This window comes from Bos grunniens, chromosome 15 (assembly GCF_055505025.1).
Source record: "Bos grunniens cultivar Pamir isolate PY7600 chromosome 15, Bosgru_T2T1.0, whole genome shotgun sequence".
In the NCBI taxonomy this organism is placed as follows: domain Eukaryota; kingdom Metazoa; phylum Chordata; class Mammalia; order Artiodactyla; family Bovidae; genus Bos; species Bos grunniens.
In genome coordinates this window covers 67,800,063-67,872,151 of record NC_141179.1, presented here as the reverse complement: position 1 = coordinate 67,872,151, position 72,089 = coordinate 67,800,063, and the positions used below count along the sequence as shown (strand labels likewise).

The following is a 72,089-nucleotide window of genomic DNA, read 5'->3' as shown; positions in this document are numbered from 1 at the left end:
AGAATGCTTTGTGGAAAACCTTCAGGGAATTCAGGGCTTTTTAGGGCAGAAGCCCCTTGTCTCCTTGAATTTTGATGTTCAGTCGCTCAGTCATGTCTGACTCTTTGCAACCCCAAGGGCTGCAGCACGCCGTGCTTCCTTGTCCTTCACTATCTCCTGGAGTTTGCTCAAACTCGTGTCCATTTAGTCAATGATATCATCCAGTCATCTCATCCTCTGTTGCCCCCTTCTCCTCCCGCCTTCAATCTTTCCCAGCATCAGGGTCTTTTCAGTGAGTCAGCTCTTCTCATCAGGTGGCCAAAGTATTGGAGCTTCAGATTCAGCATCATTTCTTCCAATGAATATTCAGGACTGATTTCCTTTAGGATGGACTGGTTTGATCTCCTTGCAGTCCAAGGGACTCTCAAGAGTCTTCTCCAGCACCACAGTTTGAAAGCACCAATTCTGCATCACTCAGCAGGGCCTGCAATAAACCTGTCTCTGCTCCAAACTCCGACCTTTCTCTTTGTTTGGACTCACCATGTGTTGGGCACAGGAACTTGCACCAACAATGTTTGTTGGCCCATGTTTGACATGCCCTTGATTCCTCTTCCAGAAGATGCCAAATATCCTTTCATTTGGTAGGAAATAGGAAAGATTGGGCTTCCTTGGTAGCTCAGCTGGTAAAGAATCCACCTGCAATGCAGAAGACACTGGTTCGATTCCTGGATCAAGAAGATCCCCTGGTGAAGGGATAGGCTACCCACTCCAGTATTCTTGGGCTTCCCTGGTGGCTCAGATGGTAAATAATCTGCCTGCAATGCACGAGACCTGGGTTTGATCCCTGGGTGGTGAAGATCTCCTGGAGGATGGCATGGCAACCTGCCGGGGTCCAGCCCCGGCTGATCCAGGGTATTCAAAGGAGAGACAGCATAGGCGACCTATTTATTTAAATATTTATCAAAGATATAAAGAGTAATAGAATAAGGATAGCTCAGTGAGGAAATTCAGTGGAGAAAAGAGGCTGAATAATTCAGCCAGAAGGTAAGAGAAAGAACGACATGGTGAGACCAAGTTTCGGTGAACAAGGCCCACACTTTATTTTCCAAAGTAGTTTTTATACCTTAGATTGTGCATAGAGGATAATGGGGGAAGGGGTGGAGTCATGCAAGGACAGCAGCTCCTGGTCCTAATCGAAGCCAGGCTTTCAAACTTATATGCAAAAGTTCAGGTGAATTACATCATCTTCTGGCCAGGAGGCCTGTTAACATTTTAAGAAACTTATCTTTCTCTAAAGGTTATTATTCCAAAGTCAGGCACCAGCCTCCAAAAAAGCATTGGACAAAGCTGCATTCCTATAAGGCAAAGGTGAGGTGGGCTCAATCAAGAAAAGAATTAACTCAAGGGTCCAAGGTTACAAACATTGAGGCCACTACTTACATTTCTATACACCCATTGTATCAGTCAATACACTGCCAAGGACACAGTAGGTAAGGGATATGGAGACTTAGCAGCAAACATTGGCCCAATAAGTGAAAAAACCTTTCACCAATACAATTTCTAATCAATCTTTTAACTACTCAAAGGAATCTGTGTTTAGACAGTTTAGAACATCTCCTGCCTCTCACACTTGGGAGGCTCTGGACAATCACATATGGCCAGAAAAACCTATTCAGGCAGGCTAGAGGATTTCCAAAGGAGTTTGCAGGTTAAACACTGTCACACCCAGAAATTATTAACTGGAGCTGTAAGCTAACTCTTTTTTCAGAGAGAGGTAGTGGGGGACAGCCCCCCCGTAAAGTCAGAGGTGTAGGTGAAAGCACAAAGCAGAAAGTAGGCAGACTCTGGTTTTGGGGGTAGATGGGGGACTCCTGAGGCTCGATCCCGCCTTTGTGTATGCCGAGCCTCCTTCCTCATGACCTTTGTCATGGGCGGAGTTCCTCATGCTGGCTCCCGGAAGTGATAGAATTCCAGTTGAGCTATTCCAGATCCTGAAAGATGATGCTGTGGAAAGTGCTGCACTCAATATGCAGTATGCACTCAATATGCAATATGCCGGCTCCCGGCAGCAACCCACTCCAGTATTCTTGCCTGGAGAACCCCCATGGACAGAGGAGTCTGACAGGGTACAGTCCATGGGGTCACAAAGAGTCAGACATGACTGAGCGACTAAGCACAGCACAGCACAGAACCAGGACTTAAGAAATTCCCTTGTATCCTGTGACCCATCTTACTTTGGCCAGTCTCAGTTGAATGAGTGAGTACACGATGTGTCTACTTTCTGTTTATGATGCTCTTGCTTCTTCTCAGAGTGCATTGATAATTAACAGAAATGCAAAATTCTCCTTCTTCCTCCCCTTTCCAAACCATCAAAGTAACTGGTGAGTTTCTTTGGAGAATTGAACTCTTTTGGGACTAGGGGACCCCTGATCTCCTGGGATTATTATAGCAATTCATGCTGGATAGTTCAATTCAGAGCAGCAATTTTGTGGAAGCTTGCATGAAATGCAGACTATGTAACTGCTCTGCTCAGCAAGTTTATCTGCTGACCACCTCTCCAAGACTGCAGGGAAAGGAGCTGGGATTCCAAACACATTGCTGCATTGTTGTTAGCTTAGATTCAAGTGAAGCAATCAGATTGCATAAAGGAAAAAGGATGAGAAATCTAGTATTTTCTCATTGTTTTGAAGGTATTAGACTTTAGTTTTACTTCAGACTTTAATTTGAGCAATGAATAAAGAAATGATAAGGCTTCTATAGAGGTAAAAATCAAGAAATTAGGATCCTTTGTTCTACAAAAGATGAATGCTAAAGGGAAAGATCACTGGAATATTATAAAAAAAAAAAAAATCTTGGGCATCTCAGAGAGAATGAGGGTGACCAAAACCAAAAAAAAAGGAAAAAGAAAACGAAAAAAAAAAAAAAAAAAAATATATATATATATATATAGGGATATGGGATTTTTCCATTGGGTTTTATTTTTGTTAACATGGGAAAATTTATCTCATCTAAAAATAGCAGTAATGCTCTGTAGAACCAAAAGGGGCATTTATTTATAAAGATTAATATTTTCTCCCTTCCTGATGAAAACCAGTGTTTCATTTTATATTGAAATTATGCTTCACTGAACATTTTATTAGTAATATTCTCTATTTAAAATGTATATTTCAGTAATGAAAAACAATTCACTAGGCTTGAAAGAAATCCAAATTATTTAAAATGAAAGAACTGTCCCTTTTAATTATGGTTGAGGTTTCTCTATCCAGACATGCAAAACACTTTCCAAAGAGTCCTTGAATTTTTTTCTTTAGAACTGTTTCAGATTTACGAATTATGCTGAAATTAGTAAGAGAGTTCTCATATATCCCAAACCCAGTTTTCCATATTATTAACATCTTAAATTGGTATGGCAGATTTGCTATAATGAATGAACAAATATTCATCACCTCATCTAAAATAAAGTGTTTATTTCATTCAAATTTCTTCAGTTTTTTTTCCTAATCCTCTTTTTCTGTTCTAGGACCCTCTTTAGGAAATCACTTTTTACTTAGTCGTCATGTCCTTGGGCTTCTCTTTGCTGTGATAATTTCTCGCTTTCCTTATTTTTGAAGATCTTGACAGTTTTGAGGAGTACAAGTCTCAGGCTTGTACAGACTTTTTCAGACTGTCCCTCAGTTGGGCTTTTTCTGATGTTTTCTCGTGGTCAGAGCAGTTGAGAACGTTCTGAGAGGAAGACTAGAGGCACAGTGCCATTCTCGCCTGCGTCTGCTCAGTCGTGTCTGGCTCTTTGAGACCCTTTGGACTAGCCCCTAGACTCCTGTCCAGGATTTTCCAGGCAAGAATACTGGAGTGGGTTGTTATTTCCTCCTCCAGGGGATCTCTCTGACCCAGGGATCAACTTCCTTTAGCATAGCAGTAAATATTGGGCTGTCTGAAACCCGGGCTTGATTTGTTGTGTCATTGCAATGAATAGTGTCAGCAGAAGACATCACTTTTAATAAAGCAATGAAACCTTTTTGTACCATAGTTTGAACTAAACATCCTAATCTTTCACCATCCAATAACTGAAGAAAAGCAGAATCTATGTCAAGACTTAATTATTAGTTTTCAGCCTTGACTGCTTTTATCAATGCTAAAAGCATCCACCTGAAAAAAGTTGGGAGAATTAATGTGAAAATGAATTTGAAATTTTGAATACACTGTGCTATTAGCCAAATTAAAATGTATAAAATCGATTGCCCCAAATCCTAAAAATGAAATAGATTGTTTCTATCCAATGTCAGAGAGCTTATGGAGGAGAAACATCAAAAATGCAATCTCTTCCATGTCTGAGTTCTATGAAGTGAACAAAAGTACTGCCAGAAGAAAAATGTAAAAATCCCAAATAAGCCATGGAGTCTCAAAGTGCTTCATATTGATTAAATTTCACCTTTGATTTAACAACTTATTGACCAGAGACATATTAATGTGTCTTTTGTTACCCAAATGTTATTGGTCAAAGACTTTTCAGTGTTCAGTTACAAAACAAATCATTGGCCACGGGCATTAGTTTCTGCAAAAATCCCCCAGTCAATAATGTAAGACGTCTATCAAATCACATAGTCACTCTCTCCTTGATGCCCTCATTTATGTATCATTTCCTAATTGCAGACTTCAATTTCTTAGAAAAGTGTCATGGTGGGCATTCCCCAAACATTTATACAATAAATGAAACCTCATCTCCACTCCATAGCAATATCAAAGATTTTCCTAATTAGTTGATCCCATATTAGTGATCTCTCTTCAACAACTGTGGTAGTTATGTTGAAAGTATTCACTTGATATTTCTCACATAAGGCTTTATATTGTCATTTTATCATGTTTATTTGCCTTGTTCCTCCATTGGACTGTAAGTTCCTTGAGGGTTAAAATTAGAATCTACATCCTCCTTACCTCTAAGATAAGGATGATCATATCTCTCCTGCAAGGTTTTCATGAAATAATGCCTGTGAAACACATAGAGTAATTAAAGATAAATTGGCTAGTGACTTTCAGTTCCTCTCCATTTTTACTATTTTGCATTCCTCACTGTTCCTATTATAGTGTCTTGCACATGGTAGGGGATGAATAAAGGTATGCTGATGCACTATGAGTTTCAAGTTCAAGGAAAAGTCAGTGTTGAGCAAAGATTAAAGGGCAAAGCCTAGGTATCAGTGGCTAACTTGTGGACACAGGAGTTCTATTCTTGACACTGACTTCAGCAAATGTGTTGAATTTTTTGCTGCTGTAATTGCTCAAAACATTTTAAAACAAATTGTAAATGCATAATATTAATATGGTACCTTTAAAGGTCACCAGAAAGATAGACAGCATTTTCAATAATAGATGTTAAGAGGGAGAAGCTGGAATTCTGTCCAAATAGAAATGGAAATGCTGCTCCTACTCAAGGTTAGAAAGGTTGGGGTCAATAAGAAGAGCTTGTGTTTTATTTAGCAAGCAAGGAGGGTAAGAGATATTTTCAGCACCATGCAATGACCTATAAGCTCCAAAGTGCTGCCATGATATAGAAAACTGTAGCATACCACACAGTTAACTATCTTCATGTCCTCTCCACACTGTCTACCTCACAGGGTAAAATCTTCTTGTTCAATGCTATTTTTTTTATAATTTATTTATTTTTAATTGAAGGATAATTGCTTTACAATATTGGTTTGATTTCTGCTCTACATCAACATGAATTAGCCATAGGTGTACATATGTCTATTTAATTCCTGGAAGATGATGCTGTGAAAGTGCTGCACTCAATATGCCAGCAAATTTGGAAAACTCAGCAGTGGCCACAGGACTGGAAAAGGTCAGTTTTCATTTCAATCCCAAAGAAAGGCAATGCCAAAGAATGCTCAAACTACTGCACAATTGCACTCATCTCACATGCTAGTAAAGTAATGCTCAAAATTCTCTAAGCCAGGCTTCAGCAATACAGGAACCATGAATTTCCAGATGTTCAAGCCGGTTTTAGAAAAGGCAGAGGAACCAGAGATCAAATTGCCAACATCCACTGGATAATGGAAAAAGCAAGAGAGTTCCAGAAAAACATCTATTTCTGCTCTATTGACTATGTCAAAGCCTTTGACTGTGTGGATCACAATAAAATGTGGAAAATTCTGAAAGAGATGGGAATACCAGACCACCTGACCTGCATCTTGAGAAACCTATATGCAGGTCAGTAAGCAACAGTTAGAACTGGACATGGAACAACAGACTGGTTCCAAATAGGAAAAGGAGTACATCAAGGCTGTATATTGTCACCCTGCTTATTTAACTTCTATGCAGAGTACATCATGAGAAACGCTGGGCTGGAGGAAGCACAAGCTGGAACCAAAATTGCTGAGAGAAATATCAATAACCTCAGATATGCAGATGATACCACCCTTATGGCAGAAAGTGAAGAGGAACTCAAAAGCCAATAAAAGTGAAAAAAAAAAAAGCCAATGAAAGTGAAAGAGGAGAGTGAAAAAGTTGGCTTAAAGCTCAACATTTAGAAAATGAAGATCATGGCATCTGGTCCCATCACTTCATGGGAAATAGATGGGGAAACAGTGTCAGACTTTACTTTTTTGGACAACAAAATCAATGCAGATGGTGACTGCAGCCATGAAATTAAAAGACGCTTACTCCTTGGAAGGAAAGTTATGACCAACCTAGATAGCATATTCAAAAGCAGAGACATCACTTTGCCAACAAAGGTGCATCTAGTCAAGTTTTTCCAGTGGTCATGTATGGATGTGAGAGTTGGACTGTGAAGAAAGCTGAGCACTGAAGAATTGATGCTTTTGAACTGTGGTGTTGGAGAAGACTCTTAAGAGTCCCTTGGACTGCAAGGAGATCCAACCAGTCCATTCTGAAGGAGATCAGTCCTGTGTGTTCATTGGAAGGACTGATGCTAAAGCTGAAACTCCAGTACTTTGGCCTCCTCAGGCAAAGAGTTGACTCATTGGAAAAGACTCTGATGCTGGGAGGGATTGGGGGCAGGAGGAGAAGGGGATGACAGAGGATGAGATGGCTGGATAGCATCACTGACTCGATGGATGTGAGTCTGGGTGAACTCTGGGAGTTGGTGATGGACAGGGAGGCCTGGCATGCTGCGATTCATGGGGTCGCAAAGAGTGGGACACGACTGAGTGACAACTGAACTGTACATATGTCCCCTCCCTCTTGAACTTCCCTCGCCTCTCTCACTCTTTCCCACCTCTCTAGGCTGTTACACTTTGAGCTCCCTGAGTCATACAGTGCTCAATGGGTTTTGATGAATTATTCCACCATTGGAGAAAATAGTGGGCCTGGATAGATAATTAGAATTTCATAACAAGAACTGCTGCTGCTGCTAAGCCGCTTCAGTCGTGTCCGACTCTGTGCGACCCCAGAGACGGCAGCCCACCAGGCTCTGCCGTCCCTGGGATTCTCCAAGCAAGAACACTGGAGTGGGTTGCCATTTCCTTCTCCAAACAAGAACTAAAGAATCATAATCAAATTTATACCATCCATAAAGTGCCACTTTTGTATTGCCCAAAACCTACTATAAATGAATATGATAAAGGAACTCTCATAAACATAAAAATGCCAGTCTCAGGAAAATCACGTGACATTCTAAAAGAATTCGACTTTGGCAAAGTTATTGCTTAGGCTTAAGATCAAAAGGCTGAGGGCCACTGTTCTAGAAGACACCAAGAGAGGAGACATAATGAAGGAGAAAGGTGGTATCTGGGAGAAAAGTTGAAATGAAAGCAGGCACACAGAATCTGTGAGATGTATTTAAATCTCAGCACCAAACTAGCTCTCCAGGGGGAGCCGCTTTTCATCTTCTGAGTTGACACAGCCTTTTGAAACCTCTGTGGCTTTGACCTTCCGTTATTGGCGAACACGGCCACCCGCCTTCACCCCTCACCTGGGCCTCTCGGATGCAATGCAGGGATGATGCCCTCGACCAGTCTGCAATCACGTGAGGCTTTTACTGCTCTCACTTCAAAACCAGCCAGATTGTGAGATGTGAGTCTTGCAAGAAAAGGTTTCTCTCTCAGCGCCAGCGCTTTTGGTGAGAGATGTAATACATCAAAGCAGAGAAGAGATGCAATCATGCAGGGAATGATTTCAAAAACTTTAATGAAGCATTTAAAATAAACTCATTTGAAGGTAATTTAACAACACCACTTTTACAATTAAAAATACTATTTTAGCATGCAAACGCAGAACATTAGTCCCATGTCAGGACGGAAAATGAAGTGAAACTGTGGGATTTTTGAAACATGAAAGCCATCTCAGTAATTTCTCATCACTCCATGGTGCTCTTAGGCAGCTTAATGAAAAAAAATGAATTGATTTAAACAACATTTTGTTAGAGCAATGGGGTTTGAGGAATTAAATTAACTTGATGGTTAGTTATAACAGCCAGGCTCGAAATTGGCATAGATTGTTACTAAAATTAATTTCTATCCTCTCCTAAGTTTTATTTGGGTACTTTTTTTCCCCTATTTTTTACCTAACGTATCAACCAAGTGTTTCAGCAATTGGCAGAATACCTCATCAGTCCTCTTTGATGGATTACCATTCGCTCAAAAATGTATATGTGAAGGCAGAATTATAATCTCTGGGGAAACAAACTGGACTCCAGCTGCTGCCCCTGGAATGGAAGGCCCCATTCCAGGGGCAGCAGCCGAGTGCTCCCTTGAAAAGCACCCTGGAATGACAAGGCGGCGTGTGGAATAAGCCAAGATAGCAATTCTCAGTCTTTTCCCTCACCATGAAACAGATGACAAATCACACTCACAGAACACATCCACGGCTGTACCTGGTTACAAATCTCAGCACCACTAAGACAGGCTGCAGATTCCAGGCAATTCTGAACGCACAGGCACCTGCATACGCCTTTCTCTCCCACTCAACCGAGTATCAGAATGTCACCAAGTGAAAGCGACATTATTATAGACATCACCTTATGAGCTCAAATTTTTTAAAAAGTAGGTCATAAAATTTGTACCTTAATGGTTACAAAAAGGAAAATAGATTAAAAATAATATCAATAGATATTAACATGTCAGATAGCATCTCCCTGACATGCACATTTTGTGCTGCAAAGTATTGCTCTTTTTATAAGTTTGACTCTAGTTTTTTTAATACTAGCCTCAGTAAAGAATGCTAAAATCAGATTCTCTTTTAATAAGAATGATTTTTTATTGGTGTCAATAAAGAGGAGTAATGAATAGCTTGCTCCAAACACAGAATTTGCATCCTACACAAACTCTCCAAGATAATAATCCCCATTTTAAGGAGGAACAAAATCGGGTTCAGACTTGTCCAAGATTCTGCAGCTGGAAAATGGTAACTAGAAACTGATCAAAAGTTACACCCACTGTGACTTAGTAGTCAAGTGTCACCAGCGTTCAAGGTCCCACGGAAGCAAAAAATGAAGACATGAATATGGTGTTTTCATTTTTTTTTTCTCTCATGCAAAACTTTATGTTCCAAAGCACCATTCTCTTTCAGAACTCTTTTGGAAGGCCACCCACACATTCCCACCAGAATGCATTTGCTCAAGGCTTGCCGCTATAAAGAAGGCCTTCCTGTTCAACTTATGAGTCACACGTGAAAATGTCTCATTTCCTCCAATCTTTCTATGATTATACAAACATAATTTTAAGATGGTATCTCCATCTTACTCACCCGCCTAATCTCTGTAGAAATGCTTCAATGAGGAGTCACAACAACACATTTCTAGCAAAGACAGTATTATTAAACATGCCTATCAACATCTGAGGAGACTATTTTGAAGGGCACAACAGATGTTCAAACTTTTAAATCTAATACATCTATTTTTTATATAGTCTTTGCTTCTAGAGCAGTTTTAGGCTTGCAGATATATTAAGCAGGTGGTACAGAAAATTCCCGTATACTACCTTACCCCAGCACATAGCTTTCCCATTCTCAGCAACAGCATTAGTGCTACACATTTGTTACAGCTGATGAACAAATATTGATACATTATTATTAAATAAAGTGCATAGTTTACATTAGGGTTCATTCTTTATATTATACACTTCTGTGAATTTTGACAAATGTGTAGTGTCATATATTTGTTAGAATGTGTATAGAAAAACTTCACTTCCCTAAAAATCCCCTGGTGCTCCAGTCATTCATCCTTCCCTCTCTACTCTCAAGCCCCTGGCAACTACTCATCATAGTACTGTCTCCACAGCTCTGCCTTGCCCACAATGTCATGGTTGATGCCATCGTTGAAATCATACAGAAGCCTTTTCAGACTGGTTTCTCTCACTTGTGCTCAGTCCCGGCCGACTCTTTGCAGCCCCATGGACTGTAGCACACCAGGCTCCTCTGTCCATGGAATTCTCCAAGCAAGAATGCTGGAGCGGGTTGCCACTTCCTACTCCAGGGGATTCTCCTGACCTAGGGATCGAACATGCATCTCCTGCATTGGCCGGCGAATTCTTTACCACTAGTGCCACCTGGGAAACCCTCCCACTTAACCACATTTGTTTAAGTTTATTCCATATCTTCTCATAGCTTTAGAATATCTATTTTTACTTCGGCAACATGTTAAAAAAAAAAAAGTACAAAGATGTCTATTCTCCATCTTACATTTCAAAAAAGGAAGACATAGGAAAAAGACCAGAAGGGGGTTGGCTAACATGCATTAGGATCATGAGATTATGGTATGTGGTTTCTTTTGCCTATTTCTAAATTTTAGTTTTTGAAATTTTATAAAGAAATATTTCTCAAAATACTGTTCAAAAAGGCAAAGAAGAACATCAATCATTTCTTTATTATTCTTTTCCACTTGTTTGGCATTCTGTAATTAGTTAAACACTTTTCTCTCTCATTCTTTTCCTTATGCCTTTTTTTTTTTCTTTTTTGAACTGAGAGTCAAAACTCTGTGCCTCCTTTGACTGAGATGGGAAAGCAAGAAGGAGATGAATACAAAAAAAGCAAGGAAAGAAAAACATTTTGGAAGAACTGACAGTATTTCAAGTATTCATAGTCCCCTTGTGGATTTGTAAATACTTATGGCCAAAGAACACACACTTCATGACAATGAATTAAATATAATTTAGACCTGCTTCCCTGGTGGCTCAGATGGTAAAGAATTTGCCTCCTATGCAGGAGCCTGAGTTCAATCCCTGGGTCAGGAAAGTTCCTTGGAGAAAAGAATGGCAACCCACTCCAGTATTCTTGCCTGGAGAATCTCATGGACAGAGGAGCCTGGTGGACTACAGTCCATGGGGTCGCAAAGAGTCGAACACGACTGAGGGAGTAACACTTTCACTTTCACTTTAGTCCTGCAGCAACTCCAGTTTTAGGAAAATCACACCTCTCAGCCCAAACCAAGTAAAGCCAGGTTCTCAACACAGTTGCTGTGCATGGAGCCCTTAGCACTCTTATGAGGCAGACATTTGACAGATGAGGTTGAACAAGAAAGTCAATTCACACCCAGATCTGACTCAAGAGCCTGCTTGCCTCTACTAAACACTTCAGTAGGTTACAGTATGTAAAGCCATACACATTCTTGTCCCCAGTTTTCCCTTCTCAGCCACAGCCAAGAGTTATCATGGAGGAATGCAGGGAGGGGTTCTGGGCTGAAGACCAGCATATAATTTAGTACCTGCCCAGAGGTTTCCCTTACTAAATGGGAGGATTAAATAATTAATGCATTTTAAGAGGCCATCGATGAATATTCTTCAAAATCAAGGTTTCCTGCCTGGTTCAGCATGAAGGGCTTTGAGAACAATTAAAATCTCAGCTCCAACTCTCCATTTCACATGTAACTGCTTTTATCTTCAACTGCTTTATCTATAAATTGAGAATCAAGTGAAAGCATTACTAAATAAGAAGCCACTCAATCCATCCTTTGGGCAGGGATAGAACTGTGAGGCTCAAAACATTTGGCAAGAGGCACTGCTGCCTTTGTTCCTGACTCCACCACGTGGTGGAGTGACCCTGGGCAAAATTCTTAACCTCTCTGCCTCTGTTGCCTCACACACATAATATGGATAACAGTACTGTCTGGCCCCAGACAGTATCTTATTCAGGTTGACTTTAATGAGGCTATTTCTTCAAGAATTTGAAGGAGGGAGATTTAATAATCAACACAAGACATAGTAACTCAGAGACTGTGCCTATGATTAGAGTGAAGGTCATTCTATCCAAATGCTGGCATAGCTGCAAGGACAGGAGACTTGCAGGTGATGATCATGTATTCAAGAGTGAGAAAGGTCAAAGTCATGGTGAGGAGGTGAGTACATTACCCAGGTGCCTTCAGAGTGTATATCCTAAGCTGCATAGTTTAGCAGTGGCTGGTTGCTAGAAAAGGACTCTGTCTTTGGCATAAGATAACCCCTCAATCAAATCCTGGTCTCACCACTTATCTGTGAATTCTTGAGAAATTTGCTGAAAGTTTCTAAACTTCTGATTTGGCATCTATAAGATAGTCACACCAACCCTCTCACCCTGGTAGAGTTGTTTTGAGTGTCAAACTGGAAGAACTAACACAGGTAAATTACCTAGAAAATGACTGGTTGGCCTAGCATAAACATTTATTAGTTCTTTGCCTCTTTGTGAGGGCTAATTCTGCCAAGAGGAAAAGATAAAAGACTCACAAAAATCTACCCCGACAGGAAAAATGATTTCACCACATTTCTATCTTCTCTGTTCACACTGGGAGTAACCCTGAGGCATGTATTTAATAAAGGTACAGGAAGGAACTGGCTAACCAATTTACTCTGACCCTGTGTGATCTCTCTTGCACCACCCTATCAATCAGTCTTCTCGGCCTTACTTTTCTAATTAGGATACACTCCTTCTCAACAGATTTCCATTCCCCCATTTTTCCTGCACCATCTGTAGGTCAGGAGACCCAGAGAACAGGGAACAGTCTGAATTTTGGTTTTCTTTTATGGAACCAACTCTCCAGTGACTCTTGCTTTCACACCAGGGGAAAATTCACCCTTGGCTCCAGAACTCTACTCAGTTCCCATCAAACTAACATGTTAATTGAACCCAGTTGAGAGGTGGACCATAAAAAAGGCTAAGCACAGAAGAATGATGCTTTCAAACTGTGGTGCTGGAGAAAACTCTTGAGAATTTCTTGGACTGCAAGAAGATGAAGCCAGTCAGTCCTAAAGGAAATCAACCCTGAATATTCATTGGAAGGACTTTTGCTGAAGCTGAAGCTCCAATACTTTGGCTACCTGATGAGAAGAGCTGAGTCACTGGAAAAGACCCTGATGCTGGGGAAGACTGAGGGCAGGAGGAGAAAGGGGTGACAGAGGATGAGATGTCTAGATGGCATTAGCAATTCAATGGGCATGAGTTTGAGCAAACTCCAGGAGATGATAAAGGACAGGGAAGCCTGGCATGGTGCAGTCCATGGAGTCCCAGAGAGTCAGACACGATTTAGTAACTAACAACAACAAATTTGAAACTCAACGTGTAAGCAAACTCATCTGTTAGCATTATCTGTTGGCAGCCTTCTTGCTGAAGCCCCAACCCATCTACATGGGTTTCTGCTCAGGTCACCTGCATCTGGACAACAATGCCTAGTGGTGAACTATAACCAGTGGTCAGAGGAGAACGACAATTTACAGGTCTTTCTCAGTCTCCTCTTTCAATATTGTATCCTGAATTCACTTCCTTCATATTGTGTCAGAACCTCTTTATCTAAGACCAGTTTTCCCACCTGTTGCCAAGAACTATTCTTAACAGACTAGACATGAGTTTCTCTTGAACATCTAAAGTTAAGCTATTCAACCTCACATTAGGATGGTTACTATAAAAAAAGAAAAGAAAAGACGGAACAATTGCTTGTGAGGATGTACAACCCCTATAAAAAAAATAGCATGGAGGTTTCTTAAAAATTAAAGATAGAATTACCACATGCTCCAACAATTCCATTTCTGGGTCTATACCTAAACGAATTGAAAGCAGGATCTTGAAGAGATGTTTGTACACCTATGTTCATACCAGCATTATCCACCATGGCCAAAACACAGAAGCAATTCAAGCGTCCATCATGGATTGAATGAATTTAAAAATGTGGTTTGCTGTTGTTGTTCAATCACTAAGTTGTATCTGACTCTTTGTGACCCCATAAACTACAGTTTATGGAGTATTGTTCAGTTTCACGGAGAAGGCAATGGCACCCCACTCCAGTACTCTTGCCTGGAAAATCCCATGGACGGAGGAGCCTGGTAGGCTGTAGTCCATGGGGTCGCTAAGAGTCGGACACGACTGAGTGACTTCCCTTTCACTTTTCACTTTCATGCATTGGAGAAGGAAATGGCAGCCCACTCCAGTGTTCTTGCCTGGAAAATCCCAGGGATGGCGGAGCCTGGTGGGCTGCTGTCTATGGGGTTGCACAGAGTCGGACACGACTGAAGCGACTTAGAGAGAGAGAGAGAGAGATTCAGTTTCAAAAGGAAAAACATTCCAACACATGCTACAACATGCAAGAAACTTAAGGACATTAAAGCTAAATAAGTGAAAGTGAAAGTCACTCAGTTAAGTCTGACTCTTTGCGACCCCATGGAATATACAGTCCTTGGAGTTCTCCAGGCCAGAATACTGGAGTGGATAGCCATTGCCTTCTCCAGGGGATCTTCCCAACCTAGGGATCAAACCCAGGTCTTCTGCAATTGCAGGTGGATTCTTTACCAGCTGAGCCACAAGAGAAGTCCAAGAATACTGGAGTGGGTAGACTTTGCCTTCTCCAAGGGATCTTCCCAACCCAGGAATCAAACGGGGGTCTCCTGAATCACAGGCAGATTCTTTACCAACTGAGCTATCAGGAAAGCCCTAAACATGCCAGTCACAAAAAGACAAAAGTTGTTTGATTCCACTTATGTGAGATACCTAGTCAAATTCACAGAGACAGAAAGTGGTTTCTGGGACTGGAAAGAGACGGGAAGGCAGGATTCTCACTTACTGGGTAATTTTAGTTTTGCATGATGAAAAGAGTTCTGGAAATCATACAACAATGTTAATGTACTTAATACTACTGAGTTGTATACTTAAAAATGGTAAATCTCATGTGTATTGTAGCACAATAAAATTTTTAAATTTTTTTTTAAGTAATCTATTTAATTTGCCAGCGGATCACTTTTCCCCTGTGCTAACCATAAGTAACGCTGCCTCAGTGGAGCATAATGTGGTCTACCACTCATCCTGAGGGCACTCCCACAGGCCAGGCAGCTGGAACCACTGTGAGTCTGACTCACAGGCTTCTGCAAGAGACATAAAGTGCCACTGAAGAGAGAATAAAAGTTACAGAAAGAATTCATGCCATTGGTGAAGTTAAAGAATGTTCAAGAATGAGACCAGAATCAGAAACCTACAAAAAAGGATAGTAAGGTGGTGCTCACAAAAGGTATTAAAGGAGAATGAAGAAGAACTTTGCAGACACACTGAGAAAGAGAGAGAGGCTCAAGCGAAAATGAGCTTCCTGATGAAGGAGGAGGCGTGCTCAATTAATTACACCTTTGAAATACTGAACTCGTTCCTTAATGCTATCGCAACCCTGAAGAAAAAGAAAAGACATTTGTGCAAGTCAGAAGTAATGGAGCCTGAGAGGAACTAGCTGTCCATCAAGACCAATAAAGGGGATGTTTAGAGAACTGGAAAAATGCACATCAACAGGTCCCAAGACCCTCACTTATGGGCAGTTTATTGAATTAGCACTGACAACTTCTCTTCTAAAAAGAAATATAAACACCTTCAGAAAGATCAGGGGAGTAGCAAAGCGAAGGGCACCACCTAAATTAGAAACACCTTGAAACTGCAGACTTCTAAGTATGAAGGCTCTGATAATAGAGACAATAGATACACATATCAAAGCCCCTATTAAAATAAGTACTGCCAGGAGCTGCAGAGATTTTTTTTTTAATCAAATTGATCAAATAAGAATGTTCATTGTTGAAACTCTTATAAATCTTCTCTTATATATTTTATATAGTAACTGAACAATGGGGGCAAGTCACTTTCGAGTTTAATTTTTGAGTTCAATTCACTTCTCTTCATGTTTTAAAGAGTTTTTGGAAGAATTGAACACACTTAAAATTAGAAAAGTACTGAGCAAAGTATCTGGTGTGCCAGAAACAGCAATCACTATTGATCATCATTATTATTATTCTGTTTAGAATTGATCAATTACTCCATCCCTTTCTTTTTTTTAATTAATTTATTTTTTATTGAAAGATAATTACAGAATTTTGCTGTTTTCTGTCAAACCTCAACATGACATTTCTCCAGAGAAGACCTACAGATGGCTAACAAACACATGAAAAGATGCTCAACATCACTCATTATTAGAGAAATGCAAATCAAACTACAAGGAGATATCACCTCACACAGGTCAGAATGGCCCCCATCTCTTTCTTAAGTCTTCATTTCCTGTTGACACTTTTGCTCTTTGAACCTCCTTCCCTAAAGTGTCATTGTGCTCATCTGGCAGAGTGGCTGAGTGGGCTTAGGTTTCATCAGGTTCCAATCCCACCTTATGCACTTACTAATTATATGGCCTGGGGTAAGTCATTTGACTTTTCTGCATCTCTGCTCCCTCAACTACAAAACGGGGAAAATGAGACCTAACTTTCAAGGTTAACTATGAGGACTAAGTGAGACTATATAAAGGACTTTGCATAGCAGAGTCATAAAAGCACTCATGAAAGGGTAGTTATTATTGCTGTTATAACAATATTATTTCTGATTTTATAAAAGTGAAGCTCTTCTTTTGTGAAAGGAGGTTGGTCTATGTGTCCTCAAGGTAAAGGTGTAAGTTGAAAGCTATATTCCCTGACCTAATACCGTTGTTGAAATAGTTGTAGCCACGCGTTCCGGGAAACAAACTCACTCAGAAGGACAATGCAGATAGTGGAGTGCAGTTTATTACACCGGTGGGTCCAAAGCAGAGTCTCCTCTTAGCCAAGGACCCTGACCAGTTTTTGTGAAAACCTTAAATACCCTAAGTGTACACGCCCAAACCCACCTCCCCAAATTCCCTGAAACTAGTCTGAACAAAGAAAAAGAAAGATACAAAGTTCACCCAGGATTCATATGTCTTAAACCTAGGTAGTTAACAGTGGACAATTATCAATAGGCCTGTGGTCAAACCCCAAGAAGCATAATAGAATTTATGATTCTATTCAGTTACACAGATAATTAGGGTATTCTTTTAGGCTGGAGAGTCTAGGTAGGAGCCCTGGGGCTCTTCCATCCGGAGGGGGTCTGGTTTTCCACTGGTATGTCGTTTCCATGGATACTGGGCATATAGCTCAAAGTCCACAGTCCAGCCAAAGATGGAGTCCTGCTTCCAAGATGGAGCCTGTTCTGTCTGTTTCCTCCTTCAAACTCTCACCTAAGAGTTTATGCCTTCTTTCTCAAACTAGAGGTAAAAATAAAAATTGCTTTTCAATAATATTAATAGAAGCTGTGGGGGTGGTAAGTCATTTGTAATTCAGAATAAAATTGAAACTCAAATGTTTTGCTCCAAACAGCTATTAAAATTAGTACAAAGAAAAGGTAGATTTTAATGAGGGAGGAAAAAGTCATCATGAAAGATGACGTGGCTGGCTCTAAATATGCAGAGGAGGATTCCTAAGAGCACAGAGCAGCATGGGGTCAGAACAGGAATGAAAGGAGATGCCAGAGGAAAACAACAGGGGTTCCCATTCATTTCTCCACCAACCCATCCAATTTTTCAACCCCATGTATTATTTAGCATCTACTACATGCAGTGTCTAAGGCCATAAATGTCTAAGGACATAGAGAGACTCCATCCCTGCGTGGAGGGCATCCACACTGTAGTGGGGTAAATAGGCCGGATAAGCACAGGGCCGTGCCTCAGTGGTCTCATCTCAGTGCATATCCAGTTTTGTCAAAACAGAGCAACAGGATGAAGATGAGGGTTAAAGGTGGAAGGCTAAGGATTAAGTCATTGAGTAGATCCTGGAACAAGTGTCACAGGGACAATCTCTCTCCAGTCTCAGTAGAGGAGAATCTGGGAGGGGCGTATCTCAGGCAGCAGGAATGGAGGCATGAAAAAGCAGGGCCTTTTGGAGACCCACAGGTAATTCTGTATGAGTCTAGAATCATCCAATTAAGAGAATGAGGAAAGGGAGAGGGAAACACGCCAAATAGATAGGAGCCAAAATGGACCCACTGACTGATTTTTAAGCAAAGAAGTGGCACCACTGTGTTGGTCTTTTAAAAGGAAGAGCCTAAATGTCTTCTAAATTACCAACTAGAGGGAGTCATGTGTATGCGCGTGTGTTAAGTCCCTTCAGTCGTGTCTGACTCTTTGCGACCCCATGGACTGTAGCCCGCCAGGCTCCTCTGTCCATGGGATTCTCCAAGCATGAATACTAGAATGGGTTGCCAGGCCCCCCTCCAGGGGATCTTCCCAATCCAGGGATCTAACCCATGTCTCTTATATCTCCTGCATTGTAGGTAGGTCCTTCCCAGCGCTACCTGGGAAGCCCAGAGGGCATCATCAAGATGTTAAACCAAGATGTTAAAGTGCTTCAGGAAATGCCAACAACGTGAACCAAGGCAGTGGTAATGATAATGGGAAATAGACACATTATAGGAACTAGAATTGTTTTAATTTTTTTAACTTTTTATTTTATACTGGGGTATAGCTGATTAACAATGTTGTGATAGTTTCGGGTGGACAGCAAAGGGACTCAGCTATACGTATACATGTAGCCATTCTCCCCCAGACTCTCCTCAATCCAGGCTACCACGTAATATTGAACAGAGTTCCCTGTGCTATGCAGTCAGTCCATGTTGGCTATCTGTTTTAAATACAGCAGTGTGTACATGTTGATCCCAAACTCCTTAACTATCCCTCCTATTGTTTCCTTCTGGCAACCATAAGTTCATTCTTAAATCTGAGAGTCTGTTTCTGTTTCATAAATAAGTTCATTTGTATCATTTCTTTTCAGATTCCACATATAAGGGATGTCCTACAATATTTCTCCCTCTCTGTCTGACTTACTTCACTTAGCATGACAATCTCTAGGTTCATGGGAGCCAGAACTCATAGAACTGCTGATGGCTTATTTGCAGAAGGATAGTAGAATGATGTTGACGGTTCTGCTTCGGGAAACTTCAGTGATGACACTGAAGTCAGAAAGGCTGAAGAAGGAAGGTAGTCAGAGGGCAAGCCCCACAGACAAGCAAAGAGCTAGCTTCCAGCTGAACTCAGCTCATCTGAAGGAACACTGGGGGAAAAAAGGCTGTAACAATTGCCCAAAAAAGTGTTTTATTATTTTCATTTGACATATTAATAATCTGAATACGATTCAATATTTCACCTGCTTCCTTTAACTGAAGATTGACAGTGCAGTGCAGAAATGGCATCAATCAGAGCTCTATACACTTTAATGAGCTTTAAAAAAACTGATAAATAAGTGCCAATGCCTCTCAACAGCTGGAACACTCACTCCTAACCATTATTAAGGTATTTCTGTGGGTAAACCCAGGAAAGTCGAGAAGGCCCTTTCAGTTCAGTTCAGTTGCTCAGTCGTGTCCGACTCTTTGTGACCCCATGAATTGCAGCAAGCCAGGCCTCCCTGTCCATCACCAACTCCCAGAGTTCATTCAAACTCATGTCCATCGAGTCGGTCATGCCATCCAGTCATCTCATCCTCTGTCATCCCCTTCTCCTCCTGCCCCCAATCCCTCCCAGCATCAGAGTTTTTCCAGTGAGTCAACTCTTCGCATGAGGTGGCCAAAGTACTGGAGTTTCAGCTTTAGCATCATTCCTTCCAAAGAAATCCCAGGGCTCATCTCCTTCTGAATGGACTGGTTGGGTCTCTTTGCAGTCCAAGGGACTCTCAAGAGTCTTCTCCAACACCACAGTTCAAAAGCATCAATTCTTCGGCGCTCAGCTTTCTTCACAGTCCATCTCTCACATCTATACATGACCACCGGAAAAACCATAGCCTTGACTAGACGGACCTTTGTTGACAAAGTAATTCTCTGTTTTTGAATATGCTGTCTAGGTTGGTCATAAGCCTCCTTCCAAGGAGTACGCGTCTTAATTTCATGGCTGCAATTACCATCTGCAGTGATTTTGGAGCCCCAAAAAATAAAGTCTGACACTATTTCCACTGTTTCCCCATCTATTTCCCATGAAGTGATGGGACCAGATGCCTGTGGATAAACCCAGGGAAGGGAGAAGGCCCTTCTCAGATTATCCCAGTGAATGTTCTGCCCCTAAAGTTGATCAGAATCTAAAAGAAGTCACAGTATTAATGTTGTACTCAAATGAAGAAACATCTATAGTGGGCAACAAGCAATCAAGAATACCACGATAAGACCCCTAAGATCTTTGGGGATTTACAGAAAGAGACCAGAATCCCAGATACCATGTGTGTGTGTGAAAGTTGCTCAGTCATGTCCAACTGTTCATTTATTGAAGGTTTACTGTGAACACAGACCTATACTAAATTTTTAACATCTACTATTGCAGTTAATTCTCATTACCACCACCCTGTGAAGTGAATATATTTTTTAAGATAATTTCTGATGTGGACATTTTTGCAGTTTTTATTGAATTTGTTACAATATTGCTTCTGTTTTACATTTTGGATTTTTGGGTCATGAGGCACATAGGATCTTAGCACCCCAACCAAGGATCAAACTTGTACCCCGTGCATTGGAAGGCAAAGTCTTATTAATAACTACCGAATTGCCAGGGAAGTTGGTGAATATATTCTTGCCATTCTCATTTTAGACATGAGGAAACCAAGGCTCAAAGAAAAGAAGTGATTTCCCAAAGTTTCACTGCAAGTGGCACAGCCAAGATTCAAGCAGAATCTCTTTGCTGCCAAGACCAGTTCTCCTAACCACTATGTAAGAATGTCTTCACAACTTTATCATGCCACACTCAGTTTTTGAGTTTGTCAGGAAAACCCTAAAATATGTGTCAGCTTTGCTCAAAAACTTCTATAAATCAGGTTCAACTCTTCTTTTGGGTCCAAAGACTTGATCATTCATTAAGCCCACCCAGAGACAACCTGCCAATAAACATGTAATCCCAGGCACAGGTTTACACTTTGGTATTGAAACTATAAAGACAGATAGATAAATATTATTGCTTGGAGTCCTACAACTCTCTCATACTAAATATTTCTGTAATATTTCCTCTGGGCTTCTCTCAGCAGTGATGTGTTTTTTTTAGTATTCCTCCAATTTTGGCCACTTTCATCTGTTCTGAATAGAACAATGTTATTCTCAATCAGTCAAAATGTCACTTCCTTTTACAGCCAAGGTTCTGAACAATGATACTAAATAATATAAATGATGTTATGCATTTGATGACTGTTTTATGCTTTCTGCAGCCTCTTCTGGGACAAGACACTCAGGCTTCCCCTGTAAATCTTGCCAGCTCCCCAGATCTGCTCCCACTATCAGCTTCTCCCCTGGAAAATTTAAATCTCTGCTTAAAACATTAACTTCTTCTTCATTTAATTATTTTTTATTGCTAAGGGTTTCCAGCTGACTTTATGGCCCTGGGATGATTAATTTTTAATGCCTTTCTATCTTTCTTCTTTGACCAACTCCCTCCATTTTCAATTTGAATGCAATTGTACCTTTCTCAAAAGCATTTGCCTCTTGCTGGTTTGCATATTTCGGGGACGGAGGTGGCTGATGCAGAGTGGAAGGCAGCATTTCTGCAGAGAATAACTGAAAGATAGAAAGCAACTCTGTGCCTTTCCTGTGAGTCTTGTTGACAGCAAACTCTCTAGCATCAGTAAATCTGCCAGTTCTAAGTCCTGGCAGACAATGAATTCCCTGAGAGGGTTACCGTGCTAAATTCTGTCATTGTCATGCACAAGGTATGGATTGAGTCATATCTTTCAAACCACTGAACATTCATTGGGGAAAACACAAATCCCTTTAAAAACATACCTTAAAGGCAAGTCATACCTTCTCCCAACCCCGTTCTCAAAAAACAAAACTGAAAGAAACTGAGGATTTGTTTTGCAAGTCAAAAAGTACCCGGCTTTTTATATTCACCCAGTATATGGCTATTTAAATGTTGCAGAACATTTAATGACGTGGAAAAGATGTTCACTATATATTTGGTGGAAGAAAACAATCTGCAAAACAGAGAGTAGGGTATAATTTCTAAAGGTATATTTATGCATAAAAATACTAAGGTTATTAATAATAATTCTGTCTAGGGATGATAGAAATAAATGTTTATTTTTGTTCTTTGCTTCTCTGTGATTTCTAAGTTTTCTATATGACTATGTATTGCTTTTATAATTAAAAAATAAGAGCTATAATTTAAAATAGAAGTTCCTCGCATTTAGGGTGATAATTGAAATTAAATAAAGAACCAGAAACCAAATCCTTGAGAGTGTGTAAAGGAGAAATGGGAGATGCTCAAAATTAATAATAATATTTATCAGTATATTAAGGACAATGGTAGAAATATCATCTTCCTAACTCTCCAGGTTGTAAAAGTTTTACAAACATTTTACAAGCTTGAAAACTGGGGCTCAGAAAAGTTACATAAAGTGCCCAAATCTGCACAGATTAGGCTCAAGATTGACAAATTTCAGATCCCCATGACTTCAAAATGCATACAATTGTCACAGTGCCATACTGCCTGAACAGCAGTACATTTCTACACACAATTGAGCTACCCCAATAGATTCATTTATTTTATACAGGAGACGTATCGACTCCCAGCCCCAGTGCTAAATCAAGAGCAGGTTTCTAAACCATTTTTATTCTTGCTTTTAAAAAATATATGTGCAAGTGTAGAATAATATATTCTTTCCATTACAATTTATGAGCATGTCATAGTTTACGATGCATTTTTCACATCCATTAGTCTCCCTAACTATTTGATTTATTCACTAGGTAACTAAAATATCGTCAAACTATACTTAAAATATTTAACAACCTGTGCAGAAAAATAAATATATATATAAATCAAAAATGAAAACCTCTGCTTCTATTTTGTCTACATAAACCAAAATATATATATTTATAGAACTGGTTAGCAGGTGACATAAATTGAAATAAAAGTTGTTTACCTGATTAATAATTTCTTCTAATACTATAAATTATTGACACTACCCTGTGTTGGATGAAGCTGTCACTAGCTATCATCATGTAGCCTCCATCTGTTTAGCCACAATTTGACAGAAACTCTGCTAAATGGATGATCATTAGGTCATGAGTAGTCAAGGAATGTCTATTATCATCAACAATGTTTTATTTATGGTGATGATTCTTCTCTCAGCTTCCTTGAAGTAACAGCAATTCCATTCAAATTCTTTGCTAGGTCTTATAAAAAGGTCTAAATGTTTTCTATAGTCAATGGCTCTATGATCAACTAAGTCACCAAAAATATTTGACGACTTGTATTACATATTTTAATAGGTTGAATATAAGTCTTTCAACTTATGTGCTTGAATCCTAATTATGTTACTCTTAATTTTAAAAACCTGTTTCCACATCTGTGAAATGGGGATTATGATAGTTACTACAGAACTTAAATGTCATTATACATGATGCCTGGCATAGAAACCCTGTTAAACTTTAGCTTTCCTTTTTATCAAAATGAATATAGTCAGTACCCATGCTAGATGGGCATTCCGCAGATTTTCAAAAACTGAGCTCATTGAATGAAAATGCAGTTTATGCCTCATGGCTCCCTCCCTCCCCACAGCCTCTCTCTTATCTCAGGAAGTGACCAGTGTGCAGGGAATCGGCAGTGTCTGGCCATCGTTACGTTGTCCACTATTTCTGTCACCACCCCACCCTCCCACTCTTGCAATCTCTCCAAGTCTCTTATACCCCAAATCCCATAGATATTTCCATTCTTTTCAGCAGAAATAGAAAGGAGACTCCAGAGTAAGACACCCTCTGCTGCAGAGACCCACAGCTTCAGCTGGGACCCAGCACGGAGGGAGGGAGTACTAGCTTGTGAAGTGGTGAGCACCCCTGCAAGAACTCTATTTCCTCTGTGTGTGTGTGTGTGTGTGTGTGTCTGTGTCTGTGTGTCTGTGTGTGCTAATTAGCTTCAGTCTTGTCCAATTCTTTGCGACCCCATGAACTGCAGCCCACCGGGCTCCTCTGTCCATGGGATTCTTTATGCAAAAATACTGGAGTACGTAGCCGTGTCCTCTTCCTTCCCAATCCAAGGATTGAACCCATGTCTCTTATGTCTCCTACCAATGTCTAAGCTTGCTCTAGCAAGGATGAAATGCAGGGGAAAAAACCAGGGGATAGGAGCCATAAATAATAGTAAATGAATGGGCAGGGTTGTGTTCCAACAAAATTGAATTTAGTTTGTCAGGCCCTAGGCCCTAACAGATGTCCAATGCACAACAGATATGAGTGAGTGCCTAGTGAGGCACTTGTGTTTAGCTGCTAAGCTGAGTCCAGCTCTTTTGTGACTCCATGCACTACAGCCCAGCAGGCTCCTCTGGTCATATGATTTCCCAGGCAAGAATACTGGAGTGGGTTGCCATGCCCTCTTCCAGGGATCTTCTCGCCCCAGGGATCGAACCCCGTCTCCTGCACTGGGCAGGGTTTCTCTTAATTTTGAAGGAAGAGCAGAATCCGGCTCTGTTGACAGAACTTTTATCCTCCCCCCTTACAAATTGAAATACAATTTGAAGTGGAGGGAGTAAAAATTTGCATAAGACCAAAAAGACCTTCTGGGAAATAAAATGTCAAGACCTTTCAAACTTTCTTCCAGGTTCAAAGTTATTGAAACATCTAAATATTTGAGGGGAAGATAGAGGGTGTCCCTGACCAAAGCCTATGGACAGGAAAGCTCTACCAAGCCCCCTGAGATCAAAATCACCATGAGTGAGATGGAGGATATTGTTTCTGGATTTGCCAAAAAGCTAATTCCAAACCATGCATTCTGATAACATGATGTCTTTATAATCCTCAGGCAATGCGCTGGGCTAATTGAAAAACCTGGGTAGAGAAAGTGCTATTCCGCTGAGTCAGTGTTGGCATGAGGTACCCACATCTAGACATGACTGGGGTGTGGGTTGTTCTTCTAATCCCTGCTGTGCTATGCCACAAGCCAGCATCTCCTCAATCTCTATGGGCCGGACCTTGCAGGACCTGGTGGTTTTATGAAGCACCAGAGATCAGTAAAAAACAATAAGCCTTTGGAGAGAGAGACAACTTGGACTCACCATCTGGAATCAGCTGGCACCCCAGGCTTCTTGGACCCACCATGAGAAGAGCATCCTCTGAGGAAAAGACTACATTTTTTGCCACTCTGAGCAGATGGAATCCTGAATATTGCATAATGATGCATCCTTTTCAGATGACATCTATTTGTCCTAACAGACTAATGATGATGTTCCCTCTAATTACAAGTTTAGCAGTAAATTTTTACATGAAAGGATGAATAAATGAATGAAAGCTGGAACAGAATACCTATGCCTGAAGCAGAATTCCACATCTTTGGCTTCCAAAAACTCTCAATCAAATGTCCCTGAGAACTTCCTCAGATCTGACTTCCCACACAAACCTTGCAGATTTTGTGCACCGTGATGTGAAGTACACGGCAGTCTGGTTACATGAGAGTTGACACAAGCTAACAGCTTTTCAAAATTTCTTTTTCACCCTTGATGAGCACAAGTTCACAGTCCATAGGTCCCTGCAATCCAAATATCCCCACGGAAACACTTTGGGCATATCACTCAGGCTCTTCCTCCGAAGCTCTCAGGACCAAAGCAGTGACAGCGTTAGGTTTCGTTCCAGTGCACCTGTTAGGCGTAACCTAATTGTTTTACTCAGTAACCACTAAATCTGCCAGTCAATCTTCACAGGTTTTTCTGATCTGCGCCCGCACCCTAATATCCCTCTAGCCTCCAGCTACCAGAAGAAATTTTACCAAGCTCTGTCAAAGGGAACCATTATATAAATATTAAAAGACTGAAGGGCTGATCAGAACAGACATTTGGTATCATAGGATTTGTAAATTGACTTATGCACTGTGTGATATATGGCAAGGCATCAAGAGGCAATAACAATTTTGCGGGGGAAGATCATAAACCCATCAAGTACTCTACCCCATGTGCATATGGGACTACTCTGGTGCCAAAAAGTGATGCTATCACCTCGTCCAAAAGAGCTAATGCATTTCTAACTTTACTATGAATGTTGTCTTTTAATAGGCCCCCCTCTAAAAAAGAGTTTCATTTTTTGTTGACATTTCCAATATGATCATTTACACAGTTGGAGAGAAGTTCTCCAAGAGCTGCACTGTAATTTTGATGTTCTGTACCCAAAAATTCCTGAAACCAGCATTTCCAGGGGACTAAGCTTCATTTTAATCACTGGTGTCCTTATTCCTCTCCGTTGTTTCTTGCCATTTGAACACTCATCTGTTTTTACAGGGAATCATATGAAAGGCCATTCTGTGACATAGCAGTCCAAGAGCTCCCAAGAGGACATCAAGGCATCTATTCAGGACAGGTATGTAATCATGCAAAGGGTGCTTCTGGCCAAGCATCTCTGATGTAGGCAAAATCATGCCTTCTTGGCAGAACACTGACAGCTCTCAGCAATATGTCCTATCCATGCTGGTGTTTTGACAGTTTCAGTACTATCAAAGTAAGTGTATACATGGGTATTCACGTAAGTTGTTTGACCTTGGACAAGTCACTGCATCAGAGGATCCAGTGGGGAAGCCCCCAGTAAGTACCAGGGGTGTTGATACCTGCCATTCCATCTAACCAGATGTGGGTAGTGTCGAATGAGGAAGTGGATTTTTTTTTTTAATTTTTGGATGATTTTCTTTTTTTTTTTAATTTTATTTTTTAACTTTACAATATTGTATTGGTTCTGCCACACACCAAAATGAATCTGCCACAGGCACAGGAAGTGGATTTAAATGCAGTTTGTAAACTCTACAAAGAAAGCAAATAATAGAGAGAGTGGACGTTCTGGAGCCAAAAATCTGAGTCAGAATCCTGTTGTATAACCAAAACCATTACTTCATCTCTCTGAGCCTCGAGTCTCCTATCCAGAAGGGGACAATAATAATTATCGCACAGGGTTCTTGTAAGCAACAACATTGTGTGGTGCAGAGTAGGCACATAATACATGACTAAACCATTCACATATTTTAAGTGGGCTTTCACTGGTGGCTCAGAAAGTAAAGAATCTTCCTGCAATGCAGGAGACCTGGGTTTGATCCCCTGGGTCAAGAAAATCCCCTGGAGAAGTGAATGGCTACCCACTCCAGTATTCTTGCCTGGGAAATCCCATGGACAGAGGGGTCTGGTGGGCCACAGTCTATGGCACTGCAGAGTTCGACAAAAACAGAGAGACTAATACTTTCACTTTCAAGGAGAAAGGAGATATAAATATGTGTTTTCAAATCTCCATATGTAACCAAAAGTCTTTTACATCTTTTTGTAAGTTTGCCTTCATGATTTACCCATTTCTCACTGGAATAAAACAGGATGACGGTGTCTCCTTCATGGAAGATATAATCTCCCAGGGCCTTCACTGTACTATAAGATGCCTTCATGCAAAACTGGAAACTCAGCCCAGTTTAGGTAGACACAGTCCAATGAAAGGAAAGCTTAGATTTCAGCTCCCATGAGCCACCTCAACCAAGGATCCTGTGCATGACACAACCAGGGCAATTATAAAAAACGGTCCTGAGGACCATTACATTGTGTGATACCCTGCGAAATCTCAGAGCAAGAGGCAAAACAGAACCTTCAAAATTTAGAACAATCACGTGCTTCTTATAGCCATACAGTAACCCACTGAGTTTGCCTACTGAATTTATCAAAAAGTCACCCAGATGTCTTTGGTATTTAAAAAATTAAAATAAAATTTAAAATAAAGCGAGAAGTTAAAAAAAATCACCTGGAATGTAAATTTTGGTACAGCCACTATGAAAAATAGCATGGACCTTCCTTAAAAACTAAAAATAGAACTACCATATAATCTAGCCATTCTACTTCTGGGCATATATCTGAAAAAACCCTGAAATCACGAATTCAAAGGTATATAAGCGCCCCAGTGTTCACAGCAGCACTGTTCACAGCAGCCAGCACGGGGAAGCCTCCCAAGTGCCCATCAACGATGACTGGATTAAGAAGATGTGGCATGTGTGTATTTATACATACAATGTAATTTTACCCAGCCGTAAAAAAGAAATTCTGCCATCTGTAGCAATGTAGCAGTGTGGATGGATCTCGAGAATGTGACATTTAGTGGAATAAATCAAAGACAAATATTATATGATACCACTTATCTGTGGAATATAAAAATATCACAAATGAATGCATATGCAAAATAGTAACAGACTCACAGATATAGAAAACAAACTTGTGGTTACCAAAGAGGAGAGGGAAAAGTGGAGGGACAAATTAGGGCAATGATATTAACACAAACTACTACACATAAAATGGATAAGCAACAGGATATACAGTATAGTTCAGGGAACTATGCCCATTATTTTATAATATCCAATAATGGATTATAATCTGCAAAAATAATGAATCTCCATGCTGTACATCTAAAACTAATACAGTATTGTAAGTCAACTATATTTTAACTTAAAAAAGGAAAGCAAACCAAAAAAAAATAAATAAAAGTCACCTAATAAGTCATTAAAAGTGAACCTCCACTTCGGTCATTTCCAGTGAAGAAGTAAGTCTTGAGCTCTCATTTAACATTCTAAAGAGTTCCTTGATTTCCTAACCAATCTTGTTTGAGTGTCTTAAATAATGCATTATTTCTTGGAGGTATTAACCCATGGTTTCTCTAGTGAAGCTGCAAAAATTAAGCCACATTTAGGACCAAAGGGTGGAGAAGGCGATGGCACCCCACTCCAGTACTCTTGCCTGGAAAATCCCACAGACGGAGGAGCCTGGTAGTCTGCAGTCCATGGGGTCGCTAAGAGTTGGACACGACTGAGCGACTTCACTTTCACTTTTCACTTTCATGCATTGGAGGAGGAAATGGCAACCCACTCCAATGTTCTTGCCTGGAGAATCTCAGGGACGGGGAAGCCTGGTGGGCTGCCGTCTGTGGGATGGCACAGAGTTGGACACGACTGAAGCAACTTAGCAGCAGCAACAGGACCAAAGGGAGAGAAAGGTCCTCCTAGACAGCAAGGTCCTCAATGTAATGAAATCTTTTTTTTCACTTCAGACAAAAAGAATATGCCACAACCTCAAGAACGTGGTTACAAGTGTGGTTCTAAGCCCTTAAGATATAAATAATAAATGTATATTCAAATACCAATAGTAATAATAAGAATAAATGCCACTTGTTGCCACATAGGGATTGCAGTTAACAGACTATTTTCATAGCCATTTTTCATATAATGCTCCCCAATAACCCTACAAAAAGGAAGCACAGAAACAGTATTTCCTTTGGTGATAAGAGGTCAGGACAGAGAGGAAGAATGACTTGCCCTTCACTACACATGCATCGTTTGTGGATTTAAACAGAGGCTCCTGACTCTCAGGCCTAGGCCGTGCCGTGACACTCCTGTCATTTTCTAGATTCTTTCCATTATATTCGCCAGTCTCCCCAGCGCCCATTTACAGTTGTCTAATGTGTGATAAGCAAGCCTGGAGAGCCCATACAGAACCCACTGTTTATTCTCCTCCTGCCTGTAGACATCTGTTCCAGCCCTCCTCTTCTCTCATCCACCAAAAGAAGTAAAGTCCAAGTAGTGACCAAATAAAGGTCCTGTACATTGTCTTTCATGCACTACACACACGTATCAAAGCAATGACTCCACCCCCGAACTGAGAAGACGCTCCACAGCGGGAAGCAATACTGAACTAGATGCCCTTTCTTTTGAAGAGGCTCAGGGAGTTAGTCACATCAGGCCAGATGGATGGACAGGAATATCCTTTGAAGATGCCAAATAGATCTGAAGTGCTGAAGACAGCATCACTTAAGGGCCCTTCAAAGCCCCCAAATTGCTAGCCATTTTACAACGCCATCAGAAATGGGAACTGTCTCATTAGGGGGACCTACTGTGAGCTTGATAACACAGTGTAATGTATGACTCATCTTTGAGCCCAGTCATGCTGACAGCTTTTTGATTTAGTGTTTTTTGAATCAATTTTCCCATCACACTCACACTGAATTATACTGAATAGTTTACAGTGTCCTGGCAAAGTCAGCGTACCATTTAATGAGTCAGCAGCTGGTGTCTACATATGGCGGAAAGCTACCTCAGTGTTACTCTGAGGAAGGGCTATTGTGATTGTTCCCATTTTGCAGATGTACAATTTTACTGCATGCAATTAGTCATGGTTACTTATCTGGTCTGAAAGCACATTCCGGCTAACTTTGTCCAAGTGCTAGCCAGGTCGCCTTGGCCAGTCACCTAAGCTCTCTGAACCTGTTTACTCATCAATTATACTAAGAGATTGCACTAGATAATCTCCAAAGCAATTTCCAAAAATGTTTTTAATTTTCTGACTGTCCTCAAATCATAGTTTGGAAAAGTGCTGGATGCAAATCCAAGTGAATAAAAACCATGGAAATCATTCTAAGCTAGCAATATCCAAGAGAAATTTTCTACAATGATGAAATGCTCTATAACTCCAATTTAGGTCAAATAGAGTGACCAATTTAAGTCAAATATGCTAGCCACCCATAGCTAGCAAATACTTTAAATGTTGCTAATGAGACAAATAAAACTGAATTTTCCATTGATTTTATTATTAATTAAAATTTAAATATCCCCATGTTGCCATCATCTACAATATTGGACAGCACAGGTCTAGACAAAGATGTGCATTTCCATGGTGAGTCTCAGGAGTGCAGTGATGAGAAAGAAGAAATAAGAATTTCTAAAATATAAGGGACAACTTTTTTATAGTTTGGATATAGTTCAAAATTTTCCATGGCCAAAGTTCTGGGCCAAATGGCAGATTTCCACTCCATCCCTTTCATATAGGACTGTCTTTTGATCCCCAACAAGAAAGCTATGCCTGACAGTTTCAACAGTAAGATTATGGAGACTTGGACCAGGGTGGCAGCAGAAGAGATGGAGAAAAGTAGGAAGATGACGGATGTATTTTAGAAGCACAGCCAGCAGAGATGACTGGTGGTTTGGATGTGGGTGATAAGGCAAAAGCAGAAATAGAGGTAGATGACATGTAGATTTCTGACCTGAACAGAATATTTTCCATACTACATTTCAGTGATATCTGGTCTCTCCTACGTTTATGTGTTGTGAAGCTCTGACTCAACATAAATACCTGGATTAAAGTTGCCCTCTCTCTCTCCATCTCACCTCCCAAGAATAAAAGATTGCAGCTTTATCCTGAGAATGGAAGGATTCATACTGTCAAAATCATAGAGACACTTCCCAAGTTTTGGAAATCTGTAGTCTCAGCTGTGAGACCTCTCTTCAGCCATAACATGAGTTATCCAACAAGGTCTAACCAGCTTCACCCATGAGGATTATCTCCCCTCCTTAGCCAAGTGGGGGAATGGAATTTTAACAAGTAAAGTACAAGTTAACAGATAAGTACAATAAATCCTCTACTTGTGAGCACATTCTTAAGTCCACTTTGGTGGTAAGTCCAACAAAGTTAGCTTAGGTGCCCAGCTAACACAACTGGCTGTATACTGCTGCTTTTAGCTTGCTTCACACATCTTGGGCTTAAAATAAAGATACTGTACTAGTGTACTCTATACAGTTTTGTACAATAAAGAACACAAAAGCATAACCACACATAGAGGATGCGCACGTGTGCCAATGTACATAAGAAACGTGACTGGACATGCAAACGCATGTTCACGTCTTTGAGAGTTCGCAATTTGAAGGTTCATATGTAGGGGGCTTACTATATCAGAAAGTGGTAAGTAGGGAGCTGTTCATAATCTATAGAACAGAGTTATCGGAATCCAGGACACAGCACTGACATCAAATGGAGAAGGTGTCCAAAGCCATCATAAAGACTTAGAACCAAGAATCTGTAAACCAAGGAAATGGCCAAAGTGAAACGATTCTGAAATATGAGGGGAAAACACCAGGGTGACCCAGTACATCTTGCCTGTCGGCTTAAATACTACCTGTGAGCTCACAGCCTTTGGCCCAGGCCTTAAAGTCACTCAAAACACCTGGCCAACCATCACCTTAGCAACAGAGAGTAGGGGATAATGCAAGTGTTTTCTATCAATACCAAATTAATTACAGAAACCTAACTGTTTTTTCATTGCTTACTTCTTCATCACATAATAGTATTTAAAGCAACACCTTTTCCAACGGAAATGAATACAACTGGATACTGCCAATATGTCACCTTTTTGTATGAAAAGGACTCCGCTGGTATTTGAAGGATGTTCCTCCTGATTGCCTATTGTCATAGCCTGAGATTAGAGGGGAGAGAAAGTATGGCTTCTGATTGTTACAGCCATGATTAGAAAGGCCTCCAGTCACATCTTATTAATTTACTGTGGAACAGAATGTCACATTGACATTTCAAATTATCCTCTTGCTTTGTTCACAGGATTATTTTGAGCTTAAACTCACTGGGCTTCTAGCTTGGCTATTTATGTGAGCTAAGAACTCTAATCTCCTAATGTCTTGACCTGCACACTAGACTAAATTTTACTATTTATAAAAAAGATTGATTGTCCTACCTTGGGGTCAAACAGGCCTGGGTCTTCTTGGGTTAAGTGATTTATCCTTTTGGTGCCTTAGTAGCTTATATCTCATAAAGAAAATAATATTAACTCTCATGTTTCTTCTGAGGACTGTGTGTGATAATACAGGAAAGGCTTTAACAACTACACCAATAAAAGGCAACTCACAGTAAACTAATAGTTAACAATCATAACAGCTAACATTTTTAGCACTCCCTAGAAGCCAAGCCTTTTGTTGTCATTGCTGTTGTTGTCGTTCAGTGGCTAATTAACGTCTGACTCTTTGCGACCCCATGGACTACAGTATACCAGGCTCCCCTGTCCTTCACTGTCTCCAGGAGATTGCTCAGATTCATGTCCACTGAGCCAGTGATGCTATCTAACAATCACATCATCTGCTGACCTCTTCTCCTTTTGACTTCAATCTTTCCCAGCATCAGAATCTTTTCCAATGATTCAGCTCTTTGCAACAAGTGGCCAAAGTATTGGAGCTTCAGCGTTAGTCCTTCCAGTGAATATTCAGGGTTGATATCCTTTAGGATTGACTGATTTGATCTTCTTGCAGTCCAAGGAACTCTCAAGAGTCTTCTCCAGCTCTACAATTCAAAATCATCAATTCTTTGGTACTCAGCATTCTTTATGATTCAACTATCATATCCATACATGACTACTGGAAAAATCATAACTTTGACTATATGGACCTTTGTCAGCAAAGTGATGTCTCGGCTTTTTAATATGCTGTCTAGATTTGTCATAGCTTTCCTTTCAAGAAGCAAGCATCTTTTAATTTCATGGCTGCAGTCACTGTCCACAGTGAGCCAGGCCTTTGCATAATCTAAATACATTTATTAACTTAATTTTCACACCAACTTTGTAAAATAGACGCTATAATTATTTTATTTACTTTTTAAATAGATTTGGCTGCACTGGGTCTCAGTTGTGGCGCTCAGGATGTTGGAATCTTCACTCTTCATTGCAGTATGCAGGATCTTTAGTTGCAGCAGGTGAACTCTTAGTTGAGGCATTGGGGTCTAGTTCCCCGACCAGGGACTGAACCCAGAACTGCTGCATCAGGAGCATGGGATCTTAACCACTGGACCACCAGGGGAGTCCCTGCTGCTGCTCCTGCCGCTAAGTCACTTCAGTTGTGTCTGACTCTGTGCGACCCCATAGACGGCAGCCCACCAGGATCCTCTGTCCCTGGGATTCTCCAGGCAAGAACAGTGGAGTGGGGTGCCATTGCCTTCTCCGAGCGAAGTCCCTAGACACTAATAATTATTACCTCCATTTTACAGATGAGGACACTGAGCCCCTCGAAGTTAGATTATATTGCCACCCAGGCAATCTGGCTTCAGGGCCTGAACTTATACAATCTGCTACTTTGCATCTATCTCGATTTCTTCACAAAGCTACATTTTCTACAGTTTGATCTCCAGCCTAAACTTCCCTCTGAAATCCAAGCTCACATATCCAATAGCCAACTGCTTTCTCATCATTTCCCCCTAAAACTCTAACAGACTCTCCACTGGAACAGGCTCAACTCAAGTGTCACATCACATGCATTCCTCACCCTCTCCCTGAATCCTGTGCCGGTCACCTTACTCTTTGTGTCACTTATGTCGGTTGTATCCTTCCAGAAATGACCGCTCTTCCTGCCTCTTCTTCTCTCGAACCACACGTCTACTTCATTAGTAAGTAATTACTGGCTCTTCTTTCAAAATATTCAGGATTCACCACTTTTCATCACCCCCTCCACATCACCCTGGCCCAAGCCATCATCATCTCTTGCCAGGATCACTGCTACAGCCCCCCTGACAGGTCACTCCAAATCTGCCCTGTGCCCCTACATTCAGCATCTAGGAGCCAGAATCATCTCCATACCCTCCAATGACTCCCGTGCCTCCCTAGGTAAAAATCATAGTTTGTATGAGACCCCACATTGGACATGACTGAAGCGACTTAGCAGCAGCAGCAACTACATAATACTGTCCCTGCTGTTATCTCTGACCTCGTCCTTTGCTATTTTCCCTCTCTTTTTAAAAATACTACTTAATTAATTTTTGGCTGTGTTGGGTTTTCATTACTGCTAAGCCTTTCTCTAGTTGCCGTGAGCCGGGGCCATTCTTCATTGCAATGAGCAGGCTTCTCATTTTGGCGGCTTCTCTTACTGCAGAGCTTGGGCTCTAGGTGCACAGGCTTCAGTCGTAGTGACATACAGGTGCTCTGCGGGCATGTGGAATCTTCTTGGACCAAGGACTGAACCCACGTCCCCTGCACTGGAAGGCGGATTCTTAACCACTGAACCACCAGGGAAGTCCTTCCCTCTCTCTCTCTCTGTTCCAGCCACACTGGCACCCACTGTTTCTGGATCACAACAGAACACTGTGATCTCATAACCTTCACACTTACTATTTCTTCCTCCTTGAAAGTTGTTCTGCTGGATATTGACATGGTGCCTTCTTTAACCTCCTGGTCTCTACTTACTGAAGGCTTTACCTTCTTCTTCCTTTGGTCCTATTTCCCTCCATTGTTTCATTCTTCTCCATCTAACACATTATGTATTTCCTTATTTGTTATGTTCATTACCTAACCTTGGGCTTCCCTGGTGGCGCAGCTGGTAAAGAATCTGCCTGCAATGCAGGAGGCCTGGGTTCAATCCCTGGGTTGGGAAGATCTCCTGGAGAAGGGAAAGGCTACCCACTCTGGTATTCTGGCCTGGAGAATTCCATGGAATATATATAGGCCATGGGGTCACAAAGAGTCGGACACGACTGAGTGGCTTTCACTTTCACTTTACCTATTCTTCCCACTAGAATGTAAGCTTTACAAGGGCAGAGATTTTTAATCTTTTTGGCTCATGTCTGTATATTACCATCAGAGAAGGCAATGGCAACCCACTCCAGTACTCTTGCCTGGAAAATCCCATGGGCAGAGGACCCCAGTAGGCTGCAGTCCATGGGGTCGCTAAGAGTCGGACATGACTGAATGACTTCACTTTCACTTTTCACTTTCATGCATTGGAGAAAGAAATGGCAACCCACTCCAGTGTTCTTGCCTGGAGAATCCCAGGGATAGGGGAGCCTGGTGGGCTGCCGTCTATGGGGTCGCACAGAGTCAGACATGACTGAAGCGACTTAGCAGCAGCAGTGCATTACCATATGTAAAATAGATGACCATTACAAGTTCGATGCATGAAGCTGGGCATTCAAAGCCAGTGATCTGGGACAACCCAGAGGGGAGGGAGGTGGTAGGGGATTCAGGATGGGGAGACACATGTGCACTCGTAGGTGATTCATGTCGATGTATGGCAAAAAACACCACAATATTGTAAAGAAATTATCCTCCTATTTTGCTCACGTCTGCATCTCCTATACCTAGACCATGTGGGCATATAGGTGACGCTCAATATTTATTTAGTGAATAAATGATTAAATAACTCAGTTCTCTCCCCACAAGGAGCTGAACACCTACAGCAATATTCCAAGTATAATGAACTACATAATGATCTCCTAGTCCTAGTTCTCTCCTGAAGGTCTATACTTTTCCTCATGTTCAATCTCAGTGACTCATTTCTTTGGGGTAAGTGTTATTAATCTACAAATACTTATGAGAAGGAAAAAGTAACAAGCTACCATCAGTAAATGGTATCTTAATGTAAATTGGTTTACATAGTTTCCCCCACCTTGTGAATTACTTGAGAACATGTTCACTTAAAAGTAAAGAAAAAGATGACTAGGGAAGACCAATAAACCAAGGAAATAAACTGATGTCCAATAACCAGATATTGCACATATGGGAGGTGGTAGAGGAAGGGGCGGGAGCCCTGGCATGGGAAGGGCACTACAGGGAAAGATGAATCTCTCTTTCCTGCATATGTGCCTGGGCTGGTCCAGAATCTTCAGGAAGAGATCTTTAGTCCCTGGTACTACATCTCAGGCTCAAATGAGAACCTTGGTTGTTTTTTGTTTGTTTGTTTCCTCTTTCTATTCTTTTGCTTTGCTATAAGAGTTTACATTCTCCCCCTCTCTCTGCAAGGCTGCTGCTGCTACTGCTGCTAAGTCACTTCAGTCGTGTCCAACTCTGTGCGACCCCATAGACGGCAGCCCACCAGGCTCCCCCATCTCTGGGATTCTCCAGGCAAGAACACTGGAGTGGGTTGCCATTTCCTTCTCCAATGCATGAAAGTGAAAAGTGAAAGTGAAGTCATTCAGTCATGTCCGACTCTTAGCAACCCCATGGACTGCAGCCCACCAGGTTCCTCTGTCCATGGGATTTTCCAGGCAAGAGTACTGGAGTGGGGTGCCATTGTCTTCTCTGCTCTTCAAGGCTACTCACATCTAATTTGCCTCTCCAGATTTCTCTATCACCCACAGCTGGAAATGAAGCAGAACAACATCTTCCCAGCCCCCTACAGTACAGGCTTCTGTGAGTCTTGTCCCTGTGGCACCCTGGCATTAGACAGATATTCCAAAACCCATTGCATATTATAGTGACTCATGGTGTTTAGAAACATAGGAATGATTCCTTTATTCAATCTGAGGTGAGAGCAAGCAGTTGGTGAATTCCCTTAGGGGATGTGAAAGTGCAGCCCTGGTTGACAGTGACTAGGGTGGGAGAGGCCAACTCTGCAAGAAGATCCAGGTTCAAGTCTGGCTCCAGCTCTCACCAGACATGACGTTAGCAAAGTCACTTCATCTTTCTGAAGATGATTAGAAAGATTAGGTTAGATTAGAAATTCTGACTCCTGATCATAAAAATAACCACTCTGATTTCTTAGGATTATTGTAGAGAGTAAATAAGAAAATTGTGTGAAAGTGTTTTTATAGGACCGCACTACTTTGGGGCAGTTATCCAATGGGGCAAAAGTAGGAGTTGGATATCACTTGAATAAAGAAAGCACACGGAAGCTAGGGGATTCTTTACCAAACAACTACTTTTCTAACAGCTATGATAACACAAGGAGAGTAACTCCACATCAGGATGTGAGAGGTAGAACCCTACAAACTGGCTGTTCTGACACAATATCAGCAGTATTGGTCTTATAATAATCAAAATGATTTATTCACTATATCATATACATAATACTGTTAAGAAAAAGAGGAAAAACTGAAATTCATAATCTAACCACTCATGGATCACCATTATTGCCATCTTGATAGTCTTCCAAACTTCAACACATAAAGACACAAAAATATGCAAGACAAAGATAGTACATACTATCATTTAGCATCCTTTACTTACTTAACATGACATTAATTTCTTTTAATATCAATGAATACAGATCTTTGATTATTGACCTACAGGCCATGTAGTAGCCAATCTCCAAGCATTTATCTATTAAAGTGAAAGTGAAAGCTAAGTTGCTCGGTCCTGTCTGACTCTTTGTGACCCCATGGACTGTAGCCCACCAGGCTTCTCCGTCCATGGGATTCTCTAGGCAAGAGTAATGGAGTGGGTTGCCACTTAGGCTATTTCAAATGTCCCCTCTCACATAAACAATTCTGCAATATAATCTTGTACATATGTCACTATTCACTTGTCCATTCATTTTCCCAAGATAAACTCCAAGTAACAAAAATGCTCAAAGACAAGGCAAAAAGAACCATATTATAGGGTTCTTTTTTAATTACAAGAAAAATACAGGACTTTTTTAAAAATCCAAGTAATTTATGCTAATTGCTCACTAAAATCTATGTTCTCTTCATCTGCCTGAAGAGAGGCACACTGCAGGAATAAATTTCCCAGCCTCTCCTGAAGCTGGGTACAACCATGGGACCAAGTTTTAGCCAATGGAATGTACACTAAGTAATAGATGCCAAGTGCCAGCCTGGCCCACTGAAACCTCTCATGCCATCCTCCTGCATCTCTCTTACCTCTGTTGCTGGTAGCTGACGAGACCTAGGGACTCTTTGGAAGTTATGAGATGAAGATAGTCTAGTCTCCATCAGCCTGGATCTCTGAAAAACTATCACAAACCTAGCCCACTTCCTGCTACACTAGAACAAGCTTAGATTACTCACATAAGTCAGAAAAACTTCTGTGTTTAGGCCACTATACACTTTGAGATTTATTTGTAACAGAAATTAGACCTCCTTAATAAAGAAATGTATACCTTCAAGTAGCATAATGCCATAACACACCCCTAAAACATGTGGCATTGGCTCAGTTAGTGGCTTAGTAGAATACAGTGGAGAAAAATTTTAATATAGGCTCAAAAGATAGACACCCATAAAATACAGTTACAAGACATTTGGTAAAATGTCTTTCTTGGAAGACAGGACCAGTGCCTTCTAAGCTTTTATCTGTGGGGAAAGTGGTTAGAAAACAGGTATTAAAGTACGTTGATTATTACTCATTACATTTAGTAAGGGTTTGCAAGAAATATATGAGCTCAAAAAAGAATTGGTTGATTTTCAAGGAGAAATACAAGAACGTCTAACTTAGACATTCATTGACAGATGAATGGATAAAGATTTGGTACATCTATACAATGGAACATTACTCAGCCATTAAAAAGAATGAAATAATGCCATTTGCAGCCACATGGAAGGACTTGGAGATTATCACACTAAGTGAAGTGAAATAGAAGAAGACAAATATCATATGGTATCATTTATATGTTGACTCTAAAATAATTGACACAGATGAACTTACTTATAAAGCAGACTCACAGGCTTAGAGAATGAACTTACGGTTACCAGAGGGGAAGAGGAGTGGGAAGGGAGAGATGGGGAGTGGGGAGGGATAGTTAGGATGTGTAGGACTGACATGTCCACACTGCTGTATTTAAATATAATACTACAGAGCCCACACACTTTAGAGCCTACACATCACAATTGGAGAGAAACCCACATGCCGCAAGGAACATTCTGTGTGCTTCAAGAAAGACCCAACATAGCCAAATAAATAAATACACAAACATTTTTTTAAAAATAATAATAAATAAAATAGATAACCAACAAGGACTTATGTATATCACAGGGAACTCTGCTCAATATTATATAACAACCCAAATGGGAAAAGAATTTGAAAAAGAATAGATAGATGTGTATGCACAACTGAATCACTTTGTTGTATGCCTGAAACAAACATGATATTGTTAACCAACTATGTTCCAATATAAAATAAAAAAGTTTAAATAAATCACTGAACCCAAGGTCACCTAAAAAAAATGAAAAGAAAACAAGCGTATGGTTACCAAAGGAGAAAAGTGGGAGGTAGGGAGAGTAAATTGGGAGTTGGAGAATGACATATACGCACTACAATATTTAAAACAGACAACCAACAACTACCTACTATATAGCATAGGGAACTATGCTCGATATTCTCTAATAACCTAAATGGGAAAAGAATTCGTGGGAGAAGAGGTACATGTATATGAATAACTGAATAACTTCACTGTATACCCGAAACTAGCAAAATATTGTTAATCAACTGTACTCCAATATAGAATGAAAATTTATAAAAAAGAATATTACTGATTTCAGAGGACTAAATCAAAGATTTGACATAGTTGGAAATTTCAAAGAGTTGCAGCCATCCTGTCAGTGAAGTAATGGTTATAAAACTTAGACAGCATGAAATTTAGATGATATAAAACTTAGATGGTAAACTTAGATGGTATAAAAGTTAGATCATATGAAACTCAGACAGTATAAAACTTAGATGGTATGGAGATTCCTTTAAAAACTAGGAATAAAAGCACCATATGACCCAGAAATCCCACTCCTAGGCATATGCCCTGAGGAAACCAAAATTGAAAAAGACACATGTGTCCCATTGTTCATTGCAGCACTATTTACAATAGCCAGAACATGGAAGCAACCTAGATGTCCATCGACAGATGAATGGATAAAGAAGTTGTGGTACGTATACACAATGGAATATTACTCAGCCATAATAAAGGAATGCATTTGAGTCAGTTCTAATGAGGTGGATGAACCTAGAGCCTATTATATAAAGTGAAGTAAGTCAGAAAGCAAAAGGTAAATATCATATATTAACACATATATATGGAATCTAGAAAAATGGTACTGAAGAATTTATTTGCAGGGCAAAAATGGAGAAACAGACATAGAGAATAGACATATGGACATGGGGAGAAGGGAGGAGAGGGTAAGATGTATGGAGAGAGTAACATGGAAACTTACTTTACCATATGTAAAATAGATAGCCAACAGGAATTTGCTGTATGGCTCAGGAAACTCAAACAGGGGCTCTGTATCAACCTAGAGGGGTGGGATGGAGAGGGACATGGGAGGGAGGTTCAGAAGGGAGGGGATATATGTATACCTATGGCTGATTCATGTTGAGGTTTGACAGAAAACAACAAAATTCTGTAAAGCAATCATCCTTCAATTTAAAAAGTATTAAAAAAAAAACAGCAGGCATTGAGCACTCAATAAATGTTATCTATTATTATTTCAAAATATAAATAAAAGTACATGCATTGATGTGGCTAGATAGCACTCTATGCCTATAATAAAATAACAACTGTCCATTTGGAGCTAACAAAAACCATAAAACAAATCTATAAAAATATTTACTGTTTTCATAAACACTTTGATGGCCAGCAAATGAGATATCCAGAAGTAAGGGTAAACACTGCCCAGAAATATTGTAGAAATAACATCCACCCCAGTAACTTAAAGTAAAAATCACAGCCAAACGCTTACACGTCATAATAGAAAATAAAATAGCTTCCACCTGACCCTCTAGTATTTGTCTTCTGAGGGTGTTTTTTCCCAACAAGCCCAAGAGATCAGTACAGACAAAAGCAACCACTCTTTTAATTGAATAACATGTTAGAAGAACAGGTCCTGGTGAACAATTGATGCATTGCCCAGGGCTTTTCTTAGTTGTTCATCCACTACATTTACAGAAATTTTCAGATATTTTCAGACATCTGAAATATTCAAAAATTTCAGATATTTTCTTACAAAAAATGCTAAATGCAGAGCTCATATATGATAAATTATGTCCATTATTGTCTCAAAAGGGAGTACTTTCTCTGGAATTTCTTGGAATAATATCACATTACCAATGACATATCTGAGTTTCAGAGCACCTGGTACCATCTTCCAGTTTGTAAAGGTCAAGTCTGTTTGTGCTCAGTCAGTATTATGCACTCTCCTTTACGTTTAGCATAGCTCCTAGCTCAGATTTCTCAGACTGTCCTTCATACACCTCTTCCCTGACCCGTCCCTCTCACCCTCCCATGCACTGGCCTGAATAGAATGCCCCTCTTCTGTATTCTCGTAGTATTGTGTGAATGCCACCACCCAATAACTCCGATTTATTATCATCATTGTCATCACATTTTTGGAGAGTTATGGGCTAGATGCCGTATAATGTACTTTATATGCTCTATTTCATTCAAATCTAATATACTATTTTATAACAAGTAACCTGAGACACAGTTTAGTAAGCAGCTAGTGTCAGAGCCAAGGTTCAAAGCCAGGCAATCTAACCCAGGAAACCATATTCTAAAGAGCCAGTAATAATAGTTGGTTTTATTGCCTCCTTTTCTTCTCTTCTTCAACAAATATTTACTGATCACCTGTTACTACAAGCCAGGCTCACTTTCACAGGAAATGAGTAAGGGAGTGTGTTTTGTTTTTTTCATCTTAGGATTCCCAATGCTTAGTACAATATCCGAAAGATAGCTGCTGCTAAATAAACTTATGAAGCATCATCATTACAAATTACAAAAACATATAAGCATACATTCTGTCCTGCTTCTATATAGTCTAACAGAAAGACAGGAAAACAATGAATATCCTTCTGAAACAAAATGGAGTGGGCTGGCATTTCCCTGATACTAGAAATATATCAAACAGAGGCTAAGCCTCTGCAGGTTAATAGTCCTGATCCTTTAAAATAGAACTGTGAGTACAAAGATTGTAACTTGCTATGTTCTCGAGTTTTCAACATTCTAGCGCTTTGGTCTGTTCTAATTCTGTGCTCTATGTTTTTATTTTATTTTTTTAATGGTCCAGAAAATACAGAGACCATTCCAGGCTCAAATGGAGAGATGAGAATTCATGGAGCAGGTGGAAATTGAGCCAGATTTTTGGAGAATAAGTAGAATTTGAATCCAAGCCAAAAATTTGTCACTTTTGGCTTGGAAATAACAGTAGGTCCATGGAAACAGGCTAGAGAAATAATAGTGGGTCCGTGGAAACAGAAATTGTTATAAAGCCATGGAAGTTGGTGTGAAGATTACCCTAACTAAAATAAAGAGAAATTGACAGGACTTCTGCGGAGGTCCAGTAGATAAGAAGCCACACTCCCAATGCAAGGGGGCCTGGGTTTGACCCCTGGTCAGGGAACTGGATCCCACATGTTGCAACTAGGAGTTTGTAGGTCACAGCTAAAGATTCTGCATGTCATACTTGGTGCAGCTAGATAAATAAATAAATTTTTAAAATTTGTTTAATTGAGTATAGTTGATTTACAATGTCATATTGATTTCTGCCATATGGTTAAATGATTCTGAGATAGATATATAGAGATATATATAATCAAACAGAAATTTGATGATGATGGAATCACAATAAGATGATGGTGACAGATAGACGATGATACTATCTAATAGACAGACAGGCAGACAGGCAAAGTAGGTTCTGATCCTTAGAGGGACTCTCAAAAGAGTAAAGTTGGAATTAAAGAGTTATTTTAGGTTTGTTCACAGAAAAATAACTTTATAGATGTGGTATATGAAGCACATTGGCCTGGTATCTGAAGTTCCGAAGTTCTAAGAAGAGCTCTCTTGTTCTTTTCCTCTTTCCTGGACTGGGGATAGGCAACCTCAAGACGACTGCGATTCAGGAAAAAGAGCTGGTGGAGAAACTGGCCACATAAGTTGGGCTGCAACCACAAGAACATCCCTCACACAGCTGAGTCTTCAGATTGTGTTCCTTGGCAAAGAACTAAAGTCACCCAGAGAGGTTTCTTTCCCTTAGGCAGACCCTGCATCATGGGTAAACCACCTTCCTACCTCTTTTTGCCAACCTCCACCATCTCTACCCCTAGGCCAGCATTTCCTAGAAACTTAACTCAAGAATTGTTTTCTACAATGGCATACTCCACTCCCTTGTTCCTAAGTGGGACAAAGGTGCACAGCACTGCCCCACACACTCATGCCCAAGCATGTCCCCAGAACACAGTGGCTATCTACATGGCTACTGGCTTTCTCCATGGGCTCACACCCACCTACAGAAGAAAGCCGAACCTCGCAGTTTAGCTTTCCTGACCTTGTTAATGTTGACAGTCGTTTGCTGGCTCAGCTCTGCCTCATAACCAGAACTCATCTCATAGACGTTCTTCATCAGTCAAGCTCATAAGCCTACTCTAGCCCTCCATCTGCTCTCTACTTCTCACGTCTCATGTCTTCTCTGAATTTCATCCTGTGTCCTATCCTTGACACTCTTAACCTCTCTTCACAGTCCAGTTTTCTTCAATTTCCTAAACCCACAGAAATTTCCACTTCCTTCGAACACTTAAAAATGTTTCTACTAATTTTTTGACACTTAATTTTAAACTCTTCTATCATTCCTTAACTGCTCTTGTGAGAATGTCATTTCCTATCAATTACATTCCATGAGGTAAAGACTTTGTTGAAAGCTTCTGTATCCTTCACAGTCCCAAGCACTGATAGGTGCTCAACAAATACACCCCCAGGGGAATTTGTGATTACTAATTACCCATCTAGATATTTGATGAAACGGTGGCAGGGGAACAGATTAGAAATGGATAATTCATCATTTCTCCCATTGTCATGTTGCAGAATTTTAATTAAGTAACTCTTGTCATTACATATGGCTATTCAGAAAATAAGAATGCAGTTTTAGCTCAAAGGTTTGATTTGCCTGAAATGGAATGGAAATGACCATATTATTCTAAAGCAACCATATGCTGTACCTCAAAATAATTATTTTTGCACTCTGCTTATTAATGCTTAAGAGCTAACTGGTAAGACATATGAAACCAGCACCAATCTGACAGTTCATTATTCACTACCATTTTCTGCATCTATTGCAAAACAAACAATGATTTGCTAAACTGAGTTTTCTCTCTCAGTGAAATAAGCCTGGTAATAGCAGAGTGTCTCTAGAAACATGTATGGCTCTTCCAACTCTACAGAGTATAGCATATCCATACTCACTGCACTCAGCAAAGGCAAAATGAAGTCAGAGGTCATTTTTTTTTAAGAAAAGTGAAATGCAGTAACCTATCTAAACCATAAAAAAAATTTAAAAGTCAGGAATGGCCTATTAAAATTACAGAAGAATCACTTGCTTCACAAAAGATCATGATGCAATGTACAATACATAGATCAAATTCCTGGCATTTATGAAATTAACAATCATTGTTTCAATCACTCTGCTCACAATCAAACAAATAATATGCATAATCTATTGTGTTATAGAGGTACAAGTTTGAGTCATGTACGCTGAGGTGATTTTTACATACAATGTGATTTCACTCAATGTCAGAAACAATGTTGTCAAGTAGATATTACAACATTCCCCCCTTAACAGGTGAGAACAGCATGCAAAGTATTTATTTCTGTGGCATTCATAAATTTTGGCTTTCCTAAGCCTGCCTGCTATTTCAACACCAGTCTAATTCCCAGGTGTAAGGAGGTCATACTCAAGCTTTCTTTAAAGATCTTTTTCTTTTGTTGGGCTTTGGATCTGTATTAATTTTTCAAGTTTTCTTCACAAGTGAAGCTGAGATTGATACCAACATAGGAAGGCTTCATTTTATTTTCTTCATTAACAGAGTTCACTTATCTCTGAAAAGCTGCCATGTAATTCTCTGAGATTTGCAAACAATATTTGCATGCAGTGATTGAGAGCTAGTGTCAGAGAAGTTAACCAAATGCAAAAAGGGCTTCCCTGGTGGCTCAGTGACAAAGAATCTGCCTTCCATGCAGGAACTACAGGAGACTTGAGTTCAGTCCCTGAGTCAGGAAGATCCTCTGGAGAAGGACATGGCAACCCATTCCAGTACTCTTGCCTAGAGAATCTCATGGACAGAGAAGCCTGGCAGGCGACAGTCCATAAGGTTGCAAAGAGTCAGATACGACTGAAGCAACTTAGCATATTAGCACACCATCCCAAAGTGAAAGATACCTCTGAGTGACCCTCAGATTTGACTGATAAATGCAATAGGAAGGGTACAGCTCTTGCATTGTCTAAAGCTTGGGAAAATAGTCTAAATTGGGCTTTAACCCAAAAAGAAAAAGATGGAAGGGTAGGGGAGAGGAGGAGAAGAAGAAGGAAGAGAAGGAGGAAGGAGAGGAAGGAGAATGGAGGAGGAGAAAAAGGAGGGAAAGGAGGGGCAGGGAGGAGGATGAGAGAGGGGCAGGAAAGACAAATGGGCCTGATATTTCCCTACCCAGATCCCTGTCCAGACCTGAGACAACACACACAAGAGGAGTGTGAGTCTGCAAAGCACACCCACCGGCCCTAGACACTGCTTCTGGGAAGAGAGACCACATTCAGGACCTTGGACAGATCCTCTCCAAACAATGGAGAGACCTGCTGCCTTCCAACCAGGTACCTCATTCCACCTCTGCTGCTGCTGCTGCTAAGTAGCTTCAGTCGTGTCTGACTCTGTGCAACCCCATAGACAGCAGCCCACCAGGCTCCCCCATCCCTGGGATTCTCCAGGCAAGAACACTGGAGTGGGTTGCCATTTCCTTCTCCAATGCATGAAAGTGAAAAGTGAAAGTGAAGTCGCTCAGTCATGTCTGACTCTTTGCGACCCCATGGACTGCAGCCTACCAGGCTCCTCTGCCCATCGGATTTTCCAGGCAAGAGTACTGGAGTGGGGTGCCATTGCCTTCTCCCATTACACCTCAGCTAGGAAGAAATGAAGGGGTGTTGCAAGAGACACAGAAGTCTGCTTTGGCAAAATCACTTTTCCTGGAAATCAAGAGTAGAAAAGAGCATTTTCTCCAATAGATAGGACCTGTCACATGTCAGCACATTCAGCCACCCAGAGAGCAGCCCTGTCAGTCTTCCTACCACTATCACCCTGTGGAAAGGGCATGTAAAACTTGGTCCCATGACATTATAAGTACTTCCTCCCTTCAAGGCCACATAAGCCACACTCACCTGCCCAAGTTGTTTTGGGGAAGAGTAAAATAGACTAGATGTGAAAATCAGAAAAAATAAGGATCTCAAAGTCTACTTTTATTTAATGGGGCTATTAATTATTTTTTGATTAGACTAAATAAATAAAAATAAATAAAATTCCCTTTATTCCACCCAAAATGTGGGCCTCATAAGGTATCAATTCAGTTCAGTCGCTCAGTCATGTCTGACTTTTTGTGACCCCATGAATCACAGCATGCCAGGCCTCCCTGTCCATCACCAACTCCAGGAGTTCACTCAAACTCATGTCCATTTAGTCGGTGATGCCATCCAGCCATCTCATCCTCTGTCATCCCCTTGTCCTCCTGCCCCCAATCCCTCCCAGCATCAGAGTCTTTTCCAATGAGTCAACCCTTTGCATGAGGTGGCCAAAGTACTGGAGTTTCAGCTTTAGCATCAGTCCTTCCAATGAACACACAGGACTGATCTCCATCAGAATGGATTGGTTGGATCTCCTTGCAGTCCAAGGGACTCTCAAGAGTCTTCTCCAACACTACAGTTCAAAAGCATCAATTCTTTGGTGCTCAGCTTTCTTCACAGTCCAACTCTCACATCCATACATGACTACTGGAAAAACCATAGCCTTGACTAGATGGACCTTTGGGATATTACTCAATAATCAGAAAAGAAATGCATTTTCTGAGCACATAAATTTCTGTGCTCCCTAAAAGTGTGTGGAGGGGAAACTGGCATCTACTAGATCAGATACAGCTTACAAAACTGAGCACATTATGAAACAGGGCAATTGAAGTGAAAGTAGACTGATGAAATTAAAACAAACAAAGAGCTATATAACTAACCTTCTGAGATAGTTAATACCAAAACTGGTCACAAAACTTTGCTTCAAGTTTCAAAGAATTCTTAATACCTGGAAAAATGTATGTAATTTAGACAATTGATTCATGGTTGACTCCTCCTCCATCTATTAATTTGAAGCTTCATTTTGAAAGCTGTGATTTCTTAATCTAGATGTTTAAAAGAAATAGAATATATAGACCACGATTTCATAGTGTAAAATCTACTCCTCGACTTTAAACTAGAAATCTCTGGAAGCTGAATTAACATTTAGACCACTAGGGTACAATTTAGGAAATTATTGCTTCAATTGCTCAAATGGGACCCCAATGGAATAAAAGGTTCCACTAAGTCTACGCTTTATTAAATTGCACCTTGGAGTTCTGTACTGTTGGATAGTACACTTCAGGTACCACAGTTTGGCTCTTTGTTGTTGCTCTCTGAAGAACTAAAGGCAATTACCTATTAGCATGAGCTTAGAAGCCAAACGTTTTTTAAACCAACCTTGAGGGAGAAAAAGAAGGAGGTTAATTCTATTTGAATGAACACAAACACCGCTTTCCAAATGTGGTCCCTATTAGATAATATTTAATGACACTAAGCATAAGAGACTAATTTATACAAGTTTGTTAACCTTTCATATAAGTAAAAATGACTAAATGGCAGCTTTGGGTGGATGCTGTTTTCTGTTTCAGGTACCTCAATTGGTGACATTAATTTACTTCCTGAATCTAAGACTCCTCAACATAACCCTTGAATCTATACATGGACTCTGAGAACTTCTCACTGAGTATTACATACTTTTACTGTCCAATATGGCAGACATTAACCACATACGGTTATTCAAACTTAAATTTAGTTAAAATTAAGTAAGATTTAAAATTCCATTCCTCAGTCACTCTAGCCACTTCAAGCATTCAATAGCCACATGTGGTTAATGGCTAAATTAGTCGGAGAGGGCTAAATGGAAGGTGACGAGATTAGCATTGTGATTCAGGGCCAAACAGAAAGCCTGTCATGCTATGACGACAGGACTTACTTTGCAGAAGCTATGGAATTAATAAGGGTTTTGGCATATAGTACATTTATGCCCTGAAAAAAAAAAATGAAACTAACTTGTTGTAAGATGGATTAGAGAAAATAAAAAGGACTAAATGCATAGGAGATCATTTAAGGTTGAAAATTTATACCACACAACAACTTACTGCTGCTGCTGCTGCTGCTAAGTCACCTCAGCCATGTCTCACTCTGTGCAACCCCATAGACGGCAGTCCACCAGGCTCCCCCGTCCCTGGGATTCTCCAGGCAAGAACACTGGAGTGGGTTGCCATTTCCTTCTCCAATGCATGAAAGTGAAAAGTGAAAGTGAAGTCGCTCAGTCATGTCCAACTCTTAGCGACCCCATGGACTGCAGCCACCAGGCTCCTCCACCCATGGGATTTTCCAGCAAGGGTACCGGAGTAGGGTGCCATTGCCTTCTCCGCAACAACTTACTACCAGATGCCAAATAAAAATAATGTTCCTCTATAAGTATTCACATTTATGTAAACATACATATGAACATTTATAAACATACTTATTGTTAACTAGACTTACTGTAGTGCTTATTCTGCAATATAAACAAATCATTATGTTGTACAGACAAAACTAATATAATGTCGTATGTCAACTACATCTCAATTTAAAAAACATACTTACAGTTTACCGAAAGTAAATAAAACTGTAGAATGCTAATGAGGCTATATGTCTGTATGGGTATCTAACATAGACTCCAATTTATTTCTAGATTCCATGCTCTGAGGTGGCCCAGACACCTACATATACACACACACACACCCACAACACATCGTTTATTTATTAAGTTCTTACTCTATGTCAAGGCCTGTGTTAACTGCTATTTCTACATTATCTCATTTTAACCCTTAGTGACGACTCAGGAGATGGGAATTGTTTTCCCCACTTTAAAATTATGACCCAGACAGGTTGGATAACTTATCCAAAACCAGACAACTGGAAAGAGACAGTCAGACACTGTAGTCAGGCATAATTATTTTTAACCTTGTGCTTTTAACATCGAGCCAATATTGCCTTCCAAGATGACTTACCATACTTGACTCACACAGGTTCAGGATTCTTGAAACCTGCTTTCAGAATGACATGACATACAAAGAAGACATTAAAATGAAAAAAAAATCTTTTGATAAAGCTTGCTGCTCTAACAATACTCACCACACCTCAACAATGTCTTAAAGATGGACACTGGACAAGATGCTCGTTTAAACAAAGATGCATCACTGGAGGGAAACAGATGGGCTCCAAAGACCTGACTTCAGAGTTCTCTTCTAATGGCTCTAACCAGAGGTGCAATAATGTAGGATAATATTAAACAGTATCTTCTTTGCTCACATTTGTTTCTATCCTGTCACACCATGAGGGCAAATATGCCCCTAAAGTGACTGTCCTAACCACCCCATCACCTTACCTTCGGAGTCTGACTGCAAGAGAAATTCCACTTGGAACTCTAATGAGGAAATCATAAATAAATAAACTTTGTAGCCAGACCATGCAAGGGAGGGCTTTCCCCAGTGGCTCAGCGGTGAAGAATGGCCAGCAATGAAGGAGACCTGGCTTCAATCTCTGGGCTGGGAAGATCCCCTGGAGGAAGGCATAGCAACCCACCCCAGTATTCTTGACTGGAAAATCCCATGGACAGAGGAGCCTGGCAGGTTACTGTCCATGGGGTCACAAAGAGTCAGACACGACTGAAGCAACTGAGCATGTATGCATATGCGAGGCAGCATAGAGGAAAGAGCCACTAATATTAAATGGGCATGAGAGGAAGAGGAGGGTGAAGCTATAGTGAAGGAGGGGGAAGCATAGTTCATGAGCAGACTTGATGGGGTTAAGAGACTGAAGTCACCCTGTCATTTCATGCTCAGCTTGAGCAACTGTGGCAATTGATATTTTTTTTCTTCTATTACAAAACAGCTATACTTATAAATATCTTTAAAGCTTCATGCAATTATTAGTGGCACATTGATAATTATCTTGATTGGTGGCTTGCCTTCCTCAATGGAGGAAGGCATTAATATAGAGGAAGAGGCCATCCCTCTTGAGAATTCCCATTGGCTGCAGATAATGGTACTGAACAGAGGCTCAGAGTCCTGGAAAACATCAAAGTCACCCTGGTGTGGCTGGGTTTTATGACCTCTAAGAAGTCCCAAAGCTCTGCCTGCTTCTCTGCCTAGGCAATGGCCATGACTTCACACAGACTCAAAGCAGAGCCATTCCAGTTTATTGTACTTCAGCTCCATGATGCCACTGGGCAGAAAGATGGAGGAACTGGGGTCCTTTTACAGGCACAGCTTAAGGAATACAAAGATTGAGCAGATGCCGTTATAGCCTTATTTGTCTTGGTCACGCAGCATGCCCTCCCTCCTTAGTTTGCAACAATCCTAGATCTACATGTGGCTCAAAGCACTTGATAAACACTGAAGCCACCAATCTTAACACAAGTTGGGGTAGAAGGGCAGGATAGGTAAGAGCTGCCAGAGCTGAACACAAAGCAAGTAGCATTTACACTGACAAGCAGCTGTGCCAGAGAAACTCAGTGAGGTACAGCAAGGAAATCAGCTCTGGTTTAAACCAAAAAAAAAAAAAAAAAAAAAAAATTCATTACTGCTATTATCATAGGCCTTCAAATGTGTACAGATACATATGTGTGCTTGCATGCATGTGTGCACATTCAGTCCTGTCCAACTCTCTCTGATCCCATGGACTGCCCCTTGCCAGACTCCTCTGACCATGGAATTTACCAGGCAAGAATACTGGAGTGGGTTGTCATTTCCTTCTCCAGGGGATCTTCCAGACCCAGGGATTAAAACTGTGTCAGTTATGTCTCCTGCATTGGCAGGCAAGTTCTTTACCAGCTGAGCCACCAGAGAAGCCCCTACATATGCATACATGCATTTAAAAAATAAAACTTAAACATCACACACACATATAAACACACACCAATTTTCTTTGAAACAGTAAATTCTCTTTCAGAAATGACTTGGAATTGGATTAATCTCTTAGACCTAAAAAGGGCCTCACAGATGATTTGGTTTATATGTCTGCATTATACTATTTTATAAATTTAGTCATGTTTATAGAGGTCCTACCGGGTGCCACAAAGCAAATATGTAAAGTTAACTTACCTAAGGAAAAAAAATAACAGGAAATGAGGCTTAGAACACAGTTTCCTGGCTCCCTACTGTAGTATTCTCTCCATTATATCTTTTGGCCAGTTAGGAAGCTGCTGCTGCTGCTGCTGCTAAGTCACTTCAGTCGTGTCCAACTCTGTGCAACCCCATAGATGGCAGCCCACCAGGCTCCCCCATCCCTGGGACTCTCCAGGCAAGAACATTGGAGTGGGTTGCCATTTCCTTCTCCAATGCATGAAAGTGAAAAGTGAAAGTGAAGTCGCTCAGTCATGTCTGACTCTTTGCGACCCCATGGACTGCAGCCCACCAGGCTCCTCCGTCCATGGGATTTTCCAGGCAAGAGTACTGGAGTGGGGTGCCATTGCCTTCTCCAAGTTAGGAAGAAACTACTTGTAATTAATGGAGAAGTCCTCCCTGGAGCAACTGACTGCAAGTCACTGCCTTTGACAATTCTCAGAGTAGGTGTTAGTTCAGCAGTTTAACAACACTAGGGCTGATGGGATTTTCCCTTGGTCTTTTCATCATGCATGTTGTGTCATGGTCACAATACGGCTGCTGCATCTCCAGGCATTATAACCTCCTTTCAGTGGGAAAATGGAGTGTGGGAAAAGGCAAAAGATTCTTCTGCCTGTACTGCATTGATCAGAACTCTACTGCACGGCCGCCCAAGCTGTAAGAGAAACTGTGAAATGGAATATTTAAAACTATCCACATTGATGCCTCCAAGGGAATCTATAAGCAAAGAATGGCTTCCCAGGAGGCGCAGGGGTAAAGAGTCTGTCTGCCAAGCAGGAGATGCAGGTTTAGGCCCTGGGTCAGGAAGATCCCCTGGAGAAGGAAATGGCAACTCACTTCAGGATTCTTGCCTGGGAAACCCCATGGACAGAGAAGCCTGGTGGGCTACAGTCCACGGGGTCTCAAAGAATCAGAAACAACTTAGCGACCAAACAACAGCAAGCAAAAATTAAGGACAGAATTAATAGGGAGTAGGTTGTTTATATTTTCTTCACACACACTGGCTGTCCTAGGAACTGTTTCATCCTTTTTAGAATCTAGCAGATGCAAGATTTCATCTAAATTTAATCAAAAGTTTTCTCTTATTAGAGTATAATTGCTTTACAATGTTCTCTTAGAGTCTGTTGGACAATGAAGTGAACCAGCTATATTATACATATATCCCCTCCTTCCCTCCCTCCCACCCACCCCATCCCACCCATCTAGGTGATCACAGAGAGCCGAGGTGAGGTCCATGTGCTATTGAATCCAGTTCCTTACTTGCTCTTAGCTAGGACGGTGGGAAGAAGTAAACTTTATCGTCCACCTAGGCTGTGCTGCTTCTCACTTCCCTCACTCAAAACCTCCCCTTCCTATCATCCTGTGAACTGAGTGCAAGGCTACAGTCTGACTCCTCCATGTCCACACATCACCCATAACCTGGATGGAGAACAGACAGACAAACGACAGTTGCGTTGTCTCTAGAATAAAACGTGTTTAGCTTTTGCTTCAGATGTAAAAGCAAAAGTCGCTCAGTAGAGTCCAACTCTTTGTGACCCCATGGACTATACAGACCATGGAATTCTCCAGGCCAGAATACTGGAGTGGGTAGCCTTTCCCTTCTCCATGGGATCTTCCCAACCCAGGGATCGAACCCAGGTCTACTGCATTGCAGGAAGATTCTTTATCAGCTGAGCCACAAAGGAAGCCCAAGAATACTGGAGTATCCCTTCAATAGTAGAGCTAATAAATTATAAAAATTTGAAAGAAATTTTTGAAAAAGTACTACACTATCATATACTACTTGTTTTCTATCACATGCGCACAGGTGCACACACACACAATTAAAATAATCCTTTTACCAACAAAAGGAGAAAAGTCTTAGCATGGATTTGGAGATTAAAACACCAATGAACTATAATTCTTTGGCAGGGGAGTGACTTATTCGTCAAATAGCAATGATCTTAAAAAGCAAAGATCATCACCTGTTAGATAGCGTAAGAGCTCATAAGTTGATCCATCTTTGTTTTAAAGTTATGATAGGAGTCTTTAGGGTTTTCTATGTAGAGGATCATGTCATCTGCAAACAGTGAGAGTTTTACTTCTTTTCCAATTTGGATTCCTTTTATTTCTTTTTCTGCTCTGATTGCTGTGGCCAAAACTTCCAAAACTATGTTGACTAGTAATGGTGAAAGTGGGCACCCTTGTCTTGTTCCTGACTTTAGAGGAAATGCTTTCAATTTTTCACCATTGAGGAGATAGGAAACCACACAAGCGAAAACTACTTTATACAAATGCAATCAGTCATTTAGCTTCTTCAGTGCAGGGTTTGTTTATTTATAGACTGAGAAGACAGCAGCCAGTTGGCCTCTAAAGCTGATTAGACATTGCCCCAACCCACGCAGGAGTCACCTCTTTATCAAGGCAGGGAGCTGGCCATTCACTTTCTCTTTTCTGCCTCTAGCAACAGGGTGTCATCACTCAGCAAGGGAACCAACTTGTTCCAGGGTGACCAGTTACCCAGGTTTGTCTAGAACAAAAGGCTTTCCCAGGATTCAAGATGGTTGATGCTAAAACTGGGATGGTCCCAAGCAGACAACACACCATCCCGCTTAGACCAAGCTGCCCCCTTGCCCGACTCCATTACTTCCTACAGAGTCCTGCCTAGAAGGAGAGGAACAAGAGTAGAGCCTTGGGTGTAATCAGACCCAATCACTAAAATGAATTTCTAATTATCCAAGATGACCTTCCACACGTTCAAGGTTTTCATTACTGCTTATTATGTGACATCTGTTTCTGAAGGAACACTTTAAGAACATAGCCTGTAAGATGAACTTTGCTGGAAATTTTCTTTAGACTTTACCACCTGCTACAAAGCAGCAAGCCACATTTAGACAGGCTCCATCCCCCCCATTTCACGTTGTACCCAATAACCACAAGACAGACATATCCAACATGTTTGATTTGTTTTGGCATTTTGGGCACAAACTTAATTATGATAAACCAGTCCAGTTCTTTCTCACAACCTTCCTCCTTACAGTGGATCACACTGATAAAGTGCGATTTAAATATATTTTTCAGTAATTCTAATAATTGACACAGGGAAATTAAAATAATATTTTCCTATTCTACTTGTCATAACCTGTTGAGATATCTTTCAAAATGTGTTACTGCACAGAAAAAAGAAATTTTACACACATTATTGCTGAAGTTTTCGGCTCTCTGCCTCCCAAAAGAGCAATGCATGAAATATTTATTCAAAAATGGAAATATTAAGAATTAAATGAATTTAAGCCACCCTGATTACTGTATAGGCATTTCTCCACTGCTTAAGGAAACAGCAAACCATCTTAAGTTCTGCATAGGCTATGTCAACCAAAATGTCTTGTTCAAAAAGTGAAAAACTCCTCTCAAATAGCCAACCTGACCAATTTAATTCTATTTAAAGAATTGTTCTCAGGATGAAGTAACTAGATAAGTGCTGCAGGACAAAGTCAAAAGAGGTAAAGAACTTTCAACTACATAGGGCCTGGGAGATCATTTCTTCTTTCACTGAACAAATATTTATTTATTGAGCAGGTACTTACTGTGCTGGGTGTTCATTGCTGTGCGGGCTTTTCTCTAGTTGCAGAGAGCAGGAGCTACTCTTTGTTGCACTGCAAAAGCTTCTCTTGCAGTGGTTTCTCTTGTTGGAAGCACATGGGCTCAGTAGCTGTGACTCCCGGGCTCTAAAGCACAGGCTCAGTAGTTGCAGTGTATGAGCTTAAGTTGTTCCATGGCATGTAGCATCTTCCCAGACCAGTGACCGAACCCATGTCTCCTGCATTGGCAGGCAGATGCTTTACCTCTGAGCTATCAGGGAAGCCTCACTAAGTGCTGTTTTAAATGGTGCAAGAAAATAGAGCTTCTACACTCATGAAGAGATAGACAACCACTTCTGTGATGGTCATGGTAAGTAAATATGAAGAAAAACAGCTGACAAATTTTCTTATATCCTAATGGAACAGTGTGTCTCTGAGAAAATGACTTCTGAATTGTGACCTAAATTAATTTGGGGGAGGAGATAGGCCTCTCCAGGCTGCCCTGGTGGCTCAGATGGTAAAGAATCTGCCTGAAATGTGGGAGACCTAGGTTAGATCCCTGGATTGGGAAGATCCCCTGGAGGAGGGCATGGTAACCAACTCCAGCATTCTTGCCTGGAGACTAAGTATACAGGTCAAGAAGTAACAGTTAGAACTAGACATGGAACAATGGACTAGTTGGGAAAAGAGTACTAAAAGGCTGTATATTGCCACCTTGCTTATTTAACTTACATGCACACTGCTGCTGCTGATGCTGCTGCTAAGTCGCTTCAGTCATGTCCGACTCTTCACGTGAAATGCCAGGCTGGATGAAGCACAAGCTGGAATCAGGATTGCTAGGAGAAATATCAATAATCTCAGATGAGCAGATGACACCACTCTTATGGCAGAAAATGAAGAGAAACTAAAGAGCTTCTTAATGAAAATGAAAGAGAAGAGTGAAAAAGCAATAAATTATGTTTTCTCAAAAAAAAAAAAAAAAAAACTCAGTCTTCAAAAAACTAAGATCATGGCATCCAGTCCCATCACTTCACAGAAAACAGATGGGGAAGCAGTGGAAACAGTGACAGACTTTATTCTCTTGGGCTCCAAAATCACTGCAGATGGTGATTGCAGCCATGAAATTAAAAGACACTTACTCCTTGGAAGAAAAACTATGGCCAACCTAGACAGCATATTAAAGAGCAGAGACACGACTTTGCCGACAAAGGTCTTTATGGTCAGAGTTATGGTTTTTCCAGTAGTCATGTATGGATATGAGAATTGGATCATAAAGAAGGCTGAATACCGAAAACCCAATGCTTTTGAAATGGTGTTGGAGAAGACTTTTGAGAGTCCCTTGAGATCCAACCAGTCGATCCTAAAGGAAATCAGTCCTGAATATCCATTGGAAGGACGGATGCTGAAGCTGAAGCTCCAATACTTTGCCCACCTGATGTCAAGAGCCAACTAATTGGAAAAGATCCTGGTGCTGGGAAAGATTAAGGGCAGTAAGAGAAGGGGCAACAGAGGATGAGATGACTGGATGACATCACTGACTCAATGAACGTGAGTTTGAGCAAACTCCAGGAGATAGTGAAGGACAGGGAAGCCTGGTGTGCTACAGTCCATGGGATTGCAAAGAGTAGGGCATGACTGAGCAACTGAACAACAATAATAGGCCTCTCCCCTACTGCCATCATCTTTATACATCTAGACAGTGGTTTTCAAAGTGCAGTCCCCAGACCAGCGACAGCAGCATCGCTGGGGAACCTACTAACGAAGGCACATTCTCAGCCCCTACTCAGGATCTCCTGAATATGAAACTCTAGAGGTTTTTATAACCCCTCTGTTTTAATACATTTTCCAGGTGATTTTGATGCATGCTCAAGTTTGAGGTCAACTGCTCTTGACAATCATCCTTTAAGGTTTCATTCAAATGCTCCTTCCTCCAAGAAACCCTCTAGGATCTTCACAGTTGTGAGTGATCCTTTCCTCTTCGAAAATCCTGCAACATGTTACAGATGACCATCTGGAGGCACTCTGACTCTCCTTTTTGTATGATACCACTCATGTGCCTACAGACCCTGCATTTGCTACCAGTAGCTCCCTTGAGGCAGGGACCATGGGATGGTTAATTTTATGTCAGTTTGACTGAGCCATGAGGTGCCCAGATATTTGACTAAACATTAGGTTTGGGTGTGCCTGTGAGGGAGCATCTGAATGAGATTAATATTGAATCATTGGCCTGAGCAAAACAGATTGCTCTCCTGTGGGTGAGCATCATCCAGTCAAAAATGACTGAGGATATCTAAGTTGCTTCCATGTCCTGGCTATTGTAAAAAGTGCTGCAGTAGCATTAGGGTGCATGCATCTTTCTGAATTCTAGTTTTCTCAGGGTATATGCCAAGTGGGATTGCTGAATCATACGGTGGTTCTATTTTTAGTTTATTAAGGAACCAAGGGTCTCAAACACAGTGAAGTAAATCAGAAAGAGAAAAACAAATATCATACATTAATGTATATATGTGGAATCCAGAAAATTGGTACAGATGAACCTATTTACAAGGCAGGAATAGAGATGCAGACATAGAGAATGAATATGTGGACACAGAGGAGAGAAGAAGGGTGTGGAATGAATTGGGAGATTGGGGTTGACACACATACATATATATACCATATATATACCATGACATATATATACATACTTGTTATCTATTTTATACCATGTGTAAAATAGATAACTAGTAGGAAGCTACTGTGTAGCCCAGGGAGCTCAGCTCAGTTCTCTGTGATCACCTAGAGAGGTGGGATGGGAGGGGTAGGTGGGAAGAAGGCTCAAGAGGAAGAGGATATATGTATCCACATTGCTGATTCGTTCCATTGTGCACCAGAAACTGACACAAGATTGTAAAGCAACTACACCCCAATTTAAAACATCACTGAGGGCCTGAATAGGGAAAAAGGTTGAGGAAGGGAGAGTTCACTCTCTTTGCCTGACTGATTGAGTGGGGACCGTGGTCTTCTCCTGCTCCTGGACTTGGACCAGGACTTACACCATCAGCTCCCCTACTTCTCAGGCCTTTGCACTTGCACTGGCACCATAGGCTGCTTTTCTGGGTCTCTAACTCGCAGACAACAGACTGTGGGGCTGAGCCTCTATAATCACATAAGCCAATTCCTTGCATACACCCATAGAGAATATATATATAGAGAGAGACACAGACAGACAGACAGACAAAGAGAGAGGACACACACAGGAGAAGAAAGCAAACATGACCTCAGAGGCAGAAACTGAATAAGGTGGCCACAAATCAAGAAATGCCAGCAGTCACCAAAAACTGAAAGAGGCAAAACATTTTTATTTCTGCCCAGTGAATACAGGTTTCAGATTTCTGATCTCCAGAACTGAAAAAGGGTAAACTTCTGTCGTTTTAAGCCACTAAGTTTGTGGTAATTTGTGACATCAGCCACAGGAAACTAATACAGACAATAACAGCGAACAGAGGGTGGTGACTTTTTAATGTGTCACCTTGGCTAGGCTGCAGTCATCAATTATTCCATCAGACATTAATCTAGTTGCTAGGGATGTAAAGAGATTTTTCCAGGTGTAATTACAGTTCCTAATCAGTTGACTTTCAAGTAGAGGAGAGTACCTGGAGCGAGCCTGCCTATTTCCATTGGGAGGATTTAAAAGCAGGAATGAGTCTTTTACTCAAAGGAAGGAATTCTGGAGGCAATGGCTGCAAACCATGTTGGTGAGGTTCCAGCCTGTGTGTGCTCTTCCTTTCCTGATTCTGTGCCCCTGGGGTCAAGCCTGCCCATGATCTCTGCCTGCCCTAGTTAAATCCTCACTGATATAGGCTTTGAGAATTTATTCTGCAGCAGGCATTTTACATACAGTATTAAATCTTCACAACAATCCTATGAGGTAGGTATGACCTATTATCCCATTTTATAGATGAGATCATTTGTACCTAGAGGAATGAAGTGAATAACCCAAGGTTACACAGCTCACAGGGGGACAGAGTTGTCGTTCAAATGCAGTCAGTCTGACTCCAGAATCTCAATCACTGTACCAAACACCTCCCACCAAACCATGAATGAACACGAAACAATGGAAGAGGCATTGCAAGGAAATCCCCAGTTCTCTTGAATGTTTCAGGCTAAAAAAGGGATGTGTTAGGAGCTCAATGGTGTCCAACCCTTTGCAACCCCATGGACTGTAGCCTGTAACCCAGCAGGCTCCTCTGTCCATGGAATTCTCCAGGCAAGGATCCTGGAGTGGATAGCCATTCCCTTCTTCAGAGGACCTTCCTGACCCAGGGATCAAACCAGTTTTCCTGCATTGCAGGTGGATTTCTGACTGTCCAAGCCACCAGGGAAGTCCCTAATAAGGGGAAACAGCAAAGGAATTTTCTTTAGAATGAAGAGGAGTTCCATTAATTTGGAATTACATTTAAGGCAGACATGGACTGTTGAGAAGACAACTGTTTACTAAATAATCTGAGAATGTCAGCCCAGCTAGGCTCAAAGCCTCCCCTCCCCCTCACCAGCAGGGCCAGTCAGCTGACCCTCCTCATTTCACTTTCTCTCAGAGGCAGCAACCAAAGCTGGACAGATGCTCCAGACAGCAGGGGACGGACAGCCCTGGTGATAAAACAGAGAAATTTAGGAGCCCCGCAGTGGCTTTCCTTATACTCTCTCATATTCATGAGAAAGAGAAGAACTTTATCAGCATTTGCCCCAGGGTGCTAATTTAATATGCTAAGGATAAGATGTTCATATCTGGCATCTTGTAGCTGAAAAGAAATTTGCTCACTGCAAAAGAGACTACTCAGGCCAGTTGAGGAGCTGTTAAACAATGAAGTCATTCTAACATTCTTCATGACAGAGATGTCAGCTTAGGATGGTTCTCAGTCACTGAGGATGAAGATGGAAATGTCTTAAAGAACCAGAGGGACCTTATAACAAAGGAGTTGCTTCTCTAAGCCAGTCTTGCCCGTGTAAAGAGCAAGGGCTTGGGAATTCATCAGAGCAGGGTTCCAGACTCAGCTCATTAAACACATGACTTTGGTAAATTACTTACTTTGCCACAAGGAAAATAAGCTTATTGGGTATTTTATTATTATTACATAATGTGTGCTCATTGAATAAATTCAAACAATATAGACAGAAGAGAAAAAAAACAGCAACTTTCACTCAAAATTTCATGACCCAAAGATAGATGACATTAACCTTTTCCTGGACAAGTTAGCTAACTTCTTTTGGCCTGGCTACTAATGGAAACAAACACAGAGTCTGGCAGGAGAGGAGATGCATGAAATAAATCAGGTAAAATGCTTAACTTCCCTCGTGGCTCAGTGGTAAAGAATCCCACCTGCCAATACAGGAGACATGGGTTCAATCCCTGGGCTGGGAAGATCCGCTGGAGAAGGAAATGGCAACCCACTCCAGTATTCTTGCCTGGGAAATCCCATGGACAGAGAAGCCTGGCAGCCTACAGTATCCACATGGTCACAGAAGAGTCAGACACCAGTTAGCGACTAACACAGCAAACAAAACGCTTAGCTCAGGGTGTAGCTAATAAGGCTCTCCCATGCTAGGGGGGTGATGGCCCGTTTGCCAGGGTCTCTCTTGGTAAGTGCTGAATGTGCCACAGCCTGGGAAATCTCTCAATCTTGGGCAATCCAGGATGGCTTGTCACCATGCACACAGAATCACCCCAAAGGAAAGAGGACAGCAGGGAAGTAGCCTATTCCCTGAAATCCAGACAATGCAGAGGGAGTACGTGATGGTTGTTTTAACCAAGCAGCATCCTTCAGTTCCCCTCAGATTCATTTTTATTATCTAACACGGGGTCAGTGTGGACTGAAGGGGGAAATCTCAAGGTCAGTGGTCCAATATCAGAAAGGTATCATCCTAGTCTGGAACTGTCACTCATCCAGGAGCAGTTTTGATTTCCAGCAAATGGCATTTCCTTACTGCCTGCCTATGACTTCTGGTTGAAGGAGTGAGCAGAAATCTGCCATACTCCCCTGAGCTCTAAGCTGCTCTTGACGAGCAGAAGGAAAGCCCAGCAGAGCAACCTCCTCGCCAATCCAGACCGCCACTCTCCAGCCACCTCTAAGCCCTAAGAACATCGACCTGGTTCCATTTCCCTTCAGTCTTTTAACTTGCACAACTCTGGATGGCACTACAGAACAGGACACAGGTCTCATCATTGTGGGATCAGTTCTGCCTCGCAGAACTCAGCCTTATTCTGACTTTATCAGTGATAGAAGCAACATGTCTGACTCTTTGCGACCCCATACACTGTAGCCCCCCAGACTCTTCTGTCCACAGAACCCTCCAGGCAAGAATACGAAACTAGGTAGCCATTCCCTTCTCCAGGGGATCTTCCTGACCTAAGGATCAGACCTGGGTCTCCTGCGTTACAAGCAGATTCATTTACCACTGAGCCACCAGGAGAGCCCAATAGAAGCAACAGAGACTAACAAAGGTGTTTTCTTAACCAGACTCTCAGTCTGCTGATTTCTGATGACCATCAGGAGAATGTTCATCCCTAACATGTTAGATGGCTCACTTTCTGTGCTCCCAGTTTAATAAATCACTCACTCTGGACATCCTGACAGATGTCCAAGTGATATTTCCTTTGGCTACAACTCATCCCATCCTTTCTAGTTATTGACTCAGTCCTTCTGTCATCTAAACAAGGCCCAGCCAACATCTTTGAGTTATGACACTTCCTTTCCCTCTCTTCCCACATTCTTTTTCACTTGGCTTCTCTCGATTACTCTTCTTTGTGCTTGCCTGGAGATCCTTAATGATCTTGCCTCTAGTGAATTCAAACCTTTGGACTAACAAGTGTTCTGAGCTGTTTTCTTCCTTCTGGGAAGCCAACTGGAAAGTCACCCAGACATACTGCCCCAACTGTATTTCAAGTAAGCAACCAGAGGAGCTGAGAGCCTCCAACCCCTAAGGATATATGGAGTGCCAACTGCATATCTTTGAGTTTGAATAATAATACACATGCACACACACATATACATATATACTTCCACAGCTGGTGAGTTTAAGTGACACAACATTAATAGCAATAATAAAAAATTCCATCCTTGTCCTTGATGATGGCCAATCATGCAAGAACCTCAGCCTCTGACAAAGACCTCCAAACCCCATGATCATTTCTGTGGGTTCATTTATAGGTAGACCTGCAAACCCAGTCAGGACCACATGGCTTTTTCCAGGCACACTGTCAACCCACCTCTGTTTCTGTCTCGTAGGTATCGTAGTCACTCAGCTGACAGCATCACTTACAATGTGGAACAGTCCAAATGAGTAGGGGTCCAAATGAGAACAGTCCAAATGGTACAGAAAATGGGAAAATTAGTGTTGCCAGGACCCTGCAGTTGAATGTAACATAAAATGAGTAAGTGCAAATGAAACATCTTGCAGGTTTTCCTCTCTCTCCCTCCAGCTCAGCTCCAAGTCCTTGGGCCTGAGCTGAGTGTAGACCTAAAGGATCAGCACCGCATTCTGCTCACAACCACAACCCCCACAGGGACAAATGACCACGACCATACGAATGGGTCAAATTCATCATGCATAGGTATTTCTCCCCTTAATATAAGTTCTCACCCTGGATGTTCCTCATGCAAAGTGAAAGTGAATTCGCTCAGTCATGCCTGACTCTTAGTGACCCCATGGACTACAGCCTACCAGGCTCCACCATCCATGGGATTTTCCAGGCAAGGGTACTGGAGTGGGTTGCCATTGCCTTCTCCCTCATGCAAATAGAACTCTTCATCAAATAGAACTCCATCATCTGTGCTCAGGTTCCACTCTCCTAATCCCCCTCAGCAGTTCCAGATCCCAGATTCCCACACATGCCTAAACCCCAAATGAATAGATTTCTACATGTGTATACTATTTGGGGGGCTTTGCTGGTTGCTCAGACTGTAAAGAATCCTCTTGCAATTCAGGAGACCTGGGTTCAATCTCTGGGTCAGGAAGATCCCCTGGAGAAGGGAATGGCTACCCACTCTAGTATTCTTGCCTGGAGAATCCCATGGACAGAGGAGCCTGGTGGGCTCATTTTTAAATGATTCATCACAAACCCTGAGCACATGTCTAGACATGAGGGTTTTAAAAATGAAAGAGATACAGTTCTACTTTTAGAAGGATGCATATTCCTAGACTGCTTTCTATCGTCTGGGATTACTAGGCCATCGATAGGCCATAAAACAACAGACGTTACAAGTCCAGGTAGCTGGTGTGTTGTGTCACATGGGCCCGTGTGGTTGCTTTTGTGAGTTTTTCCTGGAAAATGTCCAGTCATAAGACCCAGTGAAACTATTAGAAGAAACTGATCCTAATAATACACAGAATTAACATAATCAGGAAAATGGCTGAAACAAATGGCTCTTGACACTGCAATAATGGCTTCTTCATAAGAGAAAATGAATTCAGGGGCAAATAATAGAAATTAATGAAGGTACCATAGACAAAGTTGTCCTCCCCCTGCAAAGGGATTATTTCTTTTTGGGCTGCCCTGCCTTCAAGATGAGCAAAGGTTCTACCGAGAACCCTGGGAGAGGATGGATAATTTGAATGGGAGCTGCAGCCACAGAAGCTTCACAGACTGCGAGCAGAGTCACTTCTCAAGGGAAGTGGTAAATTTCCACAGCCTTTATAGATCACTTGGCTGATATTTTAATACCAACAGTCTATGTCTTTAAAGGGTATTTACAGCTTTAATGGCATTAAGGTGACTGGATACCCTGGGACTCTTGAACTTTTATCTGTTGGTGAAAAGTATAAATCACCTTGACACCAGATTAGCCTATGGAGATGTTTTCCCCAGAAATCAATAGCTCATCCTCAGTTATCTCCAGCTCTGGAGACAGCCCCAGCCAAGCAGAACAGGCCCCCAGGTAGCAGTGATCACCTTGCAAGGGAACAGCAAAGGTCAAGCCGGGCAGGCAGGGAGGTGTGATAAGTGGGGTTTTTACCCCTCCCTAGTCTGGAATGCGCCTAAGGCAGAATCGGGGTCACCGTCTTGAGATTTTCCATTTTACACAGAAAATAATTCAGGGGTCCAACTGGGAATGGACTTGAGAAGACTGAGAGACCTTGAGCAAGTCACTCCACATCTCTAGTTTCTTCATCTTGTCTGCACTTTCAATTTCTGATATTTTATCATTCCTGGAAGAAGTAAGAACCCAGGTGATGTCCAGAGACATTAGGTCAGAGGCTAATCCTCTGAGACTCCTCCTCCCCCACTCAAGGTGAAGCACTAGGACTGGGGAAAACGATTCTTACATTTATTCATTCATTCAACAAAGGTTCACGGGCCGTCTTCCCAGGGAGGGGCTCTAAGCTGCAGATTGCAGATGTTTATTAAAGAATGCCTGTGAGATCATCACCTGTGAAAAGGCACGGATGGAAGCTGGGGGTCGTGCTGCAAGGCCGTATCTGCATGCATTCCTGGCCCTCGGGGTGATGAAGAGCCAGAGCCGGAAGGGCCTGCAGAGGTGTCCCAGGTTGAGGTGAGAGAGCCAGGACATCACACCCTGCGTCCTACAGTCACAGACACGGGCCACCCCTAGAAGAGGGGCTGAACTTGCCTTGGTTACCTCTGCAGCCAAGGCACACTGTGCTGACAGCTGAAGGATACTGAAGAGATCACTCCCAGTCGCTGGGACAACAAGTCCCTCTTTGAAAGAGGGTGTGGGTGCGTCTCCACGTCCACCACATCGTCTCTATTACAGACAAAGAATGACAATAACCCACCAGGAAACCAGGAAAACTGAGCCAGAGGCCTCAGATGCCCTTCCAGGTGTGTACAGACAGGCAAAGCAGCTCACACAGGAGTTTAACACACATACACACATACACATACACACACACCAGTGTCTAAAAATAAAGAATTCCCAGGAAAGCCTCACCTTCTCATTCCAACTGGGTATACCCAGCAGCTCTTCTTTTCTCTCTAGGCCTTCAGAAGCTTTCCAGCAGAGACAACTTTATTTATGATACTGAACAATACTTGGAAAGAAAAAGAGCCCAGTCAGAAAAAAATGAGAAGCTCAGCTAGGAATCTTCAAGGCTCCTTGATACATTTCTTACTGTTTTTCTGGGCAGAAATTTTCATTTACAAAATTTCTACAGCTCAATTTGTCTTGTGTTAGTTTTTCATTATTCCCATTTTTTTTTTAAAGCACACATATGTTCGGAACAAATCATTTCCTCTGATTCATTTGTTCAATTAGTTTGGATATTAACTTGAGCTGCCCAACACATGGCAGTGAGTAAGTGTGCACCTCTGATTCTGAAGTTGCCTAAACTTTCCAGGATTAAATTAGCCTTTCACAGACATCAAGGGGCTGACATAGGGCAGGGGGCATGACTTCTTAGTGTTTCTATTTGTATAATCCATAACCCTGACAGTTGGTGGTTTCCCTGAAGGTTGTAAACTCTCTGGGATGAGCTAAATCATGAGTGATGGGTCAGGAGAGTAAGATGCAGTATTCAAGCTGGGGTGCAAATACCAAAGACAAGACTGAAGCAAGACTAAGGGCCTCAGGAACCCAGGATGGATGTTTAAGAGCTGGAAGGTGCTTGGGACAATATATCCTATTCCTTCATAAAAAAAAAGAAAAAAAAAAAAAAAAGCCAAGAAAGGTTGAGGAATTGGCCGGATTGCTCCATGTGTGTTAGCAGCAGAGCTGAGATAAAAATTTCTTGGCACCCAAAACAGGGACCTTTCTCTATTCCAACTACAGGAGAATATTTATTGGAGTTGGAAATATTTCAAGGCACAATTGGGCAGGAAGTTATCAGAAATATATTATAATCATAGCTTTCTCATTTTCATTTTATGACCCCAACAATGAAATGTGGGATTGTTTTAAAGGCATGCAAAGTCCCACAAAGGCTTATGCGGGGATGGGAAAAATCAATAATTTCCCTGATCACAGAGACCAATGGGAAGCCTGCTCCCATCTGGGTCTCTAGAGAACACCTCCGCACATCCTGTAACACCAGAATCAATTCAGTTATCCTACATCATTCTTCCCCGCTCCCAGTTCATTCTTTTCATTTTTCACTGCTTGTCATCATTGATTTCTTACCTGTTTCCCCTTTATTTTCTATTTCCCCACCCCCTAGATTCCCTGGGGGCTTCCCTGGTGGCTCAGACAGTAAAGAATCCACCTGCAATGCGGGAGACCTAGGTTCAATCCCTGGGTTGGGAAGATCCCCTGGAGAAGGGACCGGCTACCCACTCCAGTATTCTGGCCTGGAGAATTCCAAGGACTGTATAGTCCATGGGGTTGCAAAGAGTCAGACACGACTGAGTGACTTTCACTTTTGGCTCCAGATTAAGAGGTCCAAGAGGGCAGGAAACTTATTTGTTTTATTCATCTGTTAACCTCCAGCACCAACAAGCACACACAAAAGAACTGCTGAATGCATGGATGAAAAAGCAAGTGAATGAACAAATTGGAGACAATGGTGATCATTAGCTCCCTGATATGATTTTTCCTTTTGTCCTCCTCAAATGCCTTTTCCCTATCCCTCCCATCTCCCTCCCCACTCTCCTCCCATTTCCCTGTTCCACTCATCATTTTTAAATAGAAAAACTAAGATACAGAATGTCAATATTTATATTATTGAACACCTAATTAGAATTAGAGACATAAATAAATTCCTAAAATTTATGGATTCTCATCTCTTTGCAGTAGATCACATTGCCTTATGAGTTACCTGAGATCTCTCTTACACAACATATATAGTTTAGATAGGCTTTATCTACAAAAAATATATTTATTTCCTCAGCGTGGAAAGAACATCTCCAAAATTGTGCCTGTTCTGTGGGTTACTGTCTAATAAGCTTCTCTGGAGGGAAAAAATAAAAGCCGTTAATAAGTTTGAGAAATTCTACCTGCTTTATAACCCTTAGGGGTCATCACAAAATATTATGAAACCCTAAACATTATGTTCTAAAATGAATTTACTTTTGTTAGACCTAATTTCTCCAAATTTGTTTGACCAAGGCAACCCTTTTCTGAACCCAACACGTATTCACATTTCTTTAAACTAGTGATTGCTGGGAAAGATTGAAGACGGGAGGAAAAGGGGACAACAAGAGGATGAAATGGTTGGATGGCATCACCGATGAGATGGACATGAGTTTGAGTAGGCTCCTGGAGTTGGTGATGGACAGGGAAGCCTGGCATGCTGCAGCCCATGGGGTCTCAAGAGTCAGATATGACTGAGCTACCGAACTGAACTGAATATTCTAAGTCATAGTTTGGAAAAAGCTAAAGTGGGAGCACATTAAAAACAATGTGCAGTCACTGTTGGGCCTTCCTACGTGGCTCAGTAGTAAAGAATCCACTTGCCAATGCAGGAGACACAGGAGACGCAGGTTTGATCCCTGGGCAGGGAAGATCACCTAGAGTAGGAAATGGCAACTCTCTCCAGTATTCTAGCCTGGAAAATCCCACGGACAGAGGGCCCTGGCAGGCTGCAGTCCACGGGGTCGCAAAGAGTCAGACACGACTGAATGAGCGCACACGCACAATCGCTGGTGGAGGTGTGGCTCCTGTGTAAGCACTGAGGTGGCACTAACCAGAGCTTTGATTTTGTGAACAAATCCACCTGTCCTTATTAGATAAGCTAGACTCCAACCTAGTGTCTTTAGAAAAGTGACAGAACCTGTGGAAGAAAATAACTACACAGAGAGAAGGACAGGAAGGAGCTATCATTGCCAGTGCTTCCTGGCTTTCACCATATTAACCCTGGGCTGAATGTGATGTGACTCTCTTCTCTTTTCTCTCCCAAGGCCACCAAGCTTTTAATTATCACTCTAATTTTAAAAACAAATCATGAAAATCCCATAAACTACCATCTTCAAGTTCAGATAACTTGTAGCACCTTGCATGTTCAGCTCAGGTCAGTTCAGTCACTCAGTCGTGTCTGACTCTTTGAGACCGCGTGGACTGCAGCACGCCAGGCTTCCCTGTCCATCACCAACTCCCAGAGCTTACTCAAACTCACATCCATCGCATCAGTGATGCCATCTAACCATCTCATCCTCTGTTGTCCCCTTCTCCTCCCACCTTCAATCTTTCCCAGTATCAGGGTCTTTTCCAGTGAGTCGGTTCTTTGCATCAAGTGGCCAAAGTATTGGAGTTTTGGCTTCAGCATCAGTTTTTCCTATAAATATTCAGGACTGATTTCTTTTAGGATTGACTGGTTGGATCTCCTTGCAGTCCAAGGGACTCTCAAGAGTCTTCTCCAACACCACAGTTCAAAAGCATCAGTTCTTCAGTACTCAGCTTTCCTTATAGACCAACTCTCACATCCATACATGACTACTGCAAAAACCTTAGCTTTGACTAGACAGACCTTTGTTGGCAAAATAATGTCTCTGCTTTTTACTATGTCGTATACATTGGTCATAGCTTTTCTTCCAAGGAGTAAGTATCTTTTAATTTCATGGCTGCAGTCACCATCTGCAGTGATTTTGGAGCCCCCCAAAATAAAGTCTGTCACTGTTTCCATTGTTTCCCCATCTATTTGCCATGAAGTAATGGGACCAGATGCCATGATCTTAGTTTTCTGAATGTTGAGCTTTAAGCCAACTTTTTCACTCTCCTCTTTCACTTTCATCAAGAGGCTTAGTTCTTTGCTTTCTTTTGCCATAGGGTGGCGTCATCTGCATATCTGAGGTTATTGATATTTCTCCCAGCCAACATGATTCCAGCTTGTGCTTCATCCAGCCTGGCATTTTGCATGATGTACTCTGCACAGAAGTTAAATAAACAGGGTGACAATATACAGCCTTGACCTACTCCTTTCCCTCATCTTATAACAAATAAATTTTTTTTAAATGATAACTCCCCAACTCTAAACCTCTGGTTCCCTTACCTGGAAATGTAACATAATCAATTCTTCTCATTCATAGCACCTGCCTAGATTTCTGTAGCACCTAAATCTCTTTGGGCTTCTCTAATAGCTCAGTTGGTAAAGAATTCACCTGCAATGCAGGAGACCCTGGTTCAATTCCTGGGTCGGGAAGATCAGCTGGGGAATGGATAGGCTACCCACTCCAGTATTCTTGGGCTTCCCTGTGGCTCAGCTGGTAAAGAATCCTCCTGCAATGTGGGAGACCTGAGTTCGATCCCTGGGTTGGGAAGATCCCTGGAGAAGGGAAAGGCTACCCACTCCAGTATTCTGGCCTGGAGAATTCCATGGACTGTGAAGTCCATGGGGTTGCAAAGAGTTGGACAGGACTGAGCAACTTTTACTCACTCTTCACTAAATCTCTACTCCTCTACCTACCACTTCTCTATGTGACCTTGGGCAAGTTAAAGATCTCATGCCTCACTTTCCTCATCTGCAGTACACGTTGTACAAGGATTAAATTTGTTACTACATGTTAAAGTTTATAATGGTGTCAGCACATATTTACCTCTCAATAAAAGAGCTGTTAGTATAGTCATCTTCATATAATGATGAATCTTCCAGATGATTAGTTTCAGATCATTTCAGCATTCTATGAGCCATCTGAGTGGAAATGGAGTCATTACCAGTCCTATCTTTAAAGATTTAGATGAGATAGACCAAAGCAAAATAACTGTGGAACCCACATATACATTATTGTTTGTAAACAAACATTCAGGATACTAATTGGTAAGAAAAAAAAGCCAAACACACCATTATTTTGAATGGCTATAGAAATCTGAGGATCCTAATTGATAAGCTAATTTACTTACTATTCTTTTAGATCACCAATTTCAGCCCACAAGTAAACATTTACCTTGATTGCTGGCACAGGAAATTTTAAAAGAAAATCAAGGCAGCACGTTGATTGTGACCAAAACTTCTGTTTCATCAGCCATCATCTGTCAGCAGTCCTTCAAAAACAGCAAAGACCAATAAAATCCAAGGGTCTACTAAGTACTACCCAACAGTTACACCCAGAGAGAGCACTCCTGGAAGTACTAATTCTCTAAGAACACATTCCTGCTGCCTTCTGCATCTGTATTGAGCACCCACCACGAACCAGCACCAATACGGACATGCAGGAGGACCGCAAACCAAACAAGCTCAACACTGCTTTCATGAAATTTGGAGTCTTGTCAGGGAGAGAGTCAATTAACACAAGATATTTCAACAGGTACAGTGAAAGTCACAGGACCATAGTAATCATAATAAAGTACTCTTTTTCCCTGCTGCTGCTATTGCTAATTTTCTCGGTTGTGTCCAACTCTGTGCGACCCCATAGACAGCAGCCCACCAGGCTCCTCTGTCCCTGGGATTCTCCAGGGAAGAATACTAGAATGGGTTGCCATTTCCTTCTCCAGTGCATCCATGCATGCTAAGTCACTTCAGTTGTGCCCAACTCTGTGTGATCCTATGGACGGCAGCCCACCAGGCTCCTCTGTCCACAGGATTCTCTAGGCAAGAATACTGGAGTAGGTTGCCATTTCCTTCTCCACTTTTTTCCCCTAACCATTCAGTTAATAAGAATAATTGTCTTATCTCCAAGGACCACAGAAAGTAACACAAAAGTTTTTAAGAGGTAAAATTATGTTTGTATGTCCTTAGAATGGTATATTGGAGAAGGCAGTGGCACCCCACTCCACTACTCTTGCCTGGAAAATCCTATGGACGGAGGAGCCTGGTGGGCCGCAGTCCATGGGGTCGCTAGGAGTCGGGCATGACTGAGCGACTTCACTTTCACTTTTCACTTTCATGTATTGGAGAAGGAAATGCCAACCCACTCCAGTGTTCTTGCCTGGAGAATCCCAGAGACGGGGGAGCCTGGTGGGCTGCCATCTCTGGGGTCGCACAGAGTTGGACATGACTGAAGCGACTTAGCAGCAGCAGCAGCAGCAAAATGGTATATTGTTCCTAACTCAGCTTCTTCTTCCCATCCAATCAGGAGACTGATTGGCTCCTTGGGACTGAGGTTCGTGTTCCATATCCTCCTTCAGTGAAGACTCCATAGGGTACACTGATCTCCAGAAATAAGTATCTTAAAGGAGCATGAAAAAAATACATTTTAACATATGTCTTATTCCATATAATAAGGTCCTCCAATGATGAGACATGCATGGGTTGTACTTGCTCAGGGAGAAGTGGTGACAACTTGCAGGTGTTAAGACCTGACCTGAAAGAATAGTGGAATAAGACTACGATGACCTTATTTTCCAAACCACAAATCAGGACACAAAGTCTAACAAAGAACTTTTTCCACTTCTGGGAATTAGGCTCTCTGAGAGATGTAGTTTAAATGCCAAAATATATTGGCATTTCTGGGACACTGAGAGCATTGAATATATGGAAATAACAGGGCAGAATCCTTGAAATCAAGACTACTCTGAAAAAAAAAAAAAAGTCAAGAAATCTCAACCTAAAAGAGTCTGCACAAAACACAATCTTGAGACCTGTGGAGATTAAAATCAGAGGAGAAGTGGATGGAAGCAGTAGTTTCTAAGCATGCAATAAGATAACAAATGAATCTTGAGTATCCCTAGGTGTAGAGAAAGGGGGAAGAAAAAAAATTCTTTTCAGTTTATAATACCTCTTACCCAAATCAACTGATTCTTTTTATCCCTTTGGTTGAAAATGTGTCCAAATATTTTAAGGTAAAGCAATCAAAATGCCCCTTGATCAACTATTTAAGTAGAAGA

General features: G+C 41.3%; 1 long non-coding RNA gene across 1 annotated transcript; it reads right to left on the bottom strand.

Annotated features, from left to right (window-relative positions):
* Nucleotides 1-16,882: 16,882 nt before the first annotated feature.
* On the bottom strand, nucleotides 16,883-56,239 carry LOC147358438 (uncharacterized). The gene is made up of 2 exons (XR_015142261.1): nucleotides 56,134-56,239; nucleotides 16,883-17,401 (listed from the first exon to the last, which is right to left on the bottom strand). It is a non-coding gene; the product is annotated as an uncharacterized LOC147358438 (long non-coding RNA).
* Between the last annotated feature and the right edge of the window lie 15,850 nt (nucleotides 56,240-72,089).